The 60,948-nt window shown below is 28.8% G+C and overlaps 2 protein-coding genes across 2 annotated transcripts; both read right to left on the bottom strand.

Annotated features, from left to right (window-relative positions):
• Nucleotides 1–660: 660 nt before the first annotated feature.
• On the bottom strand, nucleotides 661–24,195 carry LOC147812582 (histone deacetylase 4-like). Its single transcript, XM_087162362.1, has 9 exons — nucleotides 24,131–24,195; nucleotides 22,624–22,674; nucleotides 22,452–22,519; nucleotides 21,633–21,790; nucleotides 20,974–21,029; nucleotides 19,627–19,714; nucleotides 14,165–14,232; nucleotides 7,103–7,209; nucleotides 661–826 (listed from the first exon to the last, which is right to left on the bottom strand). The coding sequence occupies exons 1-9, from the start codon at nucleotides 24,193–24,195 to the stop codon at nucleotides 708–710; spliced, it is 780 nt and encodes a 259-aa protein (XP_087018488.1). The 3' UTR covers nucleotides 661–707.
• Nucleotides 24,196–24,635: 440 nt separating this feature from the next.
• Nucleotides 24,636–47,964, bottom strand: LOC107445641 (uncharacterized). Its single transcript, XM_087162361.1, has 7 exons — nucleotides 47,830–47,964; nucleotides 44,879–44,960; nucleotides 37,114–37,252; nucleotides 29,231–29,353; nucleotides 26,861–26,961; nucleotides 26,066–26,226; nucleotides 24,636–24,767 (listed from the first exon to the last, which is right to left on the bottom strand). The coding sequence occupies exons 3-7, from the start codon at nucleotides 37,182–37,184 to the stop codon at nucleotides 24,636–24,638; spliced, it is 588 nt and encodes a 195-aa protein (XP_087018487.1). The 5' UTR covers nucleotides 37,185–37,252; nucleotides 44,879–44,960; nucleotides 47,830–47,964.
• Between the last annotated feature and the right edge of the window lie 12,984 nt (nucleotides 47,965–60,948).

Raw genomic sequence — 60,948 nt, 5'->3', positions numbered from 1 at the left:
TAATCCCGACGTCGAGTGGATTCTAGTCAGTGACCAGTTGATATTTTACACCAGTACTGTAGTGGGAACAGAATTTGTAGAGACCAATAATTTCTGGGATCCGAACTTGGGTCACGTCCATTGAGACGCAAGCACTCTATACCCTAAGCGCCCCCAGTTAAGTATTGTTCTAATTTTCATACTTTAAATGTATGGCATTTATGACATTCTTGTTTAAGAAGTCGAAAAGATGTTTCGGAATAAAAAACTCACTCTTGTAAACATAAATAAGTATTTCTTAATTATTTCCTTATATTTTATGCAAACCAATTTGTTATTAAAAACCATTTTTAACATAGGTGTAAATTAAGTTCTTCTCCTTAAAATTGTGATGTAATTAATACAATTTCAAAGTGGTTTGTAGTCACTACATATTAAAAAAAGTAGTTGTAATTGCAGTAAATTACATTTGCAACAAAGTAGTTGCGGTTGCAATAAACTACAAAAATAATGTAGTTTTTCAGACCACTGATCTTAAATATAATATTTCACGAATTAGTTTAATATCGAATCAAATTATTTAAAACATAATTTTTAAATGTAACTCAATATAATTTTTTACACTAATATTTATGGGAACTTCCAAGCTTTAAAATGCTGAATATTGCAATATTTTTGTGCTTTTTTTAATCAAAATCTCTGAGAGTTAAAAAGACGTACCGAAAGATTTATGAAGTCACAGATGCCAGCTGTCTGGAATCAAGGAGTGTTTGGCACAAGTAGACCACTGTCGAGGCTGTTGCCACACAATCATACAAATAATAACGCATCGAGCTTCTTCTAAAACCTAGAAATGTGCAAACACTTTGTTGCAATAATAAACATATTACTTTAAAAAACATTTACTTTATTCTGACTATTATTTTTCATCGCAAAATATTTTTTAATCATTTAAGTATTGACAATTTTTTAAAAAAAAATTAATAATAAGAATAAACTTTGAACTATCATGGTTTTGTCTTTCAAATCGGAATTTTGTGTAGAAATGTCATTTATGTTTTTTTTAGTTATATTGATTGAAATAATTAATTAAATTATGATTTTTCAAAAGCTATTATTCATTTATCTCTTAAAACTGAACGGGTACTGAGCATTGAAACAAGAGGGCCATCACATTTTTTTGTCGTACCTTGTAAACATATCTCTCCAGGTACTAGAGAATTTCTGTATTTTCGGAAAATATATTTTTTTCTTTATAGTAGCAAATATTTTGTATTAGTACTTTAAATACAAGAGTTTGACAAAATAATGGAAGCACTTAAATACTAACACATTTTTAATATTGCTCAAAAAATATTTTAAGAATCAGTTCATAAATTAGATCGTGTGATTTCTCAAACATACAAAGGAAGTTTAAATATTTTAAGATTTGTGGGACTGACAATAGATTAAAAACAAAACTAAGTGGCGCTACAGCCCATAAAGGGCCAAAACCAAATGTGCCCATCTCAGTCTCTCTGACCTTTGGCTTTGGGGTGCAGGAGCAGATGTTCCGTTTAGGTGGTTAGCTGAATGCGGAACCCTCAGTGTTCGCGTTCCAAGCATGATTGGTACTCATTTATCGATCCACTAGAAGGGATGAAAGGCTGAGTCCACCTCGTTCGGTATGAGAATCGAACAAAGGACTTGTGGTCCAAGAGCGTGAAGGGCTACCATTCAGTCACCGGGCGTCAGACAAAAAATGACGAAAGGAACAATAAAATTTTTTGTACACCCTATTGTACGCTAAAAATGTAGCAATAAATTTGTCCACCTCGACGTTTGAACAACTTAAACAGATATATGTACCGTGCGAAACAATACAGCCTGAATAACTTCCGCTCTAATGATCAGATTTTCACGAACTAAGTATTAATCTCATTGGTTTTCCATTAAGAGTTCCTATTTTAATAGGTGACTTCAACTTCGCTAATTAAATAGTGCTAACTATTAATTAATAATTAGTGCTAACTATTATTTAAAATGCTAAATCGAACACTAAAACATGCTTTCTCCGAATAAACATGAATTTTTTTTTTACACATATGGATTTTTTACTCTTAAAATCATGCGGGGTAGCTGCAATCTAGAAATTGTGGTCCTTATGGTATACAACGTACTATAATGTACTTACTATATAACTATTTTTCATAGTTGTTTTATTTAGAACATAAAGTTTTAAAAGATTTTAGCACAATTTAATTAATGGAACACTAAACATTTACTAAAAGCTTAATATCAATATATAGAAAATTCTTATAGTAATGTTGCATAAAAAGAATAAACGGCATCAGTTAGTCGGTATTCTTCCGTAATTGCAATCATATTTGATGAAGATTTTTAATACAGTTCAAAAATTTCTTAATCAAATAATATTAAAGTAGGATTTCAATAATATTAAAAAAAATGAAACGAAAAAAAAAATTTAATTGTTAAATGATCTCTCAATTCGCCATCCAAAAATTCCATTTTATGATTACTGTATTTCATTTTATTTTATTTTGCTTTATTTTATAACCGTCGTTGAACAGCCAACCCAATTTCTTTTTTGATTTATGATTATTTATGTTTAACTCTAAATCCTTGTGATTTTAAACCCAAACCAGAAGACAAGGGAACCTGGATATTGGGAGAAATTTGCCTTCGCGAAAGACTTTTTGATGGAACTAACCGCATTTACGTTACATGAAGAAGTAAACTACGAAAAACTCCCATAGTTATTCCGACGACAGGTGACTCTAACTCATGATCCGTCTACCACTGAGGATATTTTGCGTCAGCACTGTGGTCGTTGCAAGCTGGATGCGGAATTCGTATCGACCAGGCCTCGCTGGGACTTGAACCCAGTTCACCTCATTATAAGGCGAACTCTCTATCCCCTGAGTCATTGTGACTCATAATTACTGTATTGATAGTAGCCAATCAATTTTTAAACCATATGATACAATAGTTGTAAAACTACGAAATTCAACCTACATGATTTATTGCTGGATTGGCTGAAAATATTATAAAAGTGCATGAACTTAAATTCATCACCATTAAAGTTAGATTGTGTATCAAATTTTCATTATTAATTAAAAATAGAAAAATGTTGGGTTGAAAATCGATATTTCTCTATTTATCGATTTGAACAGACTATTTTAAAATCCTTATTTACTTGAGTAGAAAACAGAGGGTCTTCTGAACGTGCACAAAATTCGGGAATATCTGAACCCATATCAACACAAGAATTTTAAAGTTTGTGATTGTTTTTCCTATTAAAAAAATTCCTTGTAATTATACAAGTATTAATTTTGAATAACATGTTTCTTAAAATTTCAAATAGCATACAATTGTCTTAAAAGATTTATATTTAAATAAAATGACATATTTTTCAGTAATTCAAACATAACGAAAAAAGAAGGGCAACTATTTTGATATACTGTCAAATTGAATTCAGAAACTAACGTTTTTTTAACTTTCGTTTTTTTTTTAAAACACCGTACTTCTGTACCAGCTTTAAATAAACTACTAAAGCTCTAAGTAATTTGCAACTAGAACGGTCTTCAGGTGTTAAAATGAGAGAATGTCGTAAAAAAGGGCTAGTCCAAAAAGGCAAAAAATGATCAGCTCAGGGGATAGAGCGTTCGCCTTCCAATAATGGGAACCGGATTCGAATCCCATCGATGTTTGCTCAATACGAACTGCGCATTCGGATTGCACCGACCACAGTGATGACATAAAATATTCACAGTGGTGGACAGATCATGGGTCCGAGTCCCCTTTTCGTCTGGCTAACCGGGGGAGGTTCTTGTGGTCTTCCTCTCCATGTAACGCAAATGCGGGTTAGTTCCATCAAAAAGTCCACCATGAAGGAAAATTTCTCCTAATACTTAAACCAGTAGTTGCCTTGTCTTTTGGATTGGGTTCAAAATTACGAGGCAACGTAGTTGAACACTAGTAGTCACAAACCCAAAAATTGGGTCTGCTGTTCAACGACAGTTATAAAATATAAAATAAAATTGGATATTATTTTTAAAAAAGAAATTTGATAACTTTTGAATTATTTAAGATATTTGTCCATTTTAAAGCCAAATAATTATTCACGTGAAATGGTATTTATAGTTTAAAATAATCATTTTTCTTCTAGTGACAGGCACTTAAACTGCGAATTTCTTTTATTTTCCTTGGCGACAGAACTTCGAAATCCGGTGTTAATCGCATTCAAATTTCGTCAATTAACGAAAGCGCCTGTCACTCATTTTCGTGCAATGTAATTCTCCTCCTTAACCTTATTGATCAACTTTTTGAATCTCGATTTAAATATATTAAAGTACAAATGAGAGAAAAAAGAATAAAAACCAATTTGGAAAAGATTAAAAAATCAATAAGATCAATTTGGAAAAAAAATCGAAACCAAGATGGATTTCTTCTCTATTTTAAATGTAACATTTAACTAGAAAATGAATTTTCGTATTCAGAGTCATCAAAGGTGGAGCAAGTGATCGTCTGCCCAGAGCTCTAAGAGGCTTCACGATGTTAATATTCAAAACATTTTTTTTAAGAATAAAAAAAATTGCATTTTATCGTTATGATAAACTTTTTGTTTTATCATTACGATGATATGGGAAAGAAGGCAATAGAATCCTATGTCTAGGGGTAAAACTTTCGAAATCAAAATTAGATCATTTAAATTAGAAAGTAAGACTTATTTAAGAAAAATTTAGACTAAAATTTAAAAAAATATTTAGACATTTTAAGATTAGTTTATTTAAAATAAGACTTATTTAAAATAAGTCTTATTATCTACTTATCTAATTTTATTTTAAGATTATTTAATTAGAGCTCCAAAATGCAAAATTTTTGTAACAGACAAAACTGTTTTGTACACAAAATTTAAAAAATAATAGTACATAAAATTTGAAGGACAGAAAAAATTTTACAAGCTGAATTGGAGGCATTTTTTTTCTTCAAAATTAAAGGTGAAATTCTTAGATCTTGCGATTCTATCCGAAGGACACAGCATAAAGAGAATATTTTATGTTAGTACTGGTGTAACTTAGTTCAGTGTTTCACTAATAAGTTAATTTTTTTGTTTTAAAATTATCACACTCGGATCATTATGATATCCTAATTAAATTTTTTGATTTACGCTTTTTTTGCATTTTAACATATTTTAATGACCATAATAACCCAAGATAAGAATGATTTTGGGAACTTGTATCAAATAACTTTTTCATTTACTATTCTATTGATATTTTTATGACGTTTTTATATTAATTTAAAAATTCTTATTTAAAGTAATCAATTCTGAAATTAAAGTGAATCATTTTTTAAAATGAAATGTCAAATTGTTATTGAACAAAAAAAAACTATTTCTATAATTAAATTGTCAAATTTTATATAAAGTTTCTTTTATTTTTAATATAGCTTTATTAAATCCCTTTTGTATCTGTGAAGGTGAAATTTTAACCACTTTTCCACTTGCCAGTGCACTCAAATCTCTTTTTGCTGCACTATGCCTGGTGTCAATGGAGGTTTCAATGGTATCATTATAGCTACTAGAAGACTTTTAACACCAAATGGAATTTTTCTCTTATCTAAAACGTCAATGACATTCCGAATAATCTAGGTACTCTTACTCAACTGCAGCTCTATGTCTGAGAACTTCACAAGTTTAATAAGTAAAAAAGTTTTCTTGATCACCACAAGCAGAATTTGACACTATTATTATTTAACATTAGGTAATATTTTAAACCCCTTTTTGATTAGCTAATGTGTTTAAATTTTAACTGGAGTATTGTGTGAGACAGTATCAAACGTTTTCTATAACGTTCAGTTATAATCAAAATGTTACTAGCTATTTCAACGTCTAAAAGATCTTTATGCCCATCGAAATTTCCATTACTTTTCAACAAGTTATTGAGCTCAAAATGTAATTTAGTGCGTGATGTTAATAGTCCAATTTCATATTATTCAATTCCTACTATTAGTTCACAATCTTCCTATAATCCTACATTGTTCAAATTGTTCAATTGTTAATAAAATACTTTTGATTCATCCACTCAAATACATTTTTTTAAACTTGTAGTGAATGACACTCGATGTTAATGTAGTTTTTTTTCAAATATTAATTCATTCATTAAATTTAATTCATTAAATTTAGTTAGGAAATTCTTTTAATTATTTAATAAAAAGTAACTAAAATAAAAACATTTTTGTTGACCTAAGTAAGAATTGAGTTTAATTTTTTTAATATTACTTTTTTTTAAAAAATAATGCCAGTAAAATTGATGGCAATATTATCACTACTTTAACTAAACTTAATTTTAAAGTAGGAACTCACAAAGAAAATTACAGACATCAAACTAAAATAAAAAGTTTAAAAAATTATTTTCCAAAATGTTTTAAATTGGAAAAATATTTTAATTTTTGTTAGAGCTAAAATGGGTAACGAATCTTAACCAACACAGGGCGCATTATTAAAGTCATTGCCGGCGGACCATGCGATACTGGAAACAGCGCCCTAAGCTTTAGTTTGAAAAAAGAAGCTGGATCAAGAAGATATCAATATTAACTTCTTTTTCTTGAATTGTCTCACTGATATTGTCATAACGCTGTGTAAAATAGCTTTTTATATTTTACATACCACAAAAATATAAAATCAGTATCAACTCTAAATGTTGATTTAAACATATGAACAAGATGAATAACAATTAGCCTCATTCATTGTTAAAAAAGAAAGTCGTTAGTTTAATTCATGAGAATATCACCTCAAGTATTCTAAAATAAATATCTATTATAGGTAATATTTATTATAGTCAATATTTATTATAGTCAATATTTATTATATTCAATATTTATTATAGTCAATATTTATTATAGTCAATATTTATTATAGTCAATATTTATTATAGTCAATATTTATTATAGGCAATATTTTCAATAAGCATAATCTTTTATGACTAACAAATATCAAATCGTAAGCATTAAAATTTATTTTTTTCGTTCTAAAGTGGACTCAAACAGTGTCCGATTCTTTAAAATAAACTATTTTTGTGGTTTTATTTTCAATAGAAATTACTGAAAAAGAATTTTGACTCACTGTCATTATGGACTATGTCGACATTAGACATTATGTAGCAACAATTCTCAATATGTTTTGCTCCATGTATTTCTTTCATCATTGTTAGATCACTTGCTTGTCGAAATCTGAAATCCGTAAAGGAAACTATGAAATCTAATTAAAACGTGAGTAAAAGTATAGTTATATGCTTTCATAAATTGAAAATAAGGACCTAAAGTTCTAAACAAAAAGAAAGCGTAATTATTTTAATGGAAAAAGTTCAATTAACGTGTCTGCACTAGGGAAAAAAAAGATAAATTTGTCTCAAATTGTCAATAGTGAAAAGTGCTCTTCTTAAATTGAGGATGAGATTTATTTTGATGTTTTAAAATACTTGTTTTTAAACTTTATAAAATACTAGTCGGGGACCAGCTGGTTTGGCTTTTAAAGAAGTAGAATTTCAAATATTTCGAGATTTAAAATCAAAAATTAAAACAATTTGTAAGCATAAAAACAGTTATTGTTCAAGTGTGAGGGGATTTTAATTTCTGCCTCTGTTAATTTCTTGCTTGATCTTATGGTATTGTGATGAATTTGTGATTAAAATGTTTAGTACAGCATATGCTAACATTAAAAAAAAACATACGCCAGTAATATCAATGGCGTCTTGATAAAAAATAAAATTATCAACCTTCCCAAAATCAAACTGCGCACTTATTTTATTTATTAATTACCAGTGTGAGGTGAAAAAAAACGCATCAATAAATCTGTAATGAACAACACTGCAAAATAGTTCAAAAATTTTTCCCACAAATACCGACGTAAATAACGAAGTTAAAATAATTACAATGCTTTTTTTATTTATAATTATTTGTTGACTCTTATTTCCTTTACATTATTAGCTTAAGCAAAGCTGATTTTTAGCAGTTCCTCCCCTCAAAATAAAGGCTAACTTTATTCAGCATCATCTGACATATCTATTCACATAATAAATCTATTATAAAATTGTACAGTATTGTTGCAGCTGTTATCTGCACCAAATGTAATCTGCACTGCTGTAATCTGCACTCTAAAATACATTGTACCTATATAAAAGTATATTTGGTATCTATCAAAACTTCAACTATTACCATAATACCAGTAGTGACCATTGCCAAACATAAGTATCATTGATGTCAATAATAGCATGCCGACGGTGCCTCGTAATAAATAAATACATTTTCTGTACATAGCATATCTTTATGTCAATTATTTTTATGTCATTATTTATTATAAAAATTAATTCAGCATCTTTGACATCAATAATAGTTTGCTAATTTTTTTATGCTCGCTTAAACGACATTGCTCTGTTTTTTTTTGCCTTTTAGTACATAGTTTATTATTGTACTTTAATCAGTAATTTGCCAAAATTAGTTATCCTTGGCGTCCATAATAACATTAGTGTTTTTTATGTTTATTCCTCAGTGAATTAGTTCCATGTTTCCAATAATTTTGTCTTTTAGTACAAAACTTAAGCTTTTATTTAAATTAGCCTCAATTTTAAATTGTTTAGTCTTGTAAAATCACGATTTAAAAGCATAATTATAAACAAAATAAACGCTTGTTTTCAAATAAACTTAGAAATAATAATTTGGTGGTGTAGTTTGCTTATTCACATTAATCACACAGATAACCTGTCATAACAATTAAAATATAAGTAAGTATAACTGGAAGCTCAATGAACAACTTTTTTATGATTAGAGCAATAAGCTATAATTTATCTTTAAAATATTTGAAGAAACTAAATCCTCCACAGCTTATTTTAAAACACTGGTTTCCACTAAGTCTATGAGAAAATTTTGTTCTTAAATGTCTTTGTATTTAAAATGTAATTTTAAAAAATCAAAAATCGGGTTTCGTAATTAAGCTTATAATCTTACTTATTTAGATACATTTTTAATCTCGTATTTTTACAGCTGCTCACCGTCTACCTAAAATACGGCATAGAGACACACAAACAGACACTCATATTTTAAATTTAATTTTATGTATAGATTTGCTGCTTTTCTTGGCAACTCCAACATATTAGGTTAAATAAAACACATTTTTAGCAGCCCATCCAGTAGACGATCCTAGATTGTCCTTGTAGACGATCTTTTATAGTACCCCTAATAGATCCATATCTCCATTTTGTTTTTCAGTTCAAAACTTATATTTTTCATTTCAATTACCATCGATTTTAAATTATTGAGTTTTATAAAAAGACGTTTTAAAAGGGTAACAAATATAAATACGATGGTTTGAAATAACCTTAGAAATATTAAATTTGCGGTGTAGTTTGCTTATGCTACCACGATTACGTTAATCAATCAGTTAACCTTGCATAACTAATAAAATATAATTAATAATAACAGAACACGCAAATAACATCTTTTTTGATTAAAGACATAACATAAAAAACATAACTGATGATGTCTTTAAAATATTTGAGAAACTCAATCGTCTGTGGTGAACCATCTTCTCACCAGATGGCGATGAACTTTGCTCGCCAGGTGGCAGTACAAAACTTTCCCCTCAAGGAAATGACTTTTCTATAAGATGGCAACATCTCTGTGTTAAAACCTTAGTTTCAAGAAATGGCAACAGGTCAATTGTCTAACATTCATTCCATCTTGCTGACTGATGAACTTACACCATTTTTGAAATGCTGCTGTCGCTAATCCTATTCGTCTTTCTACTTGTAACTTAATATAATTTCTTTTATGTTTTATTATTATTAAACAGTGTTGATAGTTAATTTTTATTGAATTAATTTATTTAATATATTTAACCTAATCACCACAGATTGGTGACCTTCGAACGTGATTTGCTCACGCAAGTAACGCCCACTTCGCAATCTCTTAACTGTAACGCCTACTTCGATGGATAGTCCACATTGAACAGTTGACTTGCTATTTGTGAATGCATTATTCATCTCCTGCGATGTTGCTTCTCAGTCTCGTCTCGAACACACAACGTCTACACTCTCAACGCCTGCATACTCTCGACTGCTAATGGCAACACAGGAGCGACTTCTACTGTGATGTTAATACACCTCTCACAATCAGCACTCAAAACTCCGGTGACCTTAATTGCAGCTCTCCCGGTCTTTCACAAGTACAGCAACTAGTGAGATCTGTTCATCGAATTATACCTCTGATAAAATTCTGCTGGGGGAGTACTGTGGCGTAACTACCACTATGAAAGTTTAACATCATTCACTAGTATATAAAGCGTGCTAACTTGATTCTATCATGAGGTATCTTTTGATAGATGACGGTTGGCATGCTTTATATCAGGGGTTTCCAACTTACATGAGGCCAGGGGCCACAATTAAACACACAAATCAAATGGCAGGCCGCAACTTTATCAAAATTTTTTGTAGGACTCTTTCATGTTTGAAGAAACGTTAAATATTACTGTCAGAGTTTTACCAAGTTGTACAAAACAAATGTATTGAATTACAAATTAAAATAAGAAGTAGATTTTTAAAAATATTTAATTGTTATTAATAATAATTTTAAAGACATAAATAAAGAATAAAAATTCGGGCTACAATAACTTTAATAATGCACCTATGTATTAAACAATTAATATGCAACAGATACCCAATGCTAAGGTATTAAAACTTACATAGTAGCACACAAAATATTCAATAAGAAAATTGAGGTTTGTCTGCTGCAAGCACCAGAGAATCGATATTTACATTTTAAATTTAAAATTTACAAATGTGTGTGTAAATATTTTCGTCCAAAATGAGTGGTTTCAAAAAGTTAAATCGGAGAATTTCTTCGAGATAATTTTTGATACGCACATGTTAAATTATACTCACAAAATACAAAAAAAAAAAATTTAAAAAAATGAAATAAAAAAAGAGCAACATACACGATTATTTTTGTATTTGAATAAATATTTTTTTGGATGCAAAACCTGAAAAATAAATTTCTTTGCACCGTTGGTATGTTAAATTTCACAGAAACGAAGAAATTAGGTTTTGATTAACGAGTAAAGTATTTTAAACCCATATAGAATTTTTACGAAAATTGTCCGCAAAAAAATGACAACTAATATATTTTAGTTCGCGGGCCACAAAAAAAGGCTTTGCGGGCCAGATGCGGCCCCCGGGCCGCCAGTTGGAAACCCCTGCTTTATATACTAGTGAATGATGTTAAACTTTCATAGTGGTAGTTACGCCACACGTCTATTGCTTATTTAAAACAATGGCTTCAGTATTATCTGGCATAATACTGGTAACTCATGATAGTGAAAATTTACCAAAGTCAAGCTACTTTCTCCTGTACTTATATCTTATAAAACTGCACAGTGTCAATAATATTATGGCAGAATTTTACGGTATCCCGTAACGAATGAATACATTTTCTCCATCAATTTACATTTTTAGTACATAGCTAATTTTTTTAAATTTCAATTAGTATCTACATATTTTCAAAAATAAGTAAGCATCATTGACATCAATATTATTTAACCGATTTTTATAAACGAATTAGTACCATTTTTTGATTAGTTTTTCCTATGACTTATTTTTTTATTTCAAATTGTAACGATTACCAAAATTAATTATCATTGACGTCCATAATAATACCGGCTTTGTACTTTCTCTTCAACGAATTTGTACTATTTTTCCCTTAATTTAGCCTTTTATTTCAATTACCATTGATTTTTAATTATTTATTTTTGTTAAAACCCGTTTTAAGAGCATAACTATAAATAAAATAAACTCGTAGTTTCAGATAACCATGAAAATATTAATCAGGTGACGTAGTCTGCTGATGCGAGCAAGATCACGTTCATCTTTCAGATAACCTGGCATAACGAATAAAAAAATAAGTATTGCAGAACGAGCGATAAGCAACTTTTTTTTCATTAGATCTATAAGCTAACAAACACTACTGGTGTTATCTTTAAAATATATGACAAAACTGAATCGTCTATGGCTTACTATGAAACAAAGGCTTCCGCTAAAGCCAATGAGAAAATTCCATTTCTTAAATGTCTCTGAATTTAAAAATCTGATTAAAAATCAAAAATCGAGCTTCGTAAAAAGCACAAAATATGGTTTCGTAATCTTACCCGCAATTACAAATACAGATATACATACACACGCACAAATAAATTCTTTATTTTATTGTATGCAAAGATAAAACAATGAATTTCAATTGTAAGGGTTTTTTTCACCAAAACGAAACTAACATTAACTGATTTTTTTTTCTTTTAGTTAAAAGAATAAACGGATTTGAACAGCAAATAATACATTTTCAAGCAAAATTCATTGTTAAATGGCACTTTTCAAGAACTAAAAGAAGTGTAACCAAGCAAATGAGTTTTTACGTTAAAAAGTTAAAATCAGTCTTAGCATTTATTTGACTTGGTGATTAAACTTCATTATTTACTGAATTGGAAAATAAAATGGACTTTAGCTGCCTACCAGTTATACACCGAAGAGCCATTACATTATGACCACCTTGCTAATAACATGACCTCAAAACTGACAGCACCCGCCGTGGCATTGATTCCACAAGGTGCTGATAGGTATTCTGAGGTATCTGGTACCGAGCGCTCACCAACTGGTCCTGCAATTCCCTCACATTACGAGGGGGTAGCGTGGCAGCACGAATTTGGTTTTCCAAGTAGGACCACAAATGCTCTATTGGATTAAGGTCAGGTAAATTTGGGGGCCAAGACATGACTTGAAAATCACTGGAATGTTCCTCGACGATTCGACCCTTATGACATGGTGCATTATCCTGTTGGTAAACACCATCCCCCGCAGGAAAAACTGTTGCCATAAATTAGTGAACCTGGTCTGCAACTATGTTCAAGTAGCTTACAGACGTCAGGGATTGTTCTATGAGGATTATGGGTCCTAATGTGCCCCATGAAAACATTGTTCCTGGGCTAGAAGCCATGAAAACCTGGGCGCGCCCATTGTTATAGATGGAGAGGGGTCATAATGTAATGGCTCTTCGGTGTATTTGATTTTTGTAAGCCCACATGAAAGATTTTTCCTTTTCTTAATATTGAGACCCTTGTTTAAGTCAAAAATATTATTTATTTACTGAGCTCAAAAAAATAAAAAGAGTACCTGAATATTTTTTGATCTAATGATCGTATCTTTAAAGATCTAAAACTGAACCTTAATGGTTCGAGGAGAGGAGTGGGTTTCAGATATGCCAATTAATTTGATCAGATTATATTTTAGGTAACGAAATTAAACACAAAACTGTCACTCTGAATATGTCTTTTTTATTCGACCTCCAAATTATAGACGGTATCCAAAATCTGGAAAATATGTCGGATTTTAAAAAATCGACTTTTTTAAAATTCAGTTTCTCAAATACTCTTCGACCAATTTCGCTCAAATTTTACATTTTGCCATGTAAAATTATGTTCTTTAAAATGATGGCGAAAATTGCACATGACAAAATTTGTTTGATACTAATTAAATAGTATAATAAAAAAAACAATAAATATATATTGAAATATACTTTTTTGCATGCAATTAACTTCGGATAAACTAATTTTTTAGCTGTGTTCAAATTTATTTTCAATTAGCTTAAAAGTTTTCGAGTTACGGCGAAATGCACAAGAAATAAAATTAAAATAAAGGGATTTAAACTTAGAACCACTCTCTGACCAAACTATGGGGACCATGTTTCCTAGATTGCAGCTACTCCCTTAATTTTTGGATCAGAAATTCGGATTCATCTGAAAAAGATCTATTTACATAGAAAAGAATACTTTTTTGTGTCGGATTTCGTAACTTTAAATATCGCATGAACTAATTAATTAGCGTATTTTAAATAATCACTTTGAACCTCTAAGATTAAGTTCTAGAACGTGAAGATCTGATCAAAAGTTATTCTGGGTGGTCCGTTTATTTATTTGTTTGGCGCTCTGCATATATTTAAATATTTTAAAATACTTTTGAAATTAAATATATTGCAATTTTGTTAAAAATTATTTTAATAAACGAAAAATTGTCGTTGACTATAGTAACACATTATGAATTTATAAACTTATTCACTTGCCCATAAATAAAGTCACTGCTGTTAATATACTTACTCGTTTTTAATAAGCTTATTCACTGATCTTAAAGCCATCCACCCCTTGTTTGTTGAATGGAAATGATCCTATCTGGAAAATGCAAAAATTAAATGAAATTGTGCTTTTTTTGCTGTAAAATTATTAAAACTTTTGCAACAAGAACTCTAATTATAAGGAAAGTTAACAAAACAATATTTTATTTCTTTATATTTTATTTTGTAACCGTCATTGGACAGGTGACCCAAATTTGGGGTTTACGGCTAGTCAGCTCCATAGCCTTCTAATTTTGAACCCAATCAATAAGATAATGGAACTCCTGGATCAAGTATGGGTAGAAATTTGCCTTCATTTAGGACTTTTGGGAGGAACTAACCCTCATTGATGGAACTAACCCCATGAGAACCTCCCACGTTTAGCCTGACCGCAAGGGGACTCTAATCCGTGATCCGTCTACCACTGAGGATATTTCACGTCAGCATTGTGGTTCGTGCAAGCTGGATGCGGAATTCGTTACAGGTCTCAATTATAAAAAGGGAAAAAGTAGGAAATGTAATGATATAATAAGCATTTCGAATCACAAAATTAAGTAAAAAATAAATAATAAATTCACGACCTTCTTATTTAAAAAAAAAACAGTAGTTGTTAAAAAACAACAACTAGAAGAGGGAGCGATTAGAGGAGGTCAACTCAGAAGAGATGGTTTAATATGCTTTGAATTGATTTTTCAATTTTTGGCTGATAAATTAAGCAAAAATTTTGTGTGCGTTACCTAATGTTTAAAACTTAACGTTAAAAACGTTTACCTAAAACTGGAAAATGTCTGAAGGGAAAATTCAAACTTTTGGTTTGCCTTGCTTTTTCCCGCCATATTTTTGTCAGGTTGAGTAACTATTAAGAAACAGAAACAAAAAGACAATTTATTAGATTTAAAGACAAATTTATATCACGTGTTTTCTAAGCCAAAAATAAGCTAAAACTCTTTTTAAACTTATTTCATTTTGTAATGGGATGCAAGCTTCAACTTTTTACTTTATGACAGAAATAGCTAATACTTATTTTGGATGTAACCTTTTTTGGAGAATGAACTACTAATTTTTTTATGAGTTAATGTTTGAAGGAGAAATTTGAGTTTATGGTTTGTGAGTAAAAAACTGGCTGAAAGTTTTTAAACATTACTTTTTTAGAGGGTAAGGTAAGATTTCCTGAATATGGAATAACGCATAAATGCAGAATTGAAACTTTTGAATTTTTGGTTAAAATTTTGCTAACTTGTTTCGGCGTTGTAAAGTTAAAATGGGCTAATGATTTCCATCTATCGTGGGCACATAAGATTTTTAATATGATCAAAACTTGAAGGCAATATTAACCCTTTTGTTACGGTAACCTGCTCTGCAGAAGTACCACCAAATAGTACAACACACCAAGAAATGTGCACATTTCACGTTACAATTCGTATTACACTATACTTTAATACCTAACTAATATTTCACTCTTAAATATAATAAATAGAAACTTGTTAAATATTACGCCCTAAGACGCGATGGCTCAGGGCTAGAGCGTTCGCCTTCCAATCAGGTGAACCGGGTTCGAATCCAGGCAATTGCTAATCGATATGAATTCCACTTCCGGCTTGCACCGAAAACAGTGCTGACGTAAAATATCCTCAGTGGTAGACGGATCATAGGTTAGAGTTCCTTTGCCGTCAGGCTTACCGTGGAAGGCTCTCGTGATCTTCCCCTCCTTGTAACGCTAATGTGGGTTAGTTCCATCAAAAAGTCCCTCACGAAGGCAACTTTCTCCCTACACTTAATCCAGGAGTTCCCTCGTCTTCTGGATTGGGTTCAAAATTGCAAGGCTACGTAGTTGAACATCAGTAGTCATAAACCCAAAAATTAGTTCGGCAGTTCAATGACGGTTATAAAAAAAATATTATGTTATTTCAAATGTAAGGAAATAAAAAGAATATAAAAATGTAAGGAAAAATGAAGGCGCTGGATACCCTGGATTGTGTGAAAATCGGTTCTGTTTTCTAGTGGACAAATTCTGAATTACACTTCAATAGTAAAAAAGAATGACCATGCCATATTGGCGAATTGTTGTTAATTTTACAAACAAAAGCAATTTAATAATATTGGATTCAATCAGCCTTATTCAGATCCAATGAAATACTATTTTTCCTTTTATAGGGATTTTTTTTAAATATTTCCCTAAACATAGGGATATTTCAGTAAACGTTAAAAAAAAAATAATAATAAAAAAACGAGAAAATTTTAATTTATTCGGGAGAGCGAAAGAATCACGCGAATTCCAGTAGTCTTCCCTAAAAATCCAGTAGGGTTGCTGGAAGAAAAACGGACCACTTTGAATAACTTTTGACATAATGATCGGATCTTCACGGTCAAGGACCCAAACATAATTGTTAGAGAAGGTGACCTCGAATATACTAATTAGAGCAGACAATATTTTAAGTTACGAAATCAGACATAAAAACGCGCTTTCTCCGAATAAACATACCTTTTTTTCAACGGATTCGCGTTTTTGACACCCAAAATAAAAATATTTTTATTATTTTTAATTTTTGTAAATATTTGTTATTTTTTATTATTTTATTAAATGATAGTTGAAAAGATTCTAAATAGTTAGATACATAATATCATACGTAATTTTGCAAAGCAAAATACAAAATTTAAAAGAAATTGGTAAAATAGTTCTTGAGAAATCGAAATAGTTTAAAAGGAGACGAATATTTATAATTTGATTTCTCAGGAACTATATTCAGCCGATTTCGCCCAAATGTTTTGCCATGTAAAATTACAACCTTTAAAATGATGTAAAAATTGCATACCTTACAATTCAATTTCCGACTATTAATAAGTAATGTTTAAAAATAAAACATTAAAAATTTACCAACATTTATATTTTACTAGGAATTATCCTTGGAAAAACGAATTTTATATTTGTGAGCAAATTTTTTTTAAATCGCTTAAAAAGTTTTTGAGACATGCGAAATATACAAAAAGTGAAATTAACATTAAAGGGTCCAAAATTTGGATCGCTCTCCTGACCAAACTATCAGGACCATATTTCCTGGGTTGCGGCTATAATACGAATCCGTTAAAAAAAGGTATTTTATTTCAGAGAAAGTGCATTTTTATGTCTGATTTTGTAACTTAAAATATCGTCTGCAATAATTAATTAGCATATTTGAGAACACAGCCCTCAAACTGTTAAGTCAACTCAAAAAGTCAATTGGCGAAAATGAATTTTTAGCGCGCAAAAAAGCTTTTTTGAAAGTGTCCTCGTAGGAGCAAACATTGCAGGATAAAATCTTAAATTTCGTTGCAAAATATTAGTTACTTTTTAAAGTTAAGAAAAAGCTATTTTAGCCGTGATTTTTACTTTGGTTGCAATTTTCTTCCTGGTTAACGAGTTTTTTAAGGTTAATAATCGTCTACAAGGGTTCAACGTTTCGAGGCAAAATTCAGACTTGAAGTTTCTAGGTCAAATATTATCTAACACTTGCCATAAAATTGTTACTTACAGTTTTTTTAATAGTTTAACGTATGGATTAACGATGTATTAAAAAGACTATAAATATGGAGTCAAAATTCAAACTTGTGGTTTTTATTGTTAGAAATTAGATAGAACTTGTGCTCTTTAGGAAAATTTTTTCGTTTTTTAGGGATGCAATTTTTTTCTGATGATTTAACGTAGAAGTGCCAACAAACGACTCACGAAAGTAGTAAAGTGGCAGGCAGACCCGTATAAATATTAGAATTTTAAAATTTGAGTTAGTTTTTCCTATTTAAAAAATCCCTTGTCAGAGATGCCAACTGCTCCGAACACGCAAAAATAATTTTAAAAAAACGGTAAATAATTACAAAGTTAATTTTGAAAATATTTGACTATTTTTGATTGCTTTTTAAAAGGTATAGCATGACATAAGTACTATAACTTGGTGCGTTATATAAGCCTACGAATTATTTATAAATAGTGGTGGATAAAAATCTACTAAATTGAATTTATTAAACCAAGAATCACAATTGATAAACTACCACTTTAAAATATATATTTGCTGTCCGGAGCAAGTTGTCATCTCTGCCTTGTACAAGAGTTAAATACAAGAATTAAATCTGAAATACATCTAGCTTAAAATTTCATATAGCATACAATTGTATTCAAACATTTATATTAAAATGAAATGAGATGTATTTTTCACTAATTCAAAAATAACGAAAGAAAAGTTAACTATTTTGATGCACTGTAAAATTGAATTTAGAAACAAACATTTTCATTTTTTTTCTAAACACACTGTACTTCTGTACAAACTGTAAATAAATAAAGGCTCTAAACTATTTGCAACTAGAACTGTCTACAGGTCTTAGAAAGAGTAAATGTTGTAAAAATGAGCTAGTAATAACGTGAAAATAAACTTCAAAAAATGCACTGAACTAGCAGAAGTGTCTAAAAACGCAAAACATGGCTCGTGATGGCTCAGGGGATAGAGCGTTCGCCTTCTAATGAGGTAAACCGGGTTCGAATCCCAGCGATGGTAGGTCGATACAAGTTTCGGCTCCAGCTTGCGCCAACCACAGTGCTGACTTAAAATATTCTCAGTGGTCGATCGCGTTTGGCTAACCGTGGGAGGTTTTTGTGGCTTTCCTGGCCATGTAATGCAAATGCGGGTTAGTTCCCTCAAATTGTCCTCTACGAAGGCAAATTTCGCTCAATACTTGATTTCGATCAATACTTCGCTCAATTTATCCAATATCCAATGCAATAATCGTGGTAAAAATGTTATTAATAACATTACTTTTCGAAAGAGTCATGGAAGTTCAGGGGATAGAGAGTTCGCCTTCCAATGAGGTGAACCGCTTCCGAATCCCAGTGATGACTGGTTGATACGAACTACGGCCACAGTGCTGACGTGAAAAATCATCAGTGGTAGACGAATCATGGATTTGAGTCCCCTATCCGTTAAGTTAACCGTGGGAGGTGTTCATGGTTTTCCTCTCCATGTAACGCAAATGCGGGTTAGTTCTATCAAAAAGTCCTCCGCGACGACACATTTCACCCAATATTTGAGCCAGAAGTTCCCTTGGCTTCCGGATTGGGTTCAAAACTTTAAGGCTACGGAATTGAACATCAGTAGTCGCAAACGCAGACTTGGGTCGTCTGTTCAACGACGGTTATAAAGTAAAATAAAAATGTAAAGAAAAATGAAAAAAATCCGATCTCATCAAAATTCGGGCTTTACTCATATGTTATGTAAACTCATATGTTATAAAAACCAATAAAGTTTATCGCTGAATGATGAGCAGCTTGAATAAACTGTCGATAATTTCAGATTCCCAAAAGTGGTCATAAATAGATGTGGTAGCTAGATAGAGGTGATCTTTCTTGGATGTTTCACTTTTCTTGTTAAAATAAGCACAACAAAGATATTTTTCTAAAACATTAGTTTAACAAACAAATCTTACCCAATCAAGAATGAGTATCTTCTCAAGCTTCAGCTTTTCTCTTAGCTGTTTCGCTGCAATTGCCACAGAATTAAAGAAGCAGTAACCCCTGTAATATTAATGAATGTTGGTGTAAAAATTTAATCTTAGTTTAGAGAGAAGTTTCATTCTGCTTTAATAATATAGAAATATTAAAAATTTTGAAGGGCAATGTAAATGAAAATGCTTTATTTACTATTATTTATTTATTGTTTAAAAATGCTATAACTAGGCTATAGCTTTTTTAAAAATGCTTTAGCTTTGTGAAAGAAAATATTAAAACAATTTCCACAAATATATCCTAGACAGTTTTGAGTATATTTAAATTTAGTAAAACATTGAAAATAGATTGATAAACTAACTAAAATATTGTAATACATTTTTGAACTTTTCATGAGGGCATTAATCACTTTTGCTAAATTTAAAAATTATTTCTGTAGTTACATACTGGATAAAAAAAGTGCATGAACCAAAACATGATGAACTCTCAAAACTATTTACAAAGTAAAGTATTTCAAGATTAATCTAAGCTATTTTTGAAAAGTCCACCAGTATCTAGAATTTGTTGACAATTACTATATTTCTAGTTGAAGTCATAGTCTTGTATGAAATTGCCTTTTTTTTATTTCCTAGAAAGTTTGAGAAACATTTCTGTAAAAAATTCTTTTCATGAAACAATCCCACTGTTTTTCCTGTCTTGAATAGAAGGCTCCATGTGAAAATGAGAATTGCTCTCTTACCCTAATCCCCCTAATTAATTTATTAATTAATTCACTTATCACTTAAATTCAAATTATATTCCCTTTATAATTTTAATTTATGAATTATCCCTTTATTTTAATAGCATTTTTTTTTTACGTTAGAGATCAAACTCTTGATTTTTCCTGCATGGCATAATTTTTTTTTATCACTCTGATACTTTTCTCTCTCTCTGATACTCTTTCTGATACTTTCATGAATTTAAGACAATAATTTTAAAATAATTATAAATATTAAAGGTTATTTTATTGTATAGAAAATATGTACCACGATAAATTATCCTTGTTAGTGTGATGACTGTAATATTGCAACAGGTTAATTAGATATCTGCATATAAATGCATAATGCAATTGATTTTGGTTAAAGATAAATGCAATTTATTTCTGTTAAAATATATTTTTACTGTAATTTATATATTGTTATATTTTTTATATATTTATATATTTATGTTTTATATATTTTTATATGTTTTATATGTTTTTATATATTTTATGTATTTATATATTTATACATTATTATTATACGATATGCATATATATTTCAATAAAAAGCATTCAAGGAAAAACTTACATTGCTTGTTGATGTTCCGCATGATGTCCAGGAGGACGGACGATAGCAAAACCATTCTACAAATAAATAAAATATTTTATTGAAAAAAAAAGTAGACTATTTGTAGATTTATGTACAAATCTTGTAAAAAAGACTAAACAAAAAATATACTTGGAAAAACATCAATTGATCTTCGAAGCTTCTTATATAAATTATTTTAAAATATCAAAATAAGTATTTCATTTAAAAAGTGCTGTTACCGTTAAATCTGTTACTCTTTTTCCCCAAACTGTTTTAACCAACGGTTTGGTGCTTTTTCCCCTTAGTTAAAATATGTAATGATGAAATTATTTGTGTTACTGCATTTCATTGCTAAAGTCTTCAACTCCACAGTAAGCTTTGTCCTTTAGTGACTTAAATTATCCCTTAAAACTTTAGTCTTGGAAAAAAGTAATGTTTGAAGGAAAACGAAATTAAATATGCAAAGAATCAATGTAAGAAAAACAAAATTATTCTTATAGAAGTCATGAACAAATTAATTAGTTGATTTAAAAGATGTAGAAAAGCAAAAAATTTTCAAGGTTATTTATATAGTAACATTTTTCTGTATGATGATTGATAATAAGCTTATCATTGTATTGCATAACTATCAAGCATTAAAATATAGATATTAATAATACCTCTATTTCATCTGTTGCTACTTTCATGGCCAATTCAACAACACATCCAGCAGCCATTCTTGCAGCACTTGCTGTGTGTAGATCATTCCAGGTTGTGTCAGAATCTACACCAATGCCACCACAAGGGAACATTACAAAATTCTTCATTGGAAGATTAGCTGCAATTGATTAAATATTAAACTTTTATTTTTAATTACTATTATCATTAAATTATAAACTTATAAAAGTCATTTGAAGTAAAAGAAAAGTTTCAAATTACATTAAAATTAGATTTTAAACATTTTTTTAAAATTTCCATTTTAAATTAAAAGGGTTACAAACAATAATTTCAATTAAATAAATTAATTATATTATTCAGTTTCTTAAATTAAAAATCTTTAATTTTATACCTATTTAAACTGAGAAATGTATTTCAATGCAGTTAGAGGTTAAGTAGTTCTTTATTAAAAAAAGAAAAGATTTATATTTTAAACTCATATAGTAATGTTATTAGAGAAGTAAAACAGTGCTTAAATAATTAAATTTCATCTTTCATTCAATTTTTTATCTTGTTAAGTTAATTAAAGTTAAATATGAACAAGAAATTGCTTGAAACAGACAAAAGAATTGGATGATTTGGTTGCTTTTTATTTTAAAATTTAAACTTAATGTATATCTTGGTGAAATTTAAAAACTGTTAAAAAAAGTATTTACAACAATAAACTGTTTAGTTTCACCATATATTGTAATCTAGTTTTAATATAACGTAAAAAAAATTTTCAACCTTTGTATGAATGAATAATCATAAAACTGTTATCAAAACAAAAACCATTTTAATACCTAATTTGCTGGCATCAAGTTTCGGTCGATTCAAAGGATTGGCCCCAAATAAGAGAGTATATGATTCACTAAACAAGCAAATAAAAATAAAATGTAATATTTTAATAAATTGTAAATTTAGGATTTAATATAAGTTATAAAAATGCACATTAAAAGTTTTTTCAAAGCATACTTATGACAAGACTGGATTTCTTCTAGGTGTTGCTTTCCTGGATCTGACTCTCTGGAAAGAATAAAACAAAGTTATCATTTAAAAGTTTTTAAACATTGAGAATGAGTATGAATTTATTTTATAACATAAAATATTTCCAATTAAAATATATGTCATTAAGTATTACAGAAATTTAATTACATGTAATTGCCTATATTTTGCCTACTTTCATAAATTTACAATGTGATTGAATTCTTTTAATATAAGCTTGTTAAACTTATAACCTCTGCAGTTCTAATGATCTTTCATTCCAGTCTTCTTTAAATCATAATAACATCCTTTTTTGAAATAATTTAAAATTTATATGATTACATACCTCAACAATTCTATTTCATTCAGGCAAAGGAAAATGTTATTTATAAAATGACTGGTTATTGCAGTAATTTAATAATTAGCTTATAATTAAAAGAAATTAACATTACAGTTTATGTATCATATAGCGAGATATAAGATTTTAGAGATATAAAAATAACATATTTTAAAATATAGCTATCAAATTTCGTTCAAGAATGCTTTAGTATATTTTTCATCGAAGTTGCTAAAAAAGCTTAAGCTCTTCAGCATCTTGCAAAAGTGAAACTGTTTTCGGAAGCATTAATATATATATATATATATATATATATATATATATATATATATATATATATATATATATATATATATATATATATATATATATATATATATATATATATATATATATATATATATATATATATATAAAATGAATAATTACATTTCCCCCTCCCAAAAATGGCATACGTTCGTTAATATTTTTCTATTTATTAAGTTAATACTTTTCTATTTATTAAGTTAATGCTTTTCTATTTATTTCTATATACTAAGTTAAAGGGATACTTTTGAGGAATTAAAATGTGGTTAACTGTAATAATTAGAATGCAATACAAAATATCCAAATACAAAACTCTTCAATAAAGGCAATTTTTTAAATATGACCAGTATTTTGTTCATAGGAGTCTATTTTTTATGACACTCAGTCTATTTGAGTTCTATCACAGAACATTTTCTCTTTCTTAATATATTACCTCCCAATATTTGTGGATTCTCCTTAGGTAAGACTTTTCTTATATTTGTATCTATACTAGAATTTTCTCTTGAGCTTATTTGATTGATTAGATATCCAATGAGTTTACTTTTGTATTTTTGGCAATGATAAGATTTGTTTAGTATAGACAAAGGCTATTAAAAACACCAAATGAAAATAAATGCAAATACTGTGAACATGACAAAAAATTAAGTTGAGATCTTTTGACTATTTTGAGCCATGAGATTTGGCTATCTGTCTTTGTTGCACCATTTAATTTTACATCGAATCATTAAATAATTGCATAATTACGAAAATGTGGCATTGTAAGATTATGAAAATGTTAATGGACAAAAATAAAAATTATGTATTTATTTGTTTTATATAAATGAGATGTCTTTAATATTCGAAATTGCCTCTTACCTCGCATCTATTAAGAAGACTGGTTTCCTGTAGCCTTGCCCATATACTTTGTAGGCTATCACCATGTTCAGGATGATGAGCACTGCTACCACAAACACATTGATGTTTTAACATTAAACTATCGTACACAACACCTGTTAAAAAGTTAAAGTTGGTATTTTTTTTTTAAAAAAAACAGAGCTCAAACTATTAAACAATAAGGCGTCGCAAATAAATACTTAAATGATTAAAGACAAATTTGTAATCAAATCATTTACAAAGTCAATCAGAATGAAGGAGGGATTAAAATCATCAAAAGCCAGTTTAAATAGAGTTACTGGAATGTACTTGCCCTTCATTAATAACCAGCTTTCAGCTTCAATATTAAATAACCAAGGTTTTATATAATTTTAATCCATCCTTGATCTAATTTGTTAATAACTCATCTGATTTCAATAGCTTGTTTTCTTTCTTTTAAGTATTACTCTGCAGTAGCCGGAATGTTTTTAATATAATTTTTATAAAGTTATTCTCTGAAGAAGGAGGTTTGCACCTGATGAGGAGAAGGAGGTTGCGTTTCCTGACGACTTCCAATCGGACTAAGAGCAACAAGAGGTTCGAGACAGAGGCCTTCCCAAATGATGCCTGATGTAGATACCTATAAATGATCAACTAAAGTCAGTTTTTTTTTACACACACATATTGAAGTATGTATTTCTTTAATTATAAATTTTTTTTTAATTTGTTTTCAATTCATGAAGTTAAATAATAGAAACATTGGAGTCATCTAGTTGTGAAACCGGAAAAATTATGAATTAAACATATCAATTAGCTTCAATAGGAATATGCTCTCATTACTCAGCTTTTTACAAAATGTTTTAATACAGCAGATACATTCTTCATGCTTTGTATTAAAAGCAGGAGGTTTTGCATCTAGAGTATTTATCAATAATTTTTTGGGAAAGATTTCTGTATCGTGATCAATGGAAGAAAATCGCCAAGTCTTGACAATTTTCAACAAGTAGTGGCCCACAAGAAACTGAAAAAAAAGGAGAAAGGGGGACCAACTCAAAGGGTATCGCTCGTAACCAACCTCTACATTTTTTTGAAAACAATTTGCAAGTTCAAAATCATTTGACCCCTTGGAAATTGTAATTGAGGTGACAGATTACATACAAAATATTCCCATTCTTTATATACCAATGTGTTCTGTATGGAGAATAATTTTAAATCATTATAACATTTTTATCTATATATATAAAGACAAATGTTATCGACAATGTCAACTTTCATCCATGAAAAGGTGTCCCAACATAGAATTGAGTTAACATGTCTGATATACTAGTGAACTGGAATTAAATAATTGTAGTGGTGGACACACTACATTACCCCTTCAGAATTTTATCTGTGATAGAATCGATGAACAATACCACTAGTTGATTCATTGCTGTTTTGTGTATGGAGAGCTGTATTAAGTTAACTGGATTTTGATCGCTGGCCATGACAGTTACATTAAGATCATACATAGCTCCTGCGTTGTCATTAGCAGTATACAGAGAAATATTGTGTAATTGAGACTGAATAGCAACAGCGTGATGAGGACGGATGACTAATCTAAGTTTGGAACAGAAATAATTTAGAACTGATTTCTTTATTTAGAGAGGGATAACGACATAAAAACTACACTCTTAAAAATTTAACTATTTTGAAGAAAAGAAAAGCATCAAAAGCATTTTTTTTCTTTCTTGATATTCCATAACCTGTTAATATTAGTATATATTTTATAAATTCAAGTTAGATCCTACTTAGAAAAAGAAGAACAATTTTAAAAAGTTCCAAAAGTATTTATTTTGGAACTAAAAATAAAAAAAACTGATACGGAATGTACAAAAGTTTTAGACAAAAAATATTTTTATTCTTGAAGTTGCAAATTAAATCAATCAGAAGACCTCTTACTTGTTTGAGTAGATTATGTTGCTGCTGCTCACAGAGTCTCTTTTCTCGAGCATATTGTTCATTTTGTTGAGGTGATAAAAGTATGGCTTGTGATTGTAGCATTTGGATGATCAAGAGGTAGTGGAGCTGACTGTGTTCTCCCAAGAGGTCTTTGAATGGTTCTAGAATTGAAATTGAGGTAGATAGTTTCATAAGTTTATTAAACAAACAGATTGAAATACATTCCAGTTCATTAAAGTATCTCAACAAAAAATAAGCACCTTTAAAGTACTTTTTAAGCATTCAAAAAAAGTTTAAGCACTATTACATTAACAAAATGCAAAATAAATTTCAAAGACTTTATATGATCATGATAAAATTACTAGTTACTGACAAAGAACTCTTTTCTTGATTATATTAGCCACCATGAAAAGATAGAGAGATTTTTTGGTTCGATTTCAGAGGGCGTAAAATGAAGCCTGAAATTGAGAATATCTTGCAGCTGAGTTGCATTTGGGAGTGCAAGAATCTCATCAAACCCAACTCAGTAGTCAGTCCCAAGTATTTCATCAAACATGTTTGGCGCTATTATACGTTACGGGAAATGGATGGTGGTTGAATTAATTGTGAAAATGCTGAATAGAACAACGTGAAAACCACACTTTTGCATAATAAAAAGCAAAACTCGACAAGGTAAAAAACATCTCATTTTCGAAAAGTGAAAATTAAGTAAGGGCTTTTAAAAATACGAAAATAAGCACTTTTAAGGTCTTTTTAAAAACGCTATGAACCATGAGCTAAGTTATACAAACTTACTTATGTAATCTGGCTTGTGCATCAGTGATTGTGGTAGCATACTTGTGATGCCAGTCCAGTATTTTAGTAGGTTGGATATAACCTGGAGGTGTGAAGTCTCACTGTAAAAGACATTTTTATTTATCAAAATAAATATCTTAAAAAAATTAGAAAATACATAAATTTTTCATATAAATTCATTCATTTATATGCTTGAATATATCTATTTTTATTTCTATAAACAAAAATTTTAGAATAATATATATTATAAAGTTTATACAGAGTAACTAAAAATTCAACTAACCAATTCAGAGGGATAATAAAAGACACTAATAGAATAAAAACTGATTGAAGAACATGGTGCAGCAAACGATATTCAGAGGGTTGAAATCGTGAATGGGGCAAGCGTGACCTGTTTCTCAGTCCATGCGACTTTTTCCTATGAAGTCAAATTCAATCACTAGTTTAAGCAAGACTTGTGGGCGGTTTGTCATTGATTTGGCAGACTTCAAAAGCATAGGTGTCATCTCCATGTGCATTCGAGAATCGTTTTTATGTCGTTGTAGACTGTAAAATCCCCTTTCCCTCTTAACGTGGTTGGTAATCCCTTGTTCTGCTTTACGTTTTTATCCTTTTCATATCTAATATCACCCCTATGAATTTGTGAGTCACATTTTATAACATGCTGTATATTAAAGCATTTATAAATAATAAATTAAATTTATTAATGTATTTTTATTTATGCAAGATAACATATAAACAGATTAAATTTAACAAAAAAAAATTAAAAGAAATATAGAAATTTTCACATACATTAATATATTTATTATAATTTAAACATATACGATATATCGATTTTTGCATTTAAGTTAACAAAGAATCAAAGTTATTGTAAAACAAAGCAATAGTTTGAAGCTGATATCTTTTCAATTTGACATAAAATTAAAAATTTATTACGTTTAAAAAAAATTGCATGAATAATTGCTACTTGGACAACTAGATTTTTAAGAATTAGAGAGTATACCCGGTAATGCTGGGTAATATGTTAAAGACTGTAAGACATTTGATGCAAGAGGCATTCCTAGTCTTATGGTGGAAATATCTCTTTTCTGTACTTCAGAACCGCTTTTTTACCAATTTCCTGTAGAGTAGATAAAAAATATTCAAGATTCAGTATAGAATATGATAAAAATAGAAGTTGCTTTAAAATAAAATTGAAAGAAAGCTAATTATTTAAATTAACTTAAAATTTAATTCACCATTTGCCCTTAGCAGAAGATACATATGCCTACAGTGAGAGTTTTACAGAAGTGAACAAGAACTGTGTACTTTTGACCTCTTTAAGTAATGAGGGTGTTTACAACTTAGCGCCTAAGGAACTTGGAGGGTATGTTATGAGAATTGGTGTATATTATTTTTCTGTTCATTTTTCGATGCATTAAAAATGGCATTTCTATATAAAAGTCAATCAAAGAAATTTAAGATTTAGATAATTTCTTTTTTAGGAGAAGTTGCTTCACTTGCTCAGAATTTCAAAGATTAAAAGAAGAAGAAGGATTGCAACATAAATTCTAATAAGAATCATTGATTATTTCATTTCATTTCTAAACGCTTAAAAAACAACAAGATATTATTTTAACATAATAAATGTAACCTGCACTAGAATGCACGTTACAGATATTTGAAGAAAGCATTACATTAAAAATATGAGCCCCAATTTATTTAAGAGGCATAATTATTTATGCCTACAAATGCAAAGGATGTTGCAAAAATTGAAATCATCGAATCACTACTGAAGAAAGCAGGACGAAAAACTTTTTTTTCAAATCCACTGTTTCCTCTGGCAATCAACCAGGTTTCAATGCTCTCAATAGTGATTTGTTATACAGTGTTTTTATTTCTAGTTTATATATTAATTAGCATCCGGTAATGTATGCAATTTTTTGAACTTCATTTTAGGAAAGCAATTCTAAAAATGCTTATTAAGAGGATCATGGAAAACTTCGTATATTGAGAATTTTTAAATATCAAAAGCTTGGAATTCCTTCACTTAAAAGTTGTGTATTCAAGCATTCAAAAAGTAAAATTTGTGCCAAAGTAAAACTTGGTAATATATAATAATTCAATGTTAAAAAAATGCTTCATAATTTTAATTATCGATTTATTCTTCGAAAATACAAGAACTTTCAAAATCGTGACTGAAGCTAGATTTCATAGGATATTTATAAAAGCATTGAGTTTAAAATGTCAAACAAAAAGGGAAAAAATTTTTTCCGGCAGCATTTTTAACATAGGAGAAATAAATAATTCACAAGCAAGAGAAAGATAAAATTCTAAGTATTTTTTTAGAACAAAATATATTTTCCTATAACAGTTCCAAAATAAACTTACAGCAGATGTAGGTACAGGAGGTGTCCCCAATGATATATTTGGCAAAGATGGTGATGAATACAATGTGAAATCATTGATACTACCTGGACTGCTGACTGAATTATATAAGGATGTAGGACTCTCCTAAAAAAAGTAATGATAATAAAGTTGAAGATTGTTTTACAATTTCAAATGCTAATTTGGTATGCTAAACAGTTTTAAGTGTTAAATGAAATTAACATTCTGTTAAAATATAATATTTAATTAATTTTAAGTAATATGCAAGGTACTTACTGAAGCAAAAGTGGTGTCTATGTATTGTAAAGTGACTATACATAACAAAGAGGTAATGTGCAAAGCTCTATATCTAAATGCTGAAAAAACTTGGAGTTAACACTTCTATCTCAAAAACGATATGAGATATTGGAGATAAAATTGAATTAAAAAGTCTTAGATTGATTTAAGACAAATACATACCTTGTTGAATTTAATGCTAACAAAGAACTTTTAAAACAATGAACAACATTTTCTATATTATTATTTAACAGATTTATTACATTATAGTTATTTTCAAACAGAAAAATAAATGTGCCATTATTTTTAAAAGCGGAATAAGTCCATTTTTTCAAATTATTTTTTTCTCTCCATTTTCTAAAGGTTAGTCTTTGATAAAGATTAATCTATTTGGATGATGTTTTTAACACTATAATTTGATGAAACATCAAAATGCAACTGTGATTATTAAAATCATAAGAGAATAAATAAACAACAGGTTCTTTAGCTTCAAATGGACCTACCACTTTCAAAAATAACCGCTCAATTTTGCGACAAACCTTTATTTTCGATGTCTAAACTTCTCTTAGCGTTATTCATTAGAAATAAATGCGTCTGTTAACTAGACATTAACTAGTCATTTTCCCCTAGATCGTCTCATTACGTCCTATTGTTTAAAGTCTGAAACATAAATATGCATTTTCTTTTTTTAATACGGTGATGTTTACAAAGCGTATATTCTTTTAAAATCAATACACTTTATAGATTATTTCCTCCCTTATTGTAACGCTTTCGTGATAGGAATGCTAACACTGCAATATTTCACCAGGTGGTGCTGTTGTAAGCAATCGCATCTTTTAGCGCACAGCCACTTTATTATACATAGGCACCATTTGTATAACTATAACTGCAACCGTTCGGAAGTTTGGCTACAATGGATATGTGATACCAATATAAAATTCAATACCAAAAATACATATTTATCACATTCTTAGACAGGGTGAGTAGCCAAATTATTCAACAAAAAATAAGCACCTTTTAAGCACTTTTCGAGCTCTCAAAAAATATTTTTAAGCACTTTAAAAAAATATCATAATCAGGCAGAGCTGGAAAGTTTTTGACAATTTACGGTTTTATCTTGTTTTAACCGTCATGGCAAAAAAAAAACTTTTTGCATTGTTTTTGACAATTGTCCAAAATCATAAAATTTTGAATCATGTAAAACGAATGGCGTTTTCATTCGCTACGGACTGACAATACGCCAAAATAGATAGGGGTTGAATTAATTGTGAAAACGTTGCATAGAACAATGTGAATTTTGTCTTTTTGTATAATTCGAAATGAAAATCAACATAGTAAAGGAAAAAAACTAATTTTGAAAAAAGGGAAAAATTAAGCACTTTAAAAATACCCCATGAAAAAAGCACCTTTAAGGGCTTTTAAGAAACGAAAATCGAAAAAGAGCACTTTTTAAAAAAGCTAAGCACCCTGTTATATACATAGTTTTTACTATAATAGTTATTCTGATAAGCAGTTAAGAGCTAATTCTATTCTGCTATTTTTTAAAACAATATATATTGCATTTTAGGCAATATATTTCATATTGAAGATCTATGTGGCAATATATTTTAAAGATCTATTTCAGCGATCTCTAAACAAAAGTCATGCATTTAGAATACAGTAAGAAAAATAATAATTAAAATAGAGGGAGATGCTAGGATTTTTCTAATGGAAGGCAGGAAGTCTCCAACAAAGGGGCATCTTTAGAGCTCAATATAATTTTTTTAAAAATATTTGCGGCGACTCAAATAAATCGTAAAAAGAAATAAAATATTTTAAAAATTATTTAAAGGGGCATACACACCAAGGAAGATCGGAAAAATCGATTCCCCCCCCCATCAAATTATGTTCTTGACTGTCTCAAGAATCATAATCCAAAAGATTAAAACGAAATTCGTCATAGTTATGTATTGTTCATTATGAAAAAAATAAATGAGAAGACTAGTATTAAAAACCCTAGTTTATTTTTTCAAAAATAATATTTTTAAAAAATTATCTGAGTCTGGGGGATCTGAGGAATCTGAGTCTATGACCCCCCTCCCAGGAAAAATTCCTGGATCCGCCCCTGTCCTGAACACAACCAACCACCACATATTTAAATGAATTTGTTTTATTTTTCTATTAAAAAAATTAATAAATGTCCTTAATAGAAGAGGATATCTGATGCTGCCTGAGGGGATGATTAACGCAAAAAAATAACGATTTTCTCCTGTCTTGAAATTGTAATTCTATTAGAGACAATCCTTTACCCACTTCTTTTCTTCTTTATTATTCTAGCCAACAGAAACTATTGGAAACGTGCTTGAAATAAGCCGGATTTTAAAAAATTTTATTGCCAATGGCACGTTATAGATTCGATGTGCGTAAATTACATCATTTTTGGCAAGGTTTCAAAATTTTTATGTTAAGAGTGGTGATTGCAGAACAATGTGTATTTTAATTGGAATGCTTGAAAAACGTGTATACATAATTATAGATCAATATTTAGGAACTATATCTAGACTTTTAAATTAAATAAGCTCTTTTCATATTTTTATTAAATTAATAGATTTCTTTACGACTTTAATGAAAGAAGGAAAAAAATTATATTTTCATACTATACATGTTAATTTTAATAGTAGTTTTAAATTATTACTTCAGCTTTTATTTTTATTAACTAATGCTGGTTTTAAAAAAGCATTCCCACAACATAGATGCTAAAGCTTCACAATTTCGTTACCAACGGCATGATTATGGTTATGTGGTTAGGATTGGGCATAGGCCACCTTTACTTCGTAGACAAACTGGTACTCATCCATCTGAAGCTGGGTATGTTTCACGCCGCCACTAGGAATTGAATCCCGGTTCTTCACTTTGACAGCCTTAACCACTGAACCATTGCGGTTTTACTAGTTTTGATTAGTGTTAAATTTACACCCATTATGCACATTCATTTTTTTATTATTTGATAATAAATAAAAACATTAAATTATAAAGATTTGAAAATTATTAAGATTTAGAAATTATTTTAAAGATTTTAAGAAAACTATGGCATATTCGAAACATTCACATACTTGTTTACCATTGTCACGGATTTAAATGATCAAAATAGTGTGATACTGCCCTTAATTTATACTTCTAAACTCCTTGTTAAAAACGAGGGCAATAAGCATACACATTAGCGGCCTCAAATTAGTATTTATGCATGTAAAAAACAAAAACGTCATCAAAATCGGAAAAATACTCTCTAATCTACTGACAAATCTAATACCGAGGAACGGAAAATTCAAAACAACAAAATTTGTTTGAAAAACAGATTAAATTTTATGGTGTTTCTATGAATAAGCCGCTTTTCAATTTTTTCAGCAATCAAACAAGTTTTCATGTCAATAGTCTCTATTTCCTAGTTAATGATTTTCCAGGTTTCGATACCATTTCTATTTGTTTTCTCGCTTTTCTATTTTTAATTGACGTCCCTAAATTTGTATGTTTTTTCTAACTTCATTTTTGACAAGACGTCAAAAATGTATACACCCTTTATTATTACACGAAAGTTCAACAATTTGTTAAAGATTAAAAAATAATATACGCATTAGAAATTACGTTAACAGTAATTTCATAATAAAAATAATATTTTAACTCTAAAGCAATTATTATTAAGAAAACAAATTTTTCTTAGTCATTTTCACCGAGTTCTGTTATGTTAACCTCACTAAAACGGGTTCATATGCAATTACGATATATAGTAGAAAGTTGAGCAAGTTTATTTCAGAAAAAAACTTTTGGTTGAACGAATCATTTTTGTACAATATGGATAAAAATAACATTTTAATAAGAGGGCGTATTTTTTATGAATTATATTTTGTGATACTTTAATTTGTCATGATATTAACCCTGAATATCGTAATTGATATGATATTAGTTACACATTGTTCATAAAAAGAAACATGAGTAACTAATTGCTAAACGTGTTATAGAAAGCTAAAAGGTCGTTTGATTGGACCTTGATTTATCGATGCGCAATTTTTATTACTTTAACCCTAACAGTAACCACCAAACGTTGGCAACTAATTACCAAATGTTGACTCATACGCGATCTTGAAAATTAAAAGGTCGTTTTATTAGCCCTTGATTTAATGATTCATCTTATTACCTTTTTCAAAGCAAAAACATATTAGCATGAACTTAAGCAGTTTTATTATTTCTTTAAATTGCCCTAGAATATATAGGGTGCTTGGTAACGACCGATCTTAATATAAATCTTTAAGCCACCTTCATCTCACCTTCCTCCCTAGTGATTCGTCTTTGATAATTTTATTAATATGTATTTCAGGCTGTAATTATTGAACACCAAAAAGTTATAAGCACATAAAGTACGAAAATGTGCTGTCAATTTCATGTATCGCTGCAGATTACTTAACGAGAAGAAGAGTCATTAAAGAGTTATTAACTTTTTGATGGGTTAAGGATTTTTAACAAAGGGCGTACTACTTTTAATCTATAATAATAATAATCTTAATTTAGGAACGACGCTTAGGTGTGAGCAGTTTATATTAGACGAATTCTGGTTGCCAGCACTCTTGAGAAAGAGCATTCCATCAACTATTATTAAAATAAAGTGTAAGAACTTAACTATAATCAAGCGATCTGAAATGAACTGCAAAAGCATTTAATTCTGGGGATTAGCAAGCGATAGCTAGCGGGGGTATATTTTGCCGAAAAAGAAGTCTTAACTTTGCTTAAATTTCTAATGAATTTCAGATCATCTATTTTGTCGCTGCTGAATCTCCTTATTTTTGAGGTAGATTTTTTTTTTGTATCTAGAGTATTAACAAAATGTCTACCTTAATATTTTCTCATAATTTAACAAAATTAATTTTTTCCACCATTGCTTACAAAATAATTGAAAAATATATTAAAATACTAACTGTTTGTGGAGATAATATAATTTTGTTACAGCTACAAAGAATCTTAATCAGTAGAGAGGCAAACCGTCGTTAAACAGCCGACCCAATTTTTTGGGTTTACAACTACCAATGTTCAACACCTTGTGATTTTGAACCCAATCCAGAAGACAAGGGAACTCCTGGATCAAGTACTGGGAGATATTAGCCTCCGTGAAGGACTTTTTAATTAAACTGACTCGTATTTGCGTTACATGGAGAGGAAAACCTCGATAACCACCCACGTTTAGGCTGACTGGGATATTTTACGTCAACAGTGGTCGGTGCGAGCCGGGTGCGGAATTCGTATCGAAAAACCATTGCTGGGATTTGAACTCTGTTTACCTCATTGGAAGTTGAATGCTTTATCCCCTGAGCCACTACGGCTCTGCAGATATGATATTGTTAAGTTTCTTACTTTAACGAGAAAATATTAATCTACTTTAACATTTCGTTGCTTTGTGGGCAATCCGGGGGATGTTTGGAAAGCGAGTAGGGGTGGATCTACTAATATAATAAATATATTATATATTAGAGAGTAAAAGCTGAAGTATTAAGCAAGATCAATGTAGAGACAGTAAGCGAAGCAATCCGCAAGGGTCGGAGAGCAGGGGACGGATACCCCTGCTTAGTTTACTAAAGCTATTAGCAGTAGAATTACATGTTTTTTGTCAATGAACTAACAATGCGTCTTAATTTGCTTACATTTTTTAATTCCTTCAGAACAATTCAATTCTGAACTTGAGTTAGTTTTACGAACAAACATCATGGACTCACTCCATTGTTTTTAATGATTTCTACTTTATACGTAATCCGTTCCAGATCGCCCAGCCATCTCATATGAACTTTGTAAGAAGTTCCAGGGTTTGACGAGCAAAAGCGAGCAGTCTTTAGAAAATGCACTTAATTTATTATTATTGTTGAATTTAATTAATGGACAAGTATCTGTAATGCACTATGGTTGTATGATTACGTTGATCTACTAAAACTCAGCGAAAAAATTTATGCTTCCTACGTCAAAAAATATATTAAAAATTTCACACTACAAATCGCGTCCTTTTTTAGAACAATCTCGGAATAAATGAGCAATGCACTACGTCAACTGTTAGAAAAAGTATATTTTTGTTATCTAAATTTAATAGTTTTAATTTGTAAAAATTTTTATACAAATCTGTAGAATTTAATTTAAATTGGAAAGTACTAGTTTATTTAAAATATTTTTAATTGAAAAACCACTTTTTCATTAATGAAACACAAATAATTTTCACTTTGTCTGACATAACAATAATTTAAAAACGTTTTTGCTTTAACCTCAACGTCAGATTAGGCATGCGAACGTTAGTCATTTCGCTTTAGCCAACAGACAATTTATACAAAATAGTATGAGAATATTAAAATGACTATCATTTTGCAACTTGATCTCTGTAATGGCGATCATAAACTTTTAATGTAATTTTAGACTAGCATATATTCGTTCTTAAAAAAATTCAAATTTTTGTTCAATTTGTGTAAATTAAAAAAGTTAAAAAGAATATTTCTGCAGCATAAAGTTATATTACGCGAATTAAAAATTGGGAGCAGTTGACTATTTTAAATATCTTCTAGACAAATAACTTTAGCTTTCCATTTGAAAAATCAACCTTGAAAATTTAAAAATCAGGTCATATTGATTTAAGTAAGTTTTGGAAGAACTTTTCTAATTTTATAAGAACTCATTCAGAAAAGGAACCTTTTTTTAAAATTAAAAACTCATCAAATGGCTTGATTATTTAACTTTTATAGATAACACAATGTTAAATAATTAATACTTCCATGAACTATGGTATTTGACGTTTAAAAGCATATTTTCTTATTCATTTATTTAAACATATTTTTTATAGTTTTTTCCTTATTTTGTATTAATTTAGGTTAAAATAAGTAAAATATTATATTTAGAAATTTAATAATTTATGGTTATGAAATAGAGATAGATAGGTACAGAAAAGTCCCTTCATCTGGGTGATTGTGTGAATGTAACCAGCCTGAGCCGCGATGGCTCAGGAGATAGCACGTTATCCTTCCAATGAGGCAAACCGGGTTCTAATCCCAGTCGATGCGAATTCCGCATCCAACTTGTACCGACCACAATGCTGACGTGAAATATCCTTAATGGTAGACGGATGGATCATGGGTGAGAGTCCCCTTGCCGTCAGGCTAACCGTGGGAGGTTCTCGTGGTCTTCCTGTCCATGTAACGCGGGTTAGCTCCATCAAAAAGTGAAGTCAAATTCCTCCCAATACTCGATGCAGAAGCTCCCTTGTCTTCAGGATTAGGTTCAAAATTACAAGGCTATGCAGTTGAACATTAGTAGCCGTAAACCCATAAAATTGGGTCGGTTGTTTAACGACGGTAAAAAATTTTACCAGCCCTATAAAGGGGTTTGCGGTTCAATGACATGGACGTCGATACTCCACCGTCGAGGCTTAGCCACAGGTGCCCAATGGGTAGCGATAAGTGAGGAGCAATTCTGAGGACAATAGGAAATGAACCCAAGTACACGCCATCGAAAAATGCTCCAACTTAGAATATTTAAAGATCCTGAACGTTTCTAAGAAAAATCTTGAAATAAAAAATATTTCTTTTAAGATTTATTTAAAAATATATATTTACCAGTGGTAGCTACTGACGTGCTTGCTGATAGCAAAAGGTGAGCATGATAGAGTCAACCACTTCTTATTCATTCGATAAAGACACACTGAGGAGGACAAATTTGGTCATCTTTTCCCTCCAACTGCAACAACCATTTCTCCTGCAAGAGACATCGTTTTTTTGTTACAAATTTTCCCGTATTAAAATTTTTGATGGTAGCATTAAAATTTTTTTTGATAGTTTCAGTGTGATTCAAGATGGTCACCATTATCCAAGATTTTCCATTACATGTTCACGGTTTTCGATATGCCAACAAACTTCCATCATTCCATGATGGAAAATAATACTATGACGGTTAACCATCAAGAGAAGGTTTACTCTCATGGATCAAAAACCAATGATGATCCGTGATTTTTTCAACTATATATTTTCTTGATGGGAATTCTTGTTGGTTCTCAGGAAAATACCATCAAAACAATCTGGGTTTTTTATTTTGGACCATCATAAATCAGTTCCTACATTTAGGTGATGGTTGTTTATGATCGTTCCAACATTTGATTTCTAAGATACTGTGATGGAAATTAGGAGAGCTCAAAAGGAACAAGCTACGAGAACAAATTGCTATTCTTATGTTGAAACATCATAAATCAGTTCGAATTCCTAGATTGAAGTGATATTTACTTTTGTTGGTTACTATCAGAAAATATAATGTTTCATGATAGAATTATTGATGATTACCATCAAGATTATGTTGTTCCATCAATGGAAAACCATCAAACATTTTGACTTGTGTAGAGCAAAAGTTATCTCAATACCGAAAATGGTGGCAACTGCTTTACACTAAAGTGAATCACTGTACATAATTTCTTGGTATTTAAGTGTTTTCCTACACAAAGAATCAAAGATAGTTTTGGACCACCATTTTGGTATTCAACAACACTACAATTTACGAGTTCAGTAAGATATGATACACATAGGAGTCGGTAAAGTTATTTTTATGATACAAAAAGTAAGAATCATTAATTTAGGTTGCATATGTATGTTGTCGTGAATAAACAAAATCAAGAGAATGTCGACTTTCACTGGTAAATGTCAACAATCACATAATCGTTTTGGTGATTGTCCAGAATATTTCTTATATCCGATTTTATATTAACTTATTCATTTGTATTATTATATGAATTCGACATTTTAATATCTGATGAAAATAGATTTGGGATAATATCAGTGTGTACCGGTTAAATGCATACTAGGAAGTGGCCCTTTACCTTAAAAAAACATTGATGTAGATCATACCGGACAAATGTATACCGGGTAGAGGCAATAAACTGGACCTAGTTTATAATTCGGACATTTACCAAACAGATTATGTGACTGTCAACTTAACCGGCGGAAGTCAACAATCACCAATTTCTGTCATTCATAGCAACATATATCTATAACGTTTATAGCATTTGTTTTCATTTCCATGAAAACCATTATTCAGCTTCATATCAAAAATAAATATAGAAACTAAGACTAAACTGTGCAAATTCAACCTTGACTTTAAAAAAACATGGATGTAGGCACTTTAGTTTGTCTATGGTAATAACTCCCCCCGCGACAAAGTCTGAGGCTGTCTGCTGCTACGAAAACTAGAATAGCGCATTTCAGTGCGGAATAGCTTCTATTCTCTTTAGGGCTAACACAATAGACCGAAAAAAAAAGATTAATTTTCTCTGGCCGACCAGAGCCAAAACCTGTCCTAAGCAGTGACCCCACACCTCTACGTACAATAGTTATATCTCGTTACCATAGTCACCGTCATGGGTGCAGACAAAAGACTAGGGGAATTCTTACTTTAGTCGAACTGTAGTATATATTTCGAACTCTTACTAGCGAATATATAATTGTCAACATTCACCGGTGGAAGTTAACAACCACCAATTTCGGTCATTCAGAGTATACTAATTTTTAAAATAAAATTTGTTTGCAAATCGAACTTACTAATCGAACCAACACACATCAAAAAGGATTATTTAGGTGAACTCAAACTAGGCTGACTAGCTAGACGAATGAAATTTAAATATTATGAAAATATTCAGTGGAATTGACCATTTTATGTAAATCTTCTAATTAAAACATAACTATTTTTTATTACGCAACTTAAAATAAATATGCTCACTCACATTTCACTGCAGGTGTGTATGAATGCCTATTTCAGTATAAGCAATAAGCTGGCGATAACACAATTTTAATTTTTTTTAATTCCTCAGAATTGTAAGACAAATATCCTGTGTTAATGTTTTCCAACAATTATGGGCAAGGATCATGTTGGAGTTCTCCTTAAATGTCTTAAATGAAATATCCGACAATTGCAACAGTGAAAAAGTTTAACCAATGAAATGTGGCCTATAAAACTTCCCTCAAAAGCAATAGCATTTTCCAGCAGGATGAATAGCTTAGAACATTTTGAAAAACATATGTGAAAGACTGGTCTGTATATTTTGGCATATAATATTGTGGAATATATATTTTTATTCTTAATTTTTCTCAGATGACTTAAACTTTTAATAACTAAATACATTTTATAACACAGTTTTATATATAAACTTGCAGAAAAATGCATAGATTATTGATAGAAGATTGCATAAATTTAAAGTGCCCAAAATCACTTTTGTCCATCAGCATGCTGGCTACTGACATTCAGAAAAAAAAATCCTTGGCTTTCCTTTAAGGTTTGTAACTAATGATAAAATTTCATTATTTGTATTACATTTTTTAACATTTTTAATTGTGATTAAAGATGAATATGAATATTCAAAAAAAATTTTTTTTTAACAGATTTATATCTAGCAAACATTTTGCCTGACTGAATTCTCGTATATAATAGGCTTTATTCATAAAGTGTCAAAGAGAAATTATGAACGACATACATCATATTTTTTACTACGTAACTTATTCCTTAATAACGTACAGAGATTAAAAACTTTTAAATGACAAAATATTGAAACTAAATTTAAGCAAAAATAAATATTTCTCAAAAATAAAATATGCAATTTAAAGAATAAGTCCAACTTTCTCTTTATTCATAAGTGTCAATCTCATTCAACAGAAAATAAGCACCTTTCAAACACGCAAAAAATATTTTTAAGCACTATAAAAAATATCATAATTAGACCGGTTTGGCAAGTTTTCGACAGTTGAAGGTTTTATCTAGTTTTAAAGTCAAAAAACCATTTTGACATAGTTTTTGACAATTGTCAAAAACTCAAAATTTTGGCGTAATGATAATTATTAGCTATTATAAATATGAAGTATTTTTAAATTACCATACATGTAAAATTACAAGTACACATCACTTATGTTATTGAGCTATTTTAACATAAACTCTTTTTATTTTGAAAATTACTACCAAAATCTGAAATTTTGGTGCGGAAAATATTAAATAATTATAAATAAAAATATATCAAACTGATATTTATCTAATAACTAAAATTGTTAGACTATTAAAAATAAAAATACAAAAACACTTAACAATGATCTTATTCTTTATATGCAAAATCATTTTTCATTTACTTCCATTTTTACTCTTCTTTTCCAAAAAGCAAAGAATTACAAAAAAGTAGTTTTAGAGCTATCTGTATTCCAAGTTTATTTTAATATGAATAAGACCGATATTTGAAACTGTTTTTTTGTTTGATGCTCAGCTGTATAGACTAGAATGTTGACCTATTAAACTATTAAAACATTATAAAATAACAGATAATTAAGAAATTAATATTAATAACTGTACTGAATATTGATAGTAACTCAACTAAACCTATAAATAGATTGATTTAAGAAATTATAACTTATTTAATCAAACATTTATATACTTTGTAAATTATAATTAGATTACTTATAAGGTAATATATTATATTCATGATTTACAGGGTATATTCCTGCACATATAAGCAGGAGTGCAGAAAAATCTCTGCCCCTAATATATTTTATCGAAATTTCCACCAAAATTTTATCATTTCTCTTTCTTTTAGTACCATACCTTTTAAAAAATATTTTTGGAAAGTTAAAATTATACAAGAAACTTGTTTGAATTCTTCAATAAACGAGCATATGTTACAAATTTTCAGAAATTTAAATGCAGCAGGACTTCTATTTAAGAAACTTCCATTTTGCGAATTTCTCAGTTTTCCGATTTTTGTCAAGGAACCAAAAACATTATGAAAATTTCTTTGTAAAATAACTTCCAAATATCGAAGCGAATTTTCTATATAGCGAACTTTTCTTTGTGATCCACTTTCCCTATTTCCCCTTATTATTTCTGAACATTTCAAACTTGCTAACGCATGCTTTTATGGGGGGAAATGACATTGAATTGACTTTCAAATTTTCGAGAAAGCAGTAAAATCCCTTTTTGTTTGCAATTCAAACGAAAAACTCAGACAAAATTGGCGGATTTAATCAATTCAACATAAGAGCGCATGAGGTATGAAAGTTTGCTTAAAATTACTTTTATAATTAATGCAGCTATAATTTCGTAAATAAATTCAGCTTTTTTAGTTGAAAATGTATGTAGCATGATAATGTAACACTGGGTAAGGTAATGTTTTGCTCTATTCCTGCTTTACACGTAGATTTCTTTTATGGCTAAGATTTGCAAAATAAATATCAGATACTAGCTTACAAGACAAAGGTGTATCAATTACTATTTTAATTATGTCCAATGTTTATGAATTTGAAACCTGTTTCGTGTTGCTTAAGTATTTCAAAAGGTGATTTTCTATTTAACGAATTTTTCATGTAATGAACTTTCTATCGGGATTCAGCGACTTCATTAAATAGAGGTCCGACTGTATATTGCAAAAGTAATAGTTTATTAAATTAAAGATACCACTCATAAACTTAAGGAATTCTAACTAATAAATACACAAATTAACATTTAATGTTTTTTAACAAGTAAACATATACAAAGTGACACATTTTTTAATAATAAAGAGTTTTGTAGGAACTTTTTTAGACAGAAAAGTTTTCTTTGGCTGCCTGAATATCCCTCAAAACCTCATTTGCATGATTAGACATTATCTTCGAATCTACACATAAGTAGCGTAAGTAGTAATAACAAACATTAAGAGTCAAGAAGCTTTTTAATAAGTTAAGATCAATTATTGGCGACCACTTTTGTTTTACTTAATCTAAAAAATCTACCTAAATTGTGGCATAAAATATTTAAAATCAATATTTAGATTGACAATAATTAACAACTCATAGTTATTACTTATATTAAGATTACCATGTTTTTAGAAAACCCAATTTATAATTTAACGATTTTGGCTATATTTTTAATAAACGGTATATAATATAAATGTTAATTATGGTAGTATATAATGCAAGTATTTTGTGCATGATTTGATGGCTAATAAAACGTCCCCAATGTTAACAAAGAAACTTGTCCGACAATTTTTGAAATCCTTCGACAGATTTTTGACGTGCTTAATCAAAAGCCGCTTGTGACGTCAAAATCCAACACTGTAATTAGGATATGAACACTAATAAACAAAAAATGTCTTCCTATTGTTAAAAGTTCTTCATAAAAACATTACCAAAGTGCAAAATAATTTCCAAAGACATTAACTGATCATGATAAAATAACTAGTGGATGATGAAGAACTTTTTTTCTTGATTACATTAGCCACCACAAAAACAATTTATACACGCTTTTTAAGCTATTCAGTATTAAGAGGCTCATTTTATTTTTAAATCAATAATTACTTTATTTAATTATGTAAAAAAATTAATTCAAAATTGTAATTTAACTATTATTTCGAAAATGTTATTGAATGTATTTTTTAGATTAAAATAAAAGATTAATATTATTGACCATACCGAATTTGTGTAAACATATGTAAAAAATTAAGCAAGCTAGGAAAACTAAAATAAATTCATATTACATGCGTAAATTAATGCATGGACCCTAAAAATGTTCCTTTTTGTTATTTGGCTTAGTATTTCTTCAACACTAGAAAGACTGAAACTTAGTATAAACCTATATTGCCCAAAAGTAGCCAAAATAACTGGATTGTTAAAGAATAACTAATGTTGAAAGAGAAATTTGCTTAAAATTAATGTTAAAATTTTTTTATATAATTTACAGTTATGTAACATGTTATTAGTAAATATTAACAAGAAAAAAATTATACGTTGTACAAAAAGTCACAAAATTCTAAGAAATTGTGTCATTATATTCATCATTGTTTTTCTAATTGAATTTAAAAAGCTATCAAAATGACTTCCTTAGCGTTAATGAAATGATTGAAAATATTTTTTAGTAATTTTGAAATGTAAATATAATGAGTTTAGAAGCTAAGCATTTTTGTTAGAAGTAAATTATTAATGGTTATTGAATTCCTAAGATTTAACAAATATGATTTTATTAAATTTTCGGATTTGAATTGTTTACAAAAAAAAATCCTTAAAATATTAATTAAAATTTTTTGGAATGACAAATCTGAATTTGTTTACATAACTAATTATTGGATTTTCTATGCTGCATTTAAAATATTAAAAACCCCTCAATTTAAACTCTTTTTAAAATATTGCCTCTAATTATTTTTGAGTTCTCATAAAACAACTTAAGAGTACTGAAAATTTTAAAAGTAATAATACCATAATTAATAAAAATTTAAAATACGATTCACTACAAAATGAAAAGAATTAAGATCGCCACAAAGCGATCACAGGTTATCCATTAGCAAAATGGCTATAGTCTAATTTTTTGGGGAAAAGAAACTTTACTGTGTTTTCATCTGAACTGCTCTGTACACAATTTCGCAGACATACTTAAGTGTAGCTCAGAAACATTCTGTGTAAATTCCTTACACGACTGAATAGACTTTGAACAGCCAATCGAGATCAATATTAGCATTTTCGGATTGGTACAGTGGTGTTTGATGGGAATTGTAAGTTGCATCATACACCCGTTTCGGATTCACAAGTTCAAGCTTGAAATATGATTTGAAATCTAGGTTTTTTTAAAATTTCACATGAATCGTGAATTAATCATTTATATTGGGAGACATTGGAACTCTAACACAATACGATTGTAATAAATAAATAAAAATGCGTACAACCAAGAAAATTTTCCAAAAGAATCTAAGAGGTTATACTTTTATACTTATTGCTTATTAACAATTTTGAATAAATTTATAATAACGATTATAAATAGTAACGATTTTGATGCAATAAATTTCTAGTAGAAACACCATACAAGCAAAAAATGTTTACAATTTTCAGTTATCATCGCACAAGGCATAATTTTCATTTTTAGTTACCATACTTTGTTAGATTCTATTAAAGAAAAATGAGAATTTTAAGTAAAAAAAAAAACCCAGTGGTGTATTCTAGCCTCTTTATCTTTGAAGGCAATTTTATTTAATTCTGGGAGCATTTATATATACATTGGAGCTCAAATAATTTACCAAGAAATGGCAAAAAAAATAATTAATTTAAAAGTTAACATATATATAAATGAAGTTAAACTATGGAAACTATTTTTATAATATAGCAATGTAGATAAACAATAACTAATAAAAAAGCAGAAAAATAAGTAATTCAAAAATATAAATCAAATTTGAAAGTGAAACATATTAATTAAATAAAATATCAACATAAAAACCTATTTTAATTAAAACCATTATAACGATATTACAATGTAAATAAACAGCTGACATTAAGGAAGTAGAATAATAAATATCACAGAAATAAATACAAATTAAATTAAATATGAACATTAAAACTAATTACTTACAGTTCCAACCCGATTGATTGCACAAGTAGAATAGCTATTGGCAATAGCAGCACATCATGTCTCTATGGGCCACATGGGTTAACTATTAATATATTACACCAATTAAAGATATTATGCATACTTTTTGTTCAAAATCATTCATGATTTTAACAAAAGAAATAATTGGAAGAAAAAGTTTCAGTATATTTAAACATGTTAACAAACTGTGGATAAGAGAAAAAATAATAATATAAATATGCTTTGGATCAGAATTCCTTTAACCATATTGCAACTTAATGTATTCTTGTTAAAAGAAGGATACATTTAATTTTATTTAGAATGAGCCTTAAAAAATCTTATTTAAGATGAATTAAATAAGTATAAAAGTATACATATAGTAAGAAATAGTGTTACCAAAATATTAGTGGAGAAAATTGCATCAGAATAAATGAGAAGTTTAATAGCAACCCTGATAAGGAAGAAGTAATTTGGTGCTTTATAATAGTAGCATTTACTAACATTTGAGTGATAAGAAATTTTTCTTTTAGAGAAAAAGAAATTTTCTTTAAGAGAAAAAGAAATTTTTCTTTCTCTGAATTGAACAACATAGTGAGAAACCAATTTCTTACATATGAAAATAAACAGACTAATTGGTGGGAAAATTGTGTTAAAAACTCTTTAAGCAAACTGCTTTGAATTAAATGAAAAGAAAAATATTTTTAGCTTATTACAACAAAATTGTTTGTCCTATTATGTTTTGTTTTAAAAAAGTTAAAAATTTTATGCGAAAAAAAAACAATTAAAGAAAAGAAAGGAAAAATTAATGTATTCTGATGTAATTGATTTCTAATATTTGATGTAAAAATGAAGAAAAAAAAAACATTTGAAAATTTAATTTGAAAGTTGAGCTGTCCTTGCAGTTTAACTATAATTTAAATTAAAAGTCATAATAATTTATATTATAAATTATTTTAAGTCACATTTCTTTTTTAAATTTTGGAAAAAATTTTTAAAAAATATATAGATTTTGGAAAAATTAATTTAAAAAAAATACTTAAATAAAAATGAATAATTTCTATTTGATTTAACAAGTTTGAAACAATCTTAATTTGAAATTTGTTATATGTTAGTGCATACCTACCAGCTTTTACGCATTTGGCGTAAAATTTTAACTTTATATTTAAAGTGGTAGTAAATATACACTATTTTTTCTTTTATAAATTTATATTTTAAATTATTTTGACAACCAGTATTCTTAAAAAAATTAAGCATATATGTTAATATGTGTTACTATCATGGTTGTCAGCTGAAGCTTCTTGAAATACAACTTATTTTTTTACTAACAATTGAAATTTTAATTCCATTTTACTACCACTGGGAAAAATCATAATGGAAGGGATCAAAAATTGGCAGGTATGTTAGTGGAATAGAATATATAAAAAATTAAACTTTCTTTTCTTTCTACATACAATTTCACAATATGTATTTCTGATAACATTTTTCTGATAACATTTTTCTGAAAGTATAAATTAAAATTTATATTGTTGTTGTTTCTAATGCCACTGGTCACTACCAGCCAACCTGCTTAGTGAAACTCATCAATTTAAGTATAGTTATTGATAATTTCTTTATTTCAAATCTGCCAATTCACAAATCATGGCTTCATTAATAGTTATACACAAAACTATAAAATGTGAATGCATAAAATTAGCTTACCTCACTACAAAAAATATTTAATTCATTAATATCCGTACTTAAATTTATTTCAGAGTTAGAAATGTTGGAAAATTTATTCATTTACAACATGCAATTAAATAAATAAGACCTTAAAAATTATTATATTATTGTTATAAGATTAATCAACAAGAGAGAATATTAACGAAATTTCGAAAGTAATTTTTTTAGAAGTAAAATATTAACTAGTTATGTTGTATCTATTTATTATGATTAGTATTGTGATTGTATAGATAAAAACTTAAGATACAACATAAGCAAAAGGAAAAGACAAGTAAAGATTGATTTAAGCTACCAAGAAAAAACTAGGATGTTAAATCCAAAACAAAACAAAAATATTTGATTTATAAAAACCTTATTAGTAAAAGTTAATTCAGGCTGAAATAATAGTCAACATTATTAGAGTTACTAAGTTTATTAGTTAAGTAAAAATCTAGATAGCATAATTTTGATAATCTAGTGGTAAGGCTGGTGCACATAACATTTCGAGAATATTTAATACATATATAATTTAAACATAAAATAAAAGAAAAGGCACTTAATTAATATTAAATTTAAGGGGATAAAAAGAAATATTTATAGTTAAAAAAATACGTTACAGTCTACTAGGAGAAATCCATATGCCACCCCGCAACATGAGCTTGTTTGTTTTCTCCTGGTTCTAGCAGCCAAAAAAGCTCTTCGAAGAAGAATAAAAAAACTTCTGTCACCTCAACTTTTGCGACTGCGCTGTCAATGGTTTCCACTAATTAGCCGCGAACAGCCGGGATAATTTATCTCTGGTCAAAGGGAACGAATATCTCTGCAGCAGTGGTGCTGCTTTCCAATGTTTAGACCAAAAACTTTCTGTTTTCAGCTTGAAGGGAGTTTATCAAAAATTAAAGCGCCATAAAATTGCAGTTTAATTAAAGTGCCTAGCAATGATATTGAATAAAATACACTCATGAATACAACAATTATTAAATCTCTGGCCATATTACATATTATTAATTATGTATTATTATCAGCAATTGACTGTATTACTTAATACATAACAGTTATCATGAAAGACATTATCAGTAACTATAACCACCAATAGTAACCTGTAATATATTTTGAGAATACTGATTTAGAAAAATATTTTATTAAAAATTTCACTTAGAATGTTTAAGACATGCATATACTTAAAACATTAAGTTTTATCAATACACTTCTTTTATTTTTGACAGCAAACAAAAAAAAATATGTGTTTAGCTTACCTTAAGTCTCCAATAGTAGCTGATGGATTAAAAACAATTTCTGCACGATTAAGTCCATAAACCATCCACTTTTGTGGATGATGCCTTCCATAACAGATGTTGATTGCAATTTTTCCTGAAAATGAAGTCAATTTTATAATTTGTTTCATAAGTTGCAGGATAATTTAGAAAGTCCATCTTCTTTATAGATGTAATACAGTGGATTCATTTTAATATAAGCTTATTACAATAAGGAAAAAAACAGCTTTTTGTTGTATGAGATTTTTCAGAACGCCAGTTTCAAATCAGCCAATCGGATTCTCTCTACAAGCAATTTTTTTTAAATGGACATTTTTAGCAAAATGTACAATTCAAATGTAAAAATAAACAAGGGGTCACATATATGTTGTGACAAACTTCTAAGGAAGATAGGACATATCTGGATAAGCATTGCATAGGAACCCATGCCGGGGAAAATCATATTCTGCTTGGAGTGCTAATGAACTGTTTCTTTGCATACTTTTGAACAGGTCATAATAGGGAAGTGCCTATGCAATTTTAATCCTGATTTTGTATCCTAACTGCCACAGAGAATCATCCTCACATTTACATGACTTCTTATTATATACAATGCCTTAAAAATTGTACATTTTAACAAAAAAAAATTAACTAAAAATGTGATTTTAAAGAAATATTTAGCTTCAAAAGTCAAACTTTTTTCAGATTAGAAATTCCCACACCCAAATTAGGCAAGATCAAGTATTTGTATAAATGCAACAAAAAATTTGTACCCCAGTGTTATTGATATTATTTTATAGTTTAAACTTGCAAAGATTTCCCCAGAATTTCCTATTGATATCCATGAAAAAATTTCAATACAAGTTTGAATTGTTCAATTTTTTTTTATTATTTGAAGTCTAAAACTCAGTAAATCAAAAATAGTGCATTTTTTTCACAATTTCTCCTTTTCTGAGAGAAAATATGAAATAAAATTTATTAAGTATAAATATCAAACATACTTTTTCTAGGGATTTAATTAAAATCAAAGATACATTTTTACACAAGATTCCTTCTTTATACTCTATGCATTTATGAAATACTAGAGCAAAGCTATTTGAATTTTCAATTTAAAAAATTCAGCAATCATAAAAAATTTTAAATCTTAAAAAATTCATGCTGTCAAATAATACAGTATACAATTATTTATTTAAAAAATTGGAAATTTTATTATGTTAGAAACACAAGTTTAAATTTTCATAAAGTAAAATAGAGTGTAAAAAATTGCCATCACTAAAAGACAAAAAAAATCTGCTAAATACTTTTTAAATTGACATTAAAAACAAACAAAAAGCTAAAACAGAATTAAAAACTTTGCTGCTTATGAAATAGAAAAAAAAATCTATTACAATTAAGCAGACTATGTAAGCTTTTCTTGTTAAATACTTTAATTTAATGCAGTACAATTTAAGAAATAACTGTTATTTCTTTAGCAACAAGCATTTTTCTTAATTTGAAATTACTTTTCAATTTTTTTTCTTAATTCTTTTCTAGACCTAAATAAAAAAAACAATCATAAAGAAATTTAAAATAAAAATTAAGCATCTATCATTTTACAAATATTGTGTTAGTATGTCAGGCTTAGGATGTATTCATTATAAATTAGACTTAAAATATTTTACAACTGTTTAAGAATTTTTTAAGCATATAAGCTAAGTATAGGAAAACTCAATAACAGACAATAAAACTTCAAATGAATATCCCAAAGTTATTAGAATGAAAGGAGATTGAGTTTTTGTTGACATAAAAAAGTTGAAAAACATGTTTTCATTAAAAATTTGTACAAGTTACCAGATCAAATTGGAATGAATCCGTCTTTTCTATTAAATTGCTTTTCTATTAAGTAACACATAAAATAATCCACTTCCTTATTCCTGAAAAAAACCTTAATTCTCCCACTCTATATTACAATGCTATGAGGTTAATGTTCCAAATAATAAAAAAAACTATTCTTTTAAACTAATAAACTGTAAACTAATAAACTATTCTTGAAATATGAAAAAAGCATTCTCTTACTCCATGCTTTTTGGAAGCATATAATATTAACTCCACACTGTGCTGCTATTTCAACAATCTCCCGAATTCGATTATGAATGGCTTCTCTTTGTCTTGATATTGGTGCGGTAGTAGGTTCTGCAATCGCATGTTGTACAAGACCAACTCGAACAAGACGGGGAGCTCGGAGATCTTCAGGCAATGCATCAAAAAAATAACCTTTTAGTTCAAGATTTTTACTAGTAGCTTCAGCTAAAACACCTTCAGAAAATTCTAGTTTTCTAAAAAATTCAAAAATATTTAAAATTAAATAAATAAAAAAAAAATACTGAAAAATACCTCAAAATATTTAAAGTATTTTTTTAGACAGTTGAGAAAATACATTTGTAGTACATACTTTTCCTCGACTTTTGTACATACCATTAGTATGTCATTTTTACGCATTTTTCTTCTATTTATCATAACCAATACTACTTATTATTTCTGAATGAAGGCTTATTTTTTGCCTGAGATTTCTGGCAAACCCCTGCTTTAACAAACAAAAAAAGCGTTTCGTATTTCATGGGAACTATTTGGTGTTTTCTTTTCTCCCAAACTTAATTTCTTGGACAAATTGTGATTAGATATGACTGAAATAAAATTTATCTCACAAGTCAGCAAATTCACACTATAGAAAAAAACCCGGGTTGGTAAGTTTTTGACAATTGACAGTTTTAACCATGGTTTTATCTGTCATATCAAATAAACTGTAATAATGAACCCTAAAGATTAAATAGATAATAAAACTTTATTCTTCAATAAGTAATGAACCCTTACAGTTCATTACATAAATCACGTATTCATAAGTAGTATAAGTAACTCAGGACAAGACTAAATAATATATTATTGTGTTTTAGCACTAGTATCATGGAATTCATTTACAAAATAAATTACTTATAAACAGTGATCTACATAAACAACCCTCAGGTATCAAATACACAATGAAGTTGAGCGCTGAAAATGTATTAGTTATGTCATATAACTTCTCATACGGGGACATTTTGCTTTTGAATGGCTTAAAATAAAACAAAAAATATAGTTATAAATTGTGGCTTGCTTTAAGATATCTACAAATGTTACCTTTTGAGTTTGTTCCCATCTGGGAAATTTTTTTCATTTACTACCTTGCCATTGTCCTGTTGTAGCTAAATCATGGTGACCTTTAGTTATGATCCTACACAAAAAATATTTCCTAACTTATAAATCAAAATATTTGCAGGCAGTGTTTTGTATAATTAACCCTCATCCAAAGTATGGGGAAACATCCAAAGTATCCTAGTATGGGGAATCCAAAATTGATAATTGTGTTAAGAAAAATTAAAACGGTATCGAAATCTTACGAATCAGACATCAAAACCAGTTTTATAACCTGGTGAGTATTGGAGTTGTTTCTTATATTTACATTTTCAACGCATTTTAGGGTATTTCAAACAGGTTTTTTGAACAGGTTGTTTTTTTCATATCCGCATTCAACGGTAAATAAATTCCAATTCTTGCAATGAAATTTGAACTAAAATGAACCGGGAAGCATTGTGTAAAACTTTGATATTAATTCTTCAAGAGTAACCATTTCGTTTAATATTTTGTTTCATAGAGGTAGGAAATCTTAAATTTGAGCAACTTTGGAAAATTTTACATTCATTACATTCTAACTAATAAACTTTTGATAACTCTGAAGGATTGTGATTAAACTCCACCTTTGGGATCAGATGTTTAATTATATGTAATTATAGAGAAAAAAGTAATGATAGAATATACAATAATATGCATTTATTCGTAATTTATCGTGTTATAACGCTTTTCATCAATATTAAATTGATATGTGACAATATAAGGTATCATTATTTTTACTTTAAATATCACAAATTAAATAAAAATAAGAAAATTTCGTTTGTATTTATTTCTAATTCGTTTCTCTGAGAAATGTCTAATACCATAAATCACTCTCAGGAGCGCAGCGTAAATATTCCCAAATTTGGCGATTTAAAAAAAGCGCGCCGAAAGTGGTTGTCGAACGGCATTTTTACCTAATGACTCTTCTTACAATGGTGAAATACTAACTAATACAATAAATCTCGAGCGTTAAATTTAAAATCATCACATATTTAAAGAAAATAAAAAGAAAATTACTTAATTCGTTTCTCAAAAATGCGATTTTAGAAATACTTTATTCAATGTAAGCATCTCGATTTATTTCATTATTAAATTTTTCTTCTTTTAGTGGGTGACCTGCTTGGTGGTGAGTAGTTGGGATATAATTGGGATAAAAACAAATATAATACATATTCTTGAAAATATCATTCTATATATTAAAAAAGGAAAACATAATAATAATAAAATTTCAGCATCAAAGATTAAAAATAAAATACCACTTAAGATACCGTTAAGAAAAAGAAACTCGAGTCTTAGATATAAAATTAAATCCACATTCATATCCAGAAGATGATTCTATTCTATAATTTATTTTATATGATATAAAATATATATAATTTATTTTATATGATATAAAATATATATACAATTATGATTAAAATATTTACAACAATTATAATAATTATTATTAATATTCTCCTTTTAATTGGAAATTAAATGTACATAATATACTTATTTATTTATGAACCCCATCAATATATTACGGAAAACAAAAAAACCACACTACATCAACAAAATGTCAATATCAAGCTGCAGCTTCAAACCCAAAATGATGTCATCTACGAAAATGAATTTTTGTTACTCGTATTCATATTACAATTAAAAATAAAGTCCCTACAATAACATAAAATCCATGAAATCCAGTAGCCATAAAAAATGTTGAGCCAAATACAGAATCTCTAATTCCAAATAAAGTTTCTATCTATTCAAATCCTTGCAATATCAAAACATAAATTCCCAATAATCAAGTTGCTAATAAAGAATTTTTAGCTATAATTCAATTTTCATTTAAAATAGCCTGATGACATAATGCTACTCTTACCCCTGAAGTCAATAAAATTACAGTATTCAATAGTTGAAAAGCATATAATGCTTCTACTCCAGTAGGAGGTCAAAATTAACCAATTTCAATAGTAGGTCTTAATCTTGAATGAAAAAATGATCAAAAGAAAGAAATAAAAAAAAATATACTTCTCTAATAATAAATAAAATTATTCCTAATGTAAGTCCACTCAATACTACTCTAGAATGATATCCTAAATGAGTTCTTTCACGAACTACATCTCGTCACCGTAAAATCGAAATTGTTATTCTTACTATAAATCTAACTATTAATAACTTATATTCTATATATATAAATATTTTTACCTTTCCTAATGTAAACGACAAAATTCTAATTCCAATAAATAATGGTCAAGGAGAAATATTTACTGTATGATAAGGATAATTTCCAATAATTAATAATATTCAATGGCATACAATAATAACAAAATTCTAAATACAGATCCTTGAATAATAGCTACACCAAATTCTAATAATAATCTCTGAAAAATTAAAGAAGAAATTAATTCTAATAATCTGATTCTTGAAAACAATCCAATAATTAAGTGACCAGCTATTATATTAGCAGCTAGTCGAATAGATAAAGTAAAAGATCGTATTAAATGTCTAATCGATTCAATTAATATCAATACAGTCGATAAAAGCAAAGAACTTTCTTCAGGAGCTAAATGAGCCGCATTACAAATAAAATTTTTAAATCATCCTATTGTAAAATAGCTTATTCTCATATTACAACTCCTAGTCCTATTGTAAATATAACATGAGCCGTTCCAGTAAAAATAAATGGAAATAAACCTATCAAATTTGATATAATATATAAAGCTAATTAATCTTACACAAATAATTCCGGAATATTTTTGAAATGATACTTCTTATGCGACTTCCAACAAGATTGCGTTAAACGTTTAACGCTACATTTTTATTGGCCGGGAAAACACGTGGTAGGATCCAGTTTTCCCTCATTCATTTCCATATTGTTTTGGTTCTGACTAGCATAAAAGTAATAAAAGTCATAAAAGTACTGTTTTTCTATAAATATTTTAGTTTGATTTGATACACATATAATTTAATAGGGCAGTATTTTTTATTTTCAAACTTAGTGGATAACAATTGTAAAAAATGAGTGAAAACAATGCCACGGACAATGCGACGGATTTAAGGTTATGTCAAGGTACGTCTCTTGTGAATATCAATTGATTGTTAGGTTTTCTCTTTTCTAATTGCCATTTATATTTCACCAAATGCAGCCATGAGGGATATTAAATTATTTATTGCAAAATCTTTATTGCCACTATCCACAGTGTGTTCACAAGCTCTGGCAGACGTTACTGGTGAAGAAACTGATTATTGTGAGCGGCCCGTGATCCTTGCAGGAGATTTCAATGTGAATTTCTCGTTACCTGAAGCTTCCTTAAAGACAAATTTGGATTGGAAATGATAAATGGTAGGAATGATCCAACAACCAACTACCATTGATGCAGTTTTTACAAGAAATATTGAAAAAATAGAACTCAAACATTTCGTATCTTACTTTAGTTATCATAATCCTATTGTAAATGTTATAGATTTGGATATTTTTCCACTCGAAAATGATAATTAAGAGATGCGATCAATTGTGAATTGTAAGCATTGTTAATAAAGTTTGTCTTAAAAAAACAATATGATTTCACTAAAAATCAATTTCTACCCCTTCCTATTTTCATTTCCACATTACGAAGTTTCACTTCTTCCGCGCGGAGGGACTCCACGCACCATTTTTTTAAAATCAGCTACTTCCTTAAATACTTCACTTACATTTACTAAAAATTTCTTTATTCTAATTAAATATATTCAATAAATCTTAAAAAATCTAGTAAATATAATTATATATACTAATATGATAATTATTAATTTAATTGAAATACCAAAATATGATGTAACACAGAAAATAAATTTATCAATATCATGTGTTTTTTTTCTGTTTCTAATCCTTTTATATTATACGAAAAATTTCTTATATTTAAATAATTACCATAAGTTTTTATAAATAATAATAATAACAAAACTACAAATAAAAGAAGATAGAATTCAATATAAAGGTATTAATTGTGGAATAAAAATCATCTTTAGTTTGATAAACTAATATTAATTCAATTACTCATTACATAATTAATTTAAGAGACTATCACCTAATTTCGGCCACTATTTCATAATCATATTTTCATAAATTCAATTTGAGGAATTATTGAAATTAAAATAAGTATAAATCTATGATTAGCCCCACAAATCTCTGAACATTGTCCTACAAATAACCCATTTCGATTAAAAATACAAAATAACTGATTTAATTAATAGCATCTACTTTTACTCCGAATGAAGGAATAGTTCAAGAATGAATAACATCAGTTCTAGATACAATTATTCGAACATTTAACATTCTAGGAATTACTAAAAAATTATCTACTTCCAATTATCGAGAAATTTGTCTCCGTGGAGGACTTGTTGATGGAACTAACCCGCATTTGTGTTACATGGAGAGGAAGACCACGAGAACCTCCCACGGTTAGCCTGACGGCAAGGGGACTCTAACCCATGATCCGTCTACCACTGAGGATATTTCACGTCAGCACTGTGGTCAGTGTAAGCCGGATGTGGAATTCGTTTCGACTGGGATTCGAACCCGGTTCAACTCATTGGAAGGCGAATGCTCTATCTCCTGAGCCATCGCGGCTCATTTGTAAGCATTTGAATGAATTGAAAAGTATTGGAAAAGTTTAATACATTTGGATGCTTTTTTTTCCATAGGGGTGCACAATCTGCGGCCTGCCGACTGCGTATGTGCAGCCTGCGAAAGCTTTTGAACACAATCATACCTGCCAACATTGGAGAAATAAAATTACGGAGATTTTGCTGCTACATTTTTTTAGGCTATGAGTAAAGTTTTGATACATTATGCATAGTCATGTAAGTCAAAAAGAGAAATTCAAAATTGGAAATAATATTACACACTAATAATATAATAATATAAACACTTACATTTAGTGAAGTGAAAAATATGTATATAAATATTAATCTAAAGAAGATTTTTTAAACCATTATTTATAACTACTTAAACTATTAACACTCAACATACTGCAGTACTGGCAATAGCACTATTTGTTGGGGAATGAGAGAAAGTATTTTTGCAAAGTATTTTGCACAAAAAAAAAGAAAAAATAATAAATAAATTATTAGAAATTAGTGGTCACAAACAATGAGCCGGATATAAATACACTCTTAAAATCTCATCACGTTCATCCAAGTCATTAATTTTTTTATTTTATTTTAAACAAAAGATATAATTTCAATAAATAGTTCTCCAACAAAAAGTTTCTTTTTTTTAATTTGTAATTTTTATACCGTACATATATGCAGTTTTTCACTTGGGGGTCCGTGGGCAAGCTTTGACTATAAAAAGGGGTCCATGGGTCAAAAAATTTTGGGAACCACTGCTCTAACGTAACTCGTTCAGACGAATGCGCTTACGAAAATTTACGATAAATTCATGATTTTCAAGAGGCAGAATTACAACTTCTGGTAGAAAAACTTGTTTTAGTCAGACTTTTTTGTTGGGTGATTTATCGAAAGTTTTTGTTGGCCCGGCTTTAAATGACTTTCTAAATTGGGCTAAAAATTATCTAAAACCTATTTTGGTCATTACTTTTGTTTGAGTTAACGAAAATTTTTGGGGTGCGAGAGCGAGATAACGATTTTCTAAAACGGGCAACGTTTTGAAGCAGAAGTTGAGTGAAGTTAGCCTGCAAATAGGCAAATGGAAATTATTTCGTTATAGTTTATTATAACCTACCAACATTGTTAGGTTAAGTAATAAATTAATAAGTTAAAATCCTTCACTGGCATGAATAAATAAAATTAAAGTAATAAAATATAGAAACCAATCTTTTACTGGAAAAGCTATTCATTTAAAATTGTAAAAATTACTAATAAATTTATATGGAGCTCAAAAATTCTGATTGCGATCATTTTTAAAAATAATTTCTTCTTTAAAAAGTAGACGGGGGGGGGAGGTGAAAATCCTTCTGCACTAAGGATGATGCTTAAGGAGGGCGTCTTTTGGGAGATCTTAAGAGAGTTAGAATCTCCAATAAGTTATTAAAAAAAACTGTTCCATGACTGGTGTGTAAAATTAAAAAATTGCAATGCATAAAACAGTTAAGACAGAAAAATAAGGATGGAACTTTCTACTTACAATCTTTATCTTTCAAAAGCTGCCATTCCTCTTATGCTGCTTCACAAAAAGGAGTCAGGCAATGCTGGAATTAATCTAGCTGATTCCAATGAGTCACACTTATTCATTTATGTGGGGTAATTGAGCAAATCCTGAAAAGCTAAAAGATAATAAATTCAATAATAGAAAATAGAAACTAAACACTGCTAAGAATTGGAAAAACACAATGGAAAAAAAAAAGAAAAAAAACAGAATGGAAAAAACCCACGGGGAAAAAATAGAAAAAAAAACACTGAAATAAAGGAAAATACGAATGGAAAATAGAAAATGGATAACAAATGGGAAATAGAAAATAAACACTGCAAAGAATTGGAGAAACACAATGTAAAAAACCCACAGGAAAAAAACGGAAAAAAACACTGAAATAATAGAAAATACGAATGGAAAACAGCAAATGGATAACAAATGGGAAATAGAAAATAAACACTGCAAAGAATCCGAAAAACACCAGGGAAAAATAGAAACAAAACAGAAAGGAAAAAAAAAACACTGAAATAATGGAAAATAGCAAATGGATACGAAATGGGAAGTAGAAAATAAACACTGCAAAGAATGGGAAAAACACAATAGAAAAAATAGAAAAAAACCAGAATGGAAAAAACCCACAGGAAAAAAAATAGAAAAAGCACTGAAATAATGGAAAATACGAATGGAAAATAGCAAATGAATAAAAAAAATGGGAAATAGAAAATAAACACTGCAAAGAATTGAAAAACACAATGGAAAAAACCCACTGGAAAAAAATAGAAAAAAACACTGAAATAATAGAAAATAGGAAAGGAAAACAGCAAATGGATAACAAATGAGAAATAAAAAATAAGCACTGCAAAGAATCGGAAAAACACAATGGAAAAAATAGAAAAAAAAACAGAATAGAAAAAAGCCACTGGAAAAAAATAGAAAAAAAAACACTGATATAATGGAAATTAGCAAATGGATACGAAATGGGAAATAGAAAATAAACACTGTTAAGAATTGGAAAAACACATTGGAAAAAATAGAAAAAAAAACAGAATGGAAAAAACCCACAGGAAAAAAGTAGAAAAAACACTGAAATAATGGAAAATACGAGTGGAAAATAGCAAAAGGATAACAAATGGGAAAGAAAAAATAAACACTGCTAAGAATCGGAAAAACACAATGGAAAAAACCCACTGGAAAAAAAGAAAATAAACACTGCAAAGAATCGGAAAAACACAATGGAATAAATAGAAAAAAAACGGAATGGATAAAACCCACTGGAAAAAAATAGAAAAAATCACTGAAATAATGGAAAATAGCAAATGGATACGAAATGGGAAATAGAAAATAGAAAAAAAACGGAATGGATAAAACCCACTGGAAAAAAATGGAAAAAAACACTGAAATAATAGAAAATACGAATGGAAAATTGCAAATGGATAACAAATGGGAAATAGAAAATAAACACTGCTAAGGATTGGAAAAACTAGAAAAAAACAGAATAGAAAAACCCTAAACAAAAAAAATAGAAAAAAAACACTGAAATAATGGAAAATACGAATGGAAAAAAGCAAATGAATAAAAAAATGGGAAATAGAAAATAAACACTGCAAAGAATCGGAAAAACACAATGGAAAAAACCCACTGGAAAAAATAGAAAAAAACAAACACTGAAATAATGGAAAATAGGAATGGAAAACAGCAAATGGATAACAAATATGAAATAGAAAATAAGCACTGCAAAGAATTGGAAAAACACAATAGAAAAAACCCTCTCGAAAAAAATAGAAAAAAAAACACTGAAATAATGGAAAATAGCAAATGGATATGAAATGGGAAGTAGAAAATAAACACAGCAAAGAATCGGAAAAACACAATGGAAAAAATAGAAAAAAAAACGAAATGGATAAAACCCACTTTAAAAAAAGGGACAGAAACACTGAAATAATAGAAAATACGAATGGAAAATTGCAAATGGATAACAAATGGGAAATAGAAAATAAACACTGCAAAGAATCGGAAAAACACAATGGGAAAAATAGAAAAAAAACGGAATCGAAAAAAACCACTGGAAAAAACTGAAAAAAACACTGATATAATAGAAAATACGAATGGAAAATTGCAAATGGATAACAAATGGAAAATAGAAAATAAACACTGCTAAGGATTGGAAAAGCACAATGGAAAAAATAGAAAATAAACAGAATGGAAAAACCCAAAGTAAAAAAATAAAAAAAAACACTGAAATAATGAAAAATACGAATGGAAAAATGCAAATGAATAAAAAAATGGGAAATAGAAAATGAACACTGCAAAGAATCGGAAAAACACAATGGAAAAAACCCACTGGAAAAAAATAGAAAAAAACACTGAAATAATGGAAAATAGCAAATGGATAACAAATGGGAAATAAAAAATAAACACTGCAAAGAATCGGAAAAACACAATGGAAAAAATAGAAATAAAAACAGAATGGAAAAAACCCACTGGAAAAAAATAGAAAAAAATACTGAAATAATGGAAACTAGCAAATAGATACGATATGGGAAATAGAAAATAAACACTGCAAAGAATCGGAAAAACACAATTGAAAAAATAGGAAAAAAAACAGAATGGAAAAAACCCACTGGAAAAAAGTAGAAAAAAACACTGAAATAATGGAAAGTAGCAAATGGATACGAAATGGGAAATAGAAAATAAACACTGCAAAGAATCGGAAAAAAACAATGGAAAAAATTGAAAAAAAACGGAATGGAAAAAATCCACTGGAAAAAAATGGAAAAAAAACACTGAAATAATGGAAAATAGGAATGGAAAACAGCAAATGGCTGACAAATGGGAAATAGAAAATAAACACTGCAAAGAATCCGATATACACCAGGGAAAAAAAGAAACAAAACAGAATGGAAAAAACCCACTGGAAAAAAAAAGGAAAAAACACTGAAATAATGGAAAATACGAGTGGAAAATAGCAAAAGGATAACAAATGGGAAAGAAAAAATAAACACTGCTAAGAATCGGAAAAACACAATGGAAAAAACCCACTGGAAAAAAAGAAAATAAACACTGCAAAGAATCGGAAAAACACAATGGAATAAATAGAAAAAAAACGGAATGGATAAAACCCACTGGAAAAAAATAGAAAAAAACACTGAAATAATGGAAAATAGCAAATGGATACGAAATGGGAAATAGAAAATAGAAAAAAAAAACGGAATGGATAAAACCCACTGGAAAAAAATGCAAAAAAACACTGAAATAATAGAAAATACGAATGGAAAATTGCAAATGGATAACAAATGGGAAATAGAAAATAAACACTGCTAAGGATTGGAAAAACTAGAAAAAAACAGAATAGAAAAACCCTAAACAAAAAAAATAGAAAAAAAACACTGAAATAATGGAAAATACGAATGGAAAAAAGCAAATGAATAACAAATATGAAATAGAAAATAAACACTGCAAAGAATTGAAAAAACACAATGGAAAAAACAGAGAAAAAAAACAGAACGGAAAAAACCCACTGGAAAAAAATAGAAAAAAAACACTGAAATAATGGAAAATAGCAAATGGATACGAAATGTGAAGTAGAAAATAAACACTGTAAAGAATTGGAAAAACACAATGGAAAAAATAGGAAAAAAACAGAACGTAAAAAACTCACTGGAAAAAAATAGAAAAAGAAACACTGAAATAATGGAAAATAGCAAATGGATATGAAATGGGAAATAGAAAATGAACACTGCAAAGAATTTGAAAAACACAATGGAAAAAATAGAAACAAAACACAATGTAAAAAAACCCACAGGAAAAAAACACTGAAATAA

This window comes from Parasteatoda tepidariorum, chromosome 4 (assembly GCF_982258835.1).
Source record: "Parasteatoda tepidariorum strain Cologne lab strain chromosome 4, Ptep-v5.0, whole genome shotgun sequence".
Classification (NCBI taxonomy): domain Eukaryota; kingdom Metazoa; phylum Arthropoda; class Arachnida; order Araneae; family Theridiidae; genus Parasteatoda; species Parasteatoda tepidariorum.
This window is presented reverse-complemented; position numbering and strand designations above follow the sequence as displayed.

Bases quoted from the DNA above. Each gene is read 5' to 3' on its own strand.
- LOC107445641 (XM_087162361.1), bottom strand. From the start codon at position 37,184: ATGAATAAGAAGTGGTTGACTCTATCATGCTCACCTTTTGCTATCAGC. The intron at 29,354-37,113 runs GTAAATATATAT...TACTTTTTTTAG, and splicing joins CACGTCAGTAGCTACCACTG to GAGAGTCCTACATCCTTATA. The intron at 26,227-26,860 runs GTAAGTTTGTAT...TTTCAATTCTAG, and splicing joins GCACAAGCCAGATTACATAA to AACCATTCAAAGACCTCTTG.
- LOC147812582 (XM_087162362.1), bottom strand. From the start codon at position 24,195: ATGGTGATAGCCTACAAAGTATATGGGCAAGGCTACAGGAAACCAGTC. The intron at 22,520-22,623 runs GTATGCTTTGAA...TTGCTTGTTTAG, and splicing joins GAAATCCAGTCTTGTCATAA to TGAATCATATACTCTCTTAT. The intron at 7,210-14,164 runs GTAAGTATATTA...TACGGATTTCAG, and splicing joins AATAAGCTTATTAAAAACGA to ATTTCGACAAGCAAGTGATC.